Here is a 72,089-nt window from a genome sequence, read left to right on the forward strand (position 1 = left end):
TATAGGAAATCCTGTTTCACTTCATTAACACAGTTTCTAGAATTGCTGCTTCTGCATGTTATTGAGTTGTAGTGATATATTGGAAACCTTAGAAATGAAGGCAACATGCTCCCATAACTTCAGAGAGAAAATAGAACAAGGGAAAACAAGATTCTTGTCTTCTCATTGAGAAAAATAAACAGATAGTCTTTAGCCTTCACAGCTGGAACTTTTAAGCAACTATTCATTAGCTTATTGGGGTGGGGGGTGAAAACAAAGAAAGAAATAAATTAAAAACCAAGAAAAACCTTCCCACATATTACCTGATATGCATTCAAAATAGTTCCAATACATTCAACAGAGACCAAAGAGAACCCGTATTTATATGAGCCTTAATATTTGACATTATAGAGAGAAATCAGAAAAAGTGAGCATTAAAATGTCATAGAGAAAAAGCTGATACATTTACCTAATTTAATCATTATGATGAATAACAAGAGACTGCATCTTCTGTGTTCTTTTTTTTAAAAAAAAGAAAAACAATTCTTGCAGCAAGAAGCTTTTATTCTGGCTAATACATATTTATTTTTCATACCAAAGTATTGCGGAGGAAGACAAAGTTTTGATGAGACTTGTGACTACAGAATATTCCCTCTGACACCAGCAGTAGTACAGGCTGGTTCTTGAGATCACGTGTAGGAAATGGGTGACATGAAGAGACACAGCTTGTAACATCTTCAAGGTAGAGAATTATATCTAACTATGATAGTGAATGAAATTTCTGTAAATTAGCCATGTCCAAAGGGTGTATAATGTAAGAACCAAATTTGTACAGCTGATTCTGCAGATTTCATTAATATTTCAGAACGAAACAGGAGACATTAGAGGAAGATGGACATTCACTGGTCTCTGTACAGATTTTGCACAACTTTTTAAGAGAAAACACAGAAATGTGATCCAGAAAATTACTTGTATAGTTTGTGAATCCATTATATATTTTGGATGAACTTTCCCTTGTATAAGTATATTCATGTTCCACTTTGTGACCTAGACTAACTCCTCCTCTGTCTCTTGACATACATTTTTTAGTAATTTTCCCTTACAGTTAAAGTTTGACTTTTCTGGATAATGGGAAAGACAATTCTTAATGGGAAGGCACACTGGTTTTATGAGCACTATGAGAAAAAATCTTCCAGGTCATGAGGTGTTATTGCCATACCAAGGGTTTGCAGGAAGGAAAAGTGATGGGCTGTCGCCCTGTCTCTTTTCAAAGGTTTAAAGATGAAATTCAGCTCATTGTTCAGTCCTTTGTTCTCAACTTTCAAACTTTTTTCTTAAGGGCAAGATGTTTTTTACAGAAGAAAGAGACGTGGATGTCAGCTCAGATGATATGCTGTATGACAGTTGTTCTTTGGCAGCGGGTTAATGGTCTCATTTCATGCCTCTGGATTTCTCCTACAGTTGAAGTTACTATACACACAGCTCCAGGCTGGGGAAAATAAAAAGAAGAAATTATTAAGTGAATCTTTTTTCATTGAGAAATGCTATTTCTTTGCAACCAATATGTACTGCAGACTAATACAGAACAGATGAATACAGGAAGAGAGGCTACAGTTTACTAATTTGCTAATTGATCAAGAGGGGAGTAAGAGCTGAGCACTAGTCCTTGAGTTTAAAAAAGGAATTTCAACTTCTGGTTGTTTGGAGAAGGCCTGGGGAAGAAATCAAGGGCTCAGCAGGAGTGAAAGAATTGTTTGCTTTCTCTCAAAGAGTCCAAAAGATCTTGTTTTTATTCCAGCTGAGACAAAAGTAAAACAAACCATATATAAATTTTCAATGTATCTCATAAAGTTGGTATTACATCAAACAAACTTTTAACTCTGAGATGATTGAAAGTGAAAAAAAAAAAGGCAAAGCAAATGAGCATTGCAATACAAAACTCTTGGGTGGGTCATTAAGTAAATGAGCCTGAGACCTCTTCATGTCAAAAGCACTGTCTTTACTGTCCAATCTAAAAACTCTTTTCTTTGTAAGATTCTTCAGCTGATGAACCCTCTCCTCAATGTCAGTAAGAATATGTTTATGTTACTCATGGACACATATAAAACACATGGGCGGTCTGCTTTGAAGTGCCAGTGCCTTAGATTTAATATGCTAATAATATGCTAATAATTTATGCATAAAACAGGTTGCATTGAAGGAAAAATCCACTATTGTCAGTTTCCATGACAACCAGTGTGCTAGCAGATTACACTGTCTCACATCAGATGGTTGCCAAGGTTGTGACCTATTTCTCAGTTTTAATCATATCATTTGCAGAATTTGGAAATGCTACCTGGAAAAAAATTTATTAAGTATTGCTCATGGTTAAGGATAGTCCTTCAGTATAAAAGAACCTTGCATGCTAAATTAAGCACTAGGCTTAGACACTGAAAAGGAAGCATAAAGTAATAATTCCAGGAGTGAAGAAAGGCATGGACAGTTGTGTGAACAGGCAGTGGGCTGGTGTACAGTATTTCAGGGTACTGTCAGTGGTAATGCACAGCTTGTGTCAGTAGCGGTGACATCTTTCACGACACCAGGTTTCTCAGAGCCCACTCCAACCTAACCTTGAACAGCTGAAGGAATGGGGCACCCACCACTTCTCCAAGCAGCCTGTTTCATTGACTCACCTCCCTCATAGTAAGGAATCTTTTCCTAACATATACTCTAAACCCACTCTGTCAGTTTACCACTCCTGCTTGTCCTGTCACTCCATGCCCTTGCAAATAGTCTCTCTCCACTTCCCTTATAAGCTCACTTCAGGTTTTCTGGGCCTTCTAGGATGTGAGCACATTGCTGGCTCTTATCCACCACCATCCCTAAGTCCTTGGCAGGGCTGCTCCATCTGTTCATCCCCTAGCCTGTGCTGGTACCATGGGTTGCCATGACCCAGGTGCAGCACCTTGTACCTGGTCCTGTTAGGACATCATGAGATTCCCATGGGCCTATTTCTTGAGATTTTTCAGGTCCCTGTGGATGCCATCCTATCCTCCATATGTGTCAGCTGCACCATTCAGCTTGGTGTCATCTGTAAACTTGCTGAAGATGCACTCCAACCTTTCATCTGTGTTATTAATGAAGATATTAAATAACACTGGCCCCATAGAGACCCCCAAGGGACACCATATCTCACTGATGTCCATCCGGACTCTGGGCTGTGAGCCACTACCCTCTGGATGTGACTGTCCAATTAATTTCTTATCCATCTAACAGTCCAGCCATCAAAGTCTTCCCTCTCTAATTCTCAAAGAACGATGTTGTTGTGGAGGACCACATCAAAGGTTTTGCAGTAGTCCAGGTAAATTTTGCAGATAACCCTTCGATTCTCCACTGACATTGTTGTTCCATCACAGAAGGCCACTAGTTTGGTTAAATGATCAAAACTTCATAAGTTGTTTTTTTTAAAAAAACGAGTGCACCAGAAAGCAAGTATTTTATAGGTTGTGTGCCAGAGTACAAAACAGATTAATTCTACTGCAGTTACATGAAGTTATGTAAGGAGCACTTTCAAACACCACCATCTGCTAGTGGACTAGAGGATGCCATGTTTTCTGCAGTGAACAAAGTTCACTACAATTGGAGTAACTCATTCTGGTTAGTAGGTTTTTTTGCTTGGGTTTTTTTTTTTTTTTTTTTCATACTTAACAAAGGTATCAAGTTGCCATTCTTAAATAAATAAGTTGCAATAGTACCTTCAGGGCAAACAAATGGTCCTCCACTACTTGCTCATTTCACACCGTGTCAGTGTAAAACAATCCAGGAATGTAACAGTTTTGCCACCAGGATTCTTAGCTGACATTTTCTAGTTGACTGAAGAATTTGTCCTTTATTTTTCTCACCTATCAGGCTACAAGCTTAGAAGGCAATCACTGTCAATCCTGTTGGTGAGATCAATACCATAAGCCCCAGTTCCTGCTACTGAAGCCCTGCTTTCTATGGCCCATAAAACAAACAATCCTGCTGATTTAATCAGATGGGTCTAACCAAGTCAGTTAAGGTAAAATGGAAAACAGCTCAAGCCATTCTTTTTTTTTTTTTTTTTTGAGATTTGCTGAAACGTCTATCAAGTCATACAGTTATAATAACTGCAGCAGACCCGTATAACCTCAATAATCCACTGGAATTTGATTTTAGTTATCACAATATGATTAAAGGAATGCATTAGTCATAACTTGAATAAATTATCTCTTTTTACACCAGTAGTTTTGGATCTGCTGTGTCATTCTTTTTGTTTTTCCTTCCTCCACTCCTCTCTTAGAAGATGTCCTATTGTGGAAAAAGATTATCTTTGAATTTGAGGCTCTTTTCAGGTTTGTCATACTAATCTTTTTTTTTTTTTTTTGGTAAGAGATGCAAATAGTATGCAAGATGAAACACCTCAAAACCTGTTTCATGATGTTCTATTTTTTCTTCCATTTCTTATTCTTGAACCTATTTAGTTAATGACACACACATTTATAACTTGCCTTCTTTGGGAGGGGAATTAATTCTAATGAATAAATAGAATAATGAATGTTTCTGCTTCCTTCTGCCCCAGGCTGGTCAGCTAGTCCAAGCAAAAGGATTTACACAGAACGGTTGGCATAGATTTGAATTATTTTTTAGATGCCTGGTTTATGCCAGTATTCTGTGTAAATACTTAATGTTCAGCCTCTTCAGAAAACACTTATTACTGTAGAACACTCTTTTGTTCATACTAGAACATTCCTGTTCTTAGGAATTTTTGTAGAAAAGAAGTGAAGTCTTGTCTTTCTAAGGAATCAGGTAAAATCTCCTGTGGAGTACAGCCCTCTTTCCTTGATATTGTAACTACTTACTATTCATTGACCCACTTGAGAGAAGTTCAAGTATGGCATTAAGGGATGAGAGAGGAAATAACAAAATGGGAGGAGAGGAAAAGTATTTCTAGCAACATACAAGTATCATAGCTATTTTATTTCTACCTACCACTTACTATTTAGTAACATACTGGATAAAATAAGGTGTTCCTAGAGAGGCATAGCTTGTCCTAGGAACTAATACCTATGACTTTCTGTCACTGCATAGAATCATTTCAGCTGCTCACTGTGACTCAGCCCACATAACACTGAAAAAGGGGGCTCTCAGCAGGAGACAGAAGGGAGCAGACAAGCATAAAAAAGACAAATATAATACCCAGGTCTTTTAGCAGCTGAACTTGGGATAGTACTTTGGTGACACATGAACACTTGGTATGTGGATCAGAAAAGCTGGAATTTTTTTACCACTTCTCATGGGTAACTAGGAGCTGAAGGCAAGATACTGCTATTTTTCCTCCTGCTGTTACAAGTACTGACACCTACTTGGCTCTACAAAAGAGAGTCAAATTTCAGTGGCCTTTTGCTAAGAAGCAGTGCTTTGAAAGCCCCTTTCTCAAGTATCAAGCTGGCTATGGGATCTAGGAGCCAACTGGGGCTGGCAGGGTACCCTGGATGTAAAATCTACACATTAATTCTTCTCCTTTGATTAGAATTTCCTGAATGCTGGCAGGGAAACCCAAACTGAGCCCAGTCTTAATGGACCAAGTCATGAGGCTTCCAATTCATTAAAACTGTACTCTTCAACATGCTTTGGTTGATCATTGGTACCTTAATGATTCTTTTTCCCATCCATATATATTTAACATGATGAGCCTATTCTCAAAAATTTCTAGTGGTAAGCCTATATGTTACTTTTTAAAATCAGTTTAACAGCATTATAACAAAACCTTCACCCCACCCCCCCAAAAAAACACAAACAAAAAACCTCTTGAAATTTTACTTGCACCACCCATTCATATATTTCCTTTATCCCATGATCTTCTAGTAGTATCTGGGGTTAGCAGTGATACATTAACGTGATACATTAAACTCCTAGTGTTTATTCCTTGCTTCAGCAAACCGTGCCTCAAGTTACTAATTTGTGAAGAGGTGAAAAGCAAAGGCAGGCTGAGGAGGGAGAGACATATTGTGTGTACATGCTTCTTCTGCTCTATGATGTTTTATCCACACAGCTATGTCAGTGAAGAGTGTGAAAAAACTCACATATTCTTTGCCAAAATAGCTGTGCCAGCCAAAAAAACCCATGTGGACACAGCTATGCTGACAAAGAAGAGCTTTATGGGCTGACCTCTGGGTGTTTGGAGAAGTTGCACAACTATGCAGGCAGAAAAACTCCTTCTGTCAACATTCTCTGCCTCTAAAGAAAAGGATCCTGCTGCCACAGCTAAACCAGTATGGATAAATTTGCATAGTTATACCTGCAATATAAGTCCTGTGTCTTGGGCAGCGGCGAGGAAACTTAACCTTGATAAAAGAAACAATTATGACTATTTTAAACCTTTGTGGATACTTTAGCACTAGTCAAAATTTGCCTATCACAATCACAACATCTTTACATTCTAAAATGTAAAATTAATTCTATTTTATCATGTTGGCTTTTTTTTTCTCTGCTTTTTCTCTAGAGTATCTGTACTACGCCAACATCTATCATTAGGAGCTGGTTTTCTAGGTCAGTGGCTTAATTTCTTGATTATCATTTATAATATGTCACATTTGCTAATTGCATGCTAAAGTTCTAAATTTTCCTAACAGTTACTGGAATTAATGAAATATTTAGGACTATTTTCATCCATGCCATTTTAGCAACAGGCTATACTACGAAAATTTACATATGTTTATGCCCTTTTAAAACTGCAGAAGAAAGAAGGTGAGTACTGGGGAAACCGGTATTGTGCTGAATATAAGTAATTTACAAGATACCAACAAGAGTATCCTAATAATTTTTCTGTAGTTTTAAAGAGGCAGCTAAGTGAAAACCGATCAGCAGGTTTTGGAAGGAGTAAGCAAATGACTCTTTTCACATAATTGTATTGAGATCACTTCATGTTACTCAATCTCCTCCATACTTATTTTGCTATTTCATTTTATTCTTTTCTTCAAAATGATTTGTTAAATAGTCCTGCAAAACCTAGCAAATATAGATATTTTTCTAGCCAGAAAGAATTTCCAACACTTCTATCTTCATTTTCCTTTCTTAACAGGGGAGTAACAAAATTATTTACTGCACTTTAAACTCTCATAGCAACTGTTTTACTCCTACAAGTGATGGTGACACAGTAGGAAATCCATGTGCAACTCCCTTTCTCCCATGCTTGCACACAAAATGAAAATGCAAAAAAGATTCAGCGTCTCTCCTAAAAATACTCAGTTTGGGACTATGATTAGGACCAAGATTTTTCCACGTTCAAGATAGTGGTGGTTTATCTTCCCTGGATTTTGCATTACTTGTGTGCTTAATCAGCAAGAAACTGTTGGAGATCCCTGGGTTATATACACAAATATACAAATATACACACACACATATACACGTATGTTTATGCATGATAGTTGGGATTTAAGAAGAAAGGATAAACAATTGCCTCCATGCTAATGCCAAAAGACAGTATAAAAAAAACCTCTCTCCTGAATAATTTTCTGATCAGAACATCTAAACTGTGCAAGCTTTCAGTCAGAGCCAGGCAGATCACTGTTTCTGCATTATGGGCCTCATTTTATCAGTAAGTTTCTTATCAGGGAATGGGATAGCAGTGGCTAGCTGAAAACAGTCACTGAAGATTGTGAAGCACTATTGTCACCAGGGAAGAATAAGTTTGGAAGACACATGAGAGGACAATAAGAGCTTTATTTTCCTGATATTGGTCAAAGAGAAGCCAGAGGTCAAAGAAACAGGTAAGTTTTTTTTTCCAAAAATACACACACTCACGTTTTGTTTGTTAAATCTTTCCTCTCTCTTAATTTTTGAGGTCTAACAAAATCCTGTTCTCCTGTCTCTGCATGGAGGAATGTTCAAGGAGGTCTGGCTGTGGGAAGACTCTTAAAGGTGTAAGGCTCTTTCCTTTAACAAAGCAAACAAGGCAGTTGAGATCCTTTGATATATCCATAGTGCCAACATCCTGCAGATGTCTCACTTCAGTCAATTAATCAGCCATTTCCCAGAGCATGGCAATTGTTTATGCAATCCACTTTGATATGTTTTATAGCATTTCCTTTAATCCTCCCCAACTTTTCATCCCTGGCAAAAGCTTTATGGTAACATAAACCGTAATTGTGCAGTAAAGAAAATCGCCTTATGTTGCAGTCTACAACTGTTTTATCACCGTCATCCTAACATACATAACCTACACTCAAACAGCTAAATATAGGCTGGGAAGCATGCTGCTTTAATAGCACATAAACTCAATGACTTCTTGACAAAGAACTTAACCTCTGTCAGGGACAGAGTCAGAACTATCTAGGGGACCTTTATCCTTCTCAGTCAATGACAGTTATTGCCATTATAGCTGGCAGACATTTTTCTGAATAGAAAATTTTTCATAAAGGCAAAAAGGAAGACAAAAGCCCTTTATCCTCCCTGAGATTACTTTTTTTTTTTTTTTTGAAATCTAAAGCATTCTAAAAAAAAGTTTATATTATTTAAAACAGCAGTATTTGGTTTTTTTGTTGGCTTTCTATCTTTTTACTTAATGGAAACCAGAAATCAAAAAAGCTACAAGTGAAGACTTGTAAAAATATGAACAGTGTATAAGAAATAGATCTAAATATTTTTGCATTTAAAAGGTAAAGTAAAAAAAAAAAAGCTACTTTTAAAGTTTTAAAAGGAAGCTACTGACACTTCCTTTAATCTTTCTTGATATCAAAAATGCATTGAGATCTACCTTACCACAACTATTTTGTGATCTGTTTTCAGGTGTTGCCCCATGACATTCCAGAAGACTGTGGTAAAGAAGGGGTGTAGAGGGATGCTTGTTAGCATCCAGGCATCCTCTCTAGTGTCTGCAAGCCCCCTCTGCAGCCCACCTTATAGAATAAACCTGAAGCAGAATTTCATGTTTTAAGTGTTGAAAACCACTGTGCTGAACTACAGCTGCCAAGAAATAAACTTTGGTCATAAACCTCAGTCTCTTTCCTCACCCCTTTTTCTCCTTATACACTTGCTGGTACCACTAAAATCTAAGCCTGTGGAGTGATTCTCTAGGATTTATGAATAGTATCTTTATGCAAATTAATTTATCCAAATTAATTTGTGGGTTTGGTTTTGTTTATTTAGACTTCTTCCCCTCCCAAAAGACAAATGAGGTAATTCCTCCCCAGCACTTGGCCACAGAACTTGATGATATATACCATCAGTAATTCTATTCTTTAATGCTGCATAAATTTTTGCTATAGTTTTTTTTTCCCCTTTTTACTTTTGCCCTAGGTTAGAGAAGTGTTATGGATTAAATTTGGATCATTTCCAGTCTTACAGTTGTGTCCCACACTATACCACAATGATCCTTAATTGGCAGTAAATAGAGAAAAAGCAGCCATCCTTATAAAGCAGCTGTTCTATGGTTCTATGGTACAACACTAGTGCGGAGGCTGTGCTAGGAATGTTCCAGGTCACAGATAGCTTAAATGGATGACTTTGTCATACTGCATGGATAAAAACTCCACTCTAAATCTGAGGGAACAAGATGGGTAGGAGTATCAGACAGACAGTTTCTCCCTTGGACAGAAATGAGACAATTCTGATCCGTGAACTTAGTTCCCTTTCCAAGGGACTTGATTCCTTTATGTCCTTTGCTGTGTTATTTGGATAAACCTTGATGATTAGAATATAGACCTTTATGCTTGCTTTGTAGCATTTCATACTAGACACTTTTTGGTATTGTTTTAGACACCATCAAGAAGAGTGAAACAATGAGATTTGGACTTGCATACTTAAGTATATATTGTAGTGTTTAGTGCAGGAAGAGTTTGGCCTGTTTTTCCATTGGGGATGCTCTTACTTCTTGGTTAACGTGATCTGAGAGGTCTTTTGAGACCATTTCTCAAAGACAGGAAGTAAATTTAATTCACTTGATAATTCCTTTTTTTTATCACTAGGCAGAACCCAAGTTATCTCTGAATTCCATTTGAATAATACTGTTAAAAGACACAGAGAAAAAGGTATTCACCTCTTGTATATGTCTACAAATAGGCTGTGTGCTCCTTCAGTTCTCAAATATAGCAAACCTGGATAGCTTTTCAGAGTGACCAACTACAACCAGGTGGATGCAAATTCATTGCCCAACAACAAATAAATTTGCCTAGGTATGACGCATCTTCTTCCCCTTCCCATTATGCTAATTGAATATTCATCACATAACAAGTGCAGTTAATTAGCAGATTATTCATTTGCTGGACAAATAATGAACATCTTATTCTGAACAAAGAAGAGGGATAGGAAAGCCAGAGGGAGAGAAAAAAACCCCCATGCTTTTTTATAAGGCTGTTATTTAAATTAGTTTTCTTTTAAATAAGAGGAGAAAAGGAATCACTATTGTCCCACAGAAACCAGCAGTAAGCCTCCCAGAATATCAGTCGAGCTGGATTTCAATCCTCGTATTTGAAAAAGAGCAGAATTTTACCATCACTTTAAAACAAAAAATAAACTTTGTGACATGTCAAATTTTTTTTTGCATTTTCTTTAATTTATTATGCTGTCACTTCCTAAAGTTTATTCTCTGATTGCCTTTCATCATCATTCTTTAGTCTGTTTTCTAACGTTTAGACTGTAAAGATCTTTCACAAAGTAATTTTTTCCCCTTCTCTCTTTGTGCACAGTGCAGTCCTTGCCCATAATTCAGACTTTTTCATAGTACATTCTTGTCATCACCAGCAAGAATGAAACACTTTATTGGTATAAATTGACATGTCTCCTTTAAGGGGAATGGAGCCAACTGAATTATCTTGATAATAAATATGCCTTAATGTTCAAATTTGTTTACTTAGATGTCAATATTTTAATTTTTTTTTTACTGGTTACTGTAAAATAACTTGAGTTTCTTGCTGAGGTACCTGTTATCCAGAAATTTACCAGACTGTTCAATGCAGACGAGGCAGAAAGCATCTCTGATATAATTCTGCTAATGCCAGTGGTCTTGTGCCAGATTTAATTGCATCCAGCATCTTTAAGCTGTGCCAAGAATAAATTCTCATTGAAAGCTCAGTGGTGAGAGGAAAACACTTCAGTTCTAGAAGAAGCTAGACCTGTATTGTTTGTAGTTACATGGCAGGAACCCTTTGTGGAAGGTTTTCTTACGTTGTGATGGTTTATTATTAAACCACGGTCAGCATCTGTCAGAATGGCTCCAGCATTGGCTAACTTTCATGACTGTGCTAAGTGAAGGTATTGGACCAAAAAAATTTATATACTTGGAGGAAATCTTTGACAAATTGGGGGATTGAATCAGGAAGGATTGAAGAGGAGAGCAAGGAAGGAGGAGGGAGCATGGGGAAAAAGGACAGAATAAAAGGGAAAAATTAAAGTTTCCAGTTAGGTGGATCCAGAAGTCTAGGGCAGGAGAAGTTGGCAGGAAGTGTCTATTGCTTTGTCTTAACAAATGCTCCATTTTCAGTTACATTGACCTGAGAAGTTCCTGCTGTCCAACAAATGAGGTTGAATTATACTGAGAGTCTGGAAATAGTTGAATCAGCCTCTAAATTTATATTTTGCATCATTGACTACTTGAAGATTAGTACCTCAGTAAAAATTCATAGTGCTTTAGAGTTATACTAAACATTGTACTGAGTTTATAGAAAGAGAACGGACAGAAATGACATCTTTAAATGTGTGGAGGCTTTTAGTGGCAGTGCAAGATGACTGACAACTGCTCCAATATCACTGCTGCATTTGACTACAATAACTTCTAGATTAAGTTATAGCATATATCAGATGCTGTGTCTTTTATTGATTATTTTTATTTTGAACTTCCCCTGCCATAGACTGGGCAGATTAGCCCACTTCTCAGATTTCTTTCTGTCCTTGGCCTGAATTTATAGAAGTTCCTTGTTCTGGGCAATGTGCAGAACTGAAGCTGGAACTGAGAAATGGGACACATCACACCAAAACACCAAACACACAGCTCAGCCTCATGCTAACTCCTGGGTTTGAGAGTTATTTTCTCTTTCCTTCTGCTTCATTCCCCACTCTACCAACCTGTGTTAACTGGAGCAGCAGGAGTAGAAAATGAAATCACCTTTGTTATTTTGGTATATGAGATAAAGTAAAAAAAAAGTGGAAGATTGTGCCTATTTATAAGGATAAGGAAAAAAACCCCTCAAACCATTAATTCAACATGAGAGTGAGATTATTTTCTACACTTATTCTTCTACCATGTCTCTAATTATTGAGCTTTTTTTTTACCAATCATGGAGGAAGTCCAGATTAACGGGGTCAGATGGTTGCAGCCTTCTACATATGGACAGATAAATACCATTCCTGAAGGGAAGTCATAGTCAGGTGAGAATCTGTCCCTGAGGTTATCTCACACAGACAGTCTGTACTTCAAACTAAGTATAATTCTTTTATTGCCATCGAAATCCTAATACAGAAATAATTTTACAATTACAAAATTCACAATTAATGTTTGTGCCAGACACAAAATTAGATGAAAGACATAACCAGAAATGACTGTGAATTTAAAAACTAAAATATGTCTCAATGAGCTAATCGCTTCCCTTAAAATTAATATTTTTCAAAGGTAAATGTCAGTTTTGACATATAATCCCAAAGTTCTGTAAGAAAATCAGTCTGTATGGCACTGCTCTCTGGCTTATCAACCACAGAAACTTCCATAGTCTTGGCACAAAGTTCCAATTAAAAAAAAAAAAAAAAAAAAAAAAAAATCTAAGCAAAATGTTTCTCTATTTGTGACTTCTCTATTCTGTTCCATTCTTCAAAAATGTTTAATGAGATAACAGACAATTTTAATGAATGGGAAATATTGTTTGGGTGCTAATAATATGAAGTAATAGAAGAATGGATTTGTTCCCCTATAGACTTGAATATTTTTCTCCAGTTAAAAATAATGATTCCATAAATCAGAAAGTGTTCAGTTATTTATCTTTTCCATATTTAGTTCCTGCGGAAGGAAAGGAAAGTTACCCTGGCATGTCACAGCACACAAGATGGAAAATAAGCTTTGGAAAGTAATTATAGTGCTAGAATTTTGTGCTATTATAGGAAGAAGATAAGATTAGTCTTACAACTTTATTTAAAATGGTATTTTAACTCCATGGGCAGATGCTGGATATGGCATATCAGAATATGCTTAACCTAAGGGCGATAGCTGGAAAAAATAGGTTGAAAACTGTTTTCAGGATATTCTTTTTCACGATGCTAGTGGTGACCTTTGACATGCTCAGTTTACCCTCTGTCTCTAGCTCTGTTTTTGCCTAGATCAGGACATTACCAGCTAAATCCTGGCATGCCACATGCTGGAGCTGGAATAGGCAAATTACAGATGGCTCATAAAGGGAACAGGCAGTCATGGTGAACGGGTTCATTAGCCATGTAAACACGGTGTGTGTAGCTGACCTTCAGTGAAGAAGTCCCTGAACTGATGAGTGCTGCTTGCTGGCACAGTGCATCAGGGAATGAATTGTTCTGCACTGGCATTTTGTTTCCAAAAGCAGCTGCTCTGAGGTCCAGCCAGAGACAGGCTAGACAGGCCTGTTCCTGCCTAGATCAGCAGGAGTTCACCACTAATGCTGAAATATAATATAAATTGTGTGAATCACTCAATGGGGACTGATAACAACTTACTTCAAACTTGTAAATGCGTATCCACCAGGCCAAGTCTTCACTTATCATGCTGTTTCACCCCACCAAAATAAACTCCACTATATCAAAGATGCAAATGCAAGATGCAGATGCAAAGGAGCTTTTTGAGAAACATGAGGATGTTGCATGTTACAACCAGAAACAGAATGCCACTAATACCACAGAAACACTTCTTGGACAAACTGTTTACTTCAGTTATAATCCACCACTCAATCCTGAAAATTCCATGGGTTTCAGGATGTAGTTAAATTTCCTACATCAATCTGAATCCAGAAGATGTAGGAGGTTAAACTAGCAAAATGCAAGCCTTGCTGCACAATTTCATGTGCATTCCTGTTAAAGAGAATGAAGCTTAAATGTTTGGTTCTGTGTCAGAAAACAAAGCTTCATGGACTTCAGTTCATATTTGTGGAGAGTAAAGAAAACAAGGTAAGGGGACAGGTTACTGCATCTACCACACTAACAGTTTTGTATTCAACAGCCTCGGCAAAAAGGGAGTTTTCCAAAATAGAAAATGGTTTGAGTCCCAGCTGCAAACAGGAACTTGAGTCCATCTCACAGAGATTTTCTCTTCATGGGACTGTGGATATTTCTCAGGATCAGCCCAAAAATCCCACTCTGTAGTTAAGAAGCTTCTCCAACAGAAAGTATATTTTGGAACAGGAAATATTTTCAGGAAGTGGTATGTGCAATTAAAATATTCCTGATCACTCCTTTAATTAACTCTCACTTTTTTTAGTTAGTGATCGTGAGTTGATCATGATCACTGCATTACTTTTCTTCCTCATTTTCTATGTGGGTTTTGCAAGCATAAAAGGGATTCAGGACGCTTGGAGATGGGAAAGGTGGGGTCAATTCAGGTATAGAAAGATTAAAAATGTAGTGAATAGCTTTCCTGTAATAGTGGTAATAGCTTCTGTGAGCAGGTGAAAGGAAGTGCCTGTCTGAGGAGTAAAAAAACAGCAGAGGTGGAGCTTGAGGCAGACATTTAATGATAAGGGGCTACCATGAAAATATGTGACTCATATCTCATCTGTTGAAACTTGCACATGTGTTGGTTACAGTTCATATGAATCCCTGCTGCTTCCTCAAGCCTCAGTTATTGCAGAGTCATTTCAGATGCCATGGGTAATTGCTGTCAGATGTGCCATGTGAAACTCTTGCCAGTTCAGCTAGGTGAAAATCCGGGAATGTAGCACATCCTTTGGATGAAAAGAAAATTCTGGCACTCAGTGAAATATGTGAGTGATGCAGCAGCTTAAGTATTTAGAGCAGAGGGCAAGATGAGAAATCCAAACTAAAACGTTCAGTAACTGAAGATCCAGTATAAAGACTGAATGAGCAGCATGGAAGTCATAGCTCTTTCTCAGTGACATCACTCACCTATACCCAGGAAAAATAAAATGTTAGACTATGTCAGAACCCAGGAGAGAGCTGGTGGAAAAAGTATAATGCAGAGGAAAGAACAGTAGGTATCCTATGAAACCTAAAATATAAAGGGTCCTGGGTTCAAAGACAGCACCAAAACAATCCAATGAACTCCCTCTGGTCTTATATTTCAGTTATTTTACTAATTCATGTTACTATATGAAGTAGTAATAGTAGAATGTGAAAAGTGAAGAGGTATTTCCTCTACCAGGTTTTTAATTTCTAAAAAACAAAATAAATAAACAGAGATGATTTGCAAACACGAGATTGTTTCAAATGCATGCCATGTAGCACAGATGATCATCCTGAACTCTATTAATCTTGCTATACTTCATATATCTGTATCTATTATTTGCATAGCATTTATTGTCTAATAAGGTAAAATTAAAATCTGTATCCCCAAGAGCTCAGGGAGGTCACCAGTGTGAATTAATCACTAACCAAGTGAAAGAGCTGTATTCCAAGGAAATTGTGATCAATTCTGATCTGCATATTAATTGATGGCTCGTTCAGGAAGGTGTTGAAAAGCAATTTTCAGTCAGAGAAAATGAATTAATTCAGAGGAATAGTTCTTAAGATAGATAGATACATACCTATCCATGTTGGAAGGGAAAATATTAAAAGTCAAATCTACAAACATGGAAGGAAAAAAGGAAACCACATGTCTGCTCTGCAAAGGGAGACTGGTCTGGGCAATTGCACATGTGTTTCCATCATCACATCAAAGAAGGCTATTTCAAAGAAGACTTGGAATAGGGATAGATGTATCCTGCAGAACACTACCTAGAAGGAGTGAATATGCAGCAGAAACTCCACACAATTAAAAACTGCTAGGTAACACGAGCTGAAGTTTAACCAAGCTCTTATTTGCACAAGAGGACTACATTTTGAATTGAACAGTTTAATTCCTTAGAGAAGCACTATTTTCTATTAACTAAACAGATCCAGAAAACCCAAAGGTTTTGTTTCCTGAACTGTATCAAACTTATAATTCAGGATTAAATAATCAGTACTTTTCAGTCTACTCTAGTTTACATGTCAATGACTCAGCTGCTCCATCAGCCTTCCATCTTGAAACTAACACTTGCAGTGTGTCCAGGGACTGGCACAATCAGGTGGTTTCAGATCAAGAAAGGTGTGTGTGTGTGCACATGTGTGTGTGCACGTGTGTGTGTCTGCTAAGATCAAACCCCTCACAAATACACTCCTGGAAAAGTGATGTTTTCTCTCTACTTCAAACTCAGCTAGTTTCAACTAAAGACATTCAGGTGCAGCAGCTACAGAGCTTAAAGGATTCCACAACATCTTCAAGTATATTTGTGTCCACTTAAATCACCAGCAGGCAGAAATGCAGTGTGCACTTCAGAGCACCAAGTTCTCCCATTTCAACAGTCTGCTTGCACAGAGGGATGCTGGGTGCTGCAACAGCATTTGCCTTGTGGATCTATTTGAGGGATAGCTTCAGGGAAAATCTGTGGCCTTATATAAAAATTGGAATTAAAATGGCCACTTGGGGCTGTTTGCTGTATATCACTGTCAGTAGCCAGTAACAAATCTTGGACAGATGTAAGAGGTTTGCATAGTCTTTTTCCTTCCAGCAATGCACATTTTCAGGACTCGTTGAACTAAGAGGGATAAGGTATATCACTGTGTTTAATAGACTTTGATTGGTCTACTAATCATACTCTAAAAAATTATCTTGTAGTACTCCAAATAAATTTAGAGCTTTTACCTCTACAGTGCCATCTATCAATCAATTCCAGACTGAAAACTATGCTGTCAGTGAAAACTTGGGTTTTAAAACTTCTGCTGGATAATTTCAGTGAAGGAACATTATTTCCTCAATATTATTTTGCATTGGATTTTGGACCAGTTCTTATTAATTGTTAATGTTTTATCTGATTTTCCAATTACTTCTGACACTCTGATGTGACCCAGTGAAATAGAAAAAGACCCATGATGACATCACAGTTCTCTTCCTCAGGTGGCTTTAGCTTAGATGTAGAGAGCCACAGTGGAGAGTGTAAAGGAAAAAAAATTAAGACCTGAGTCTCATGTTTCATTTTATTACTGGGTCATTAATGATGTCTGCCTGAATTTTTCAATGTCTGCTTTAGCTTTAGCAATTGAAATTAACGATATATCAACTTTAAACATTGTCATTCCACTTATTCCTGTTTCTTGATGAGCTTGTTTAAAATATAATGGAATAGCTCATGTTCTCACATAGATATTTTACAGAACTCCCTTAACTGTGAAATTTAGTGTGATTTTTTAATTTCTATAGTCTGTATGTTTTTACCTCTAGTAAATTCAACAAATAATGTGGAAAAATTTCAAAATATATTGAAAGCTGTGCTTACTAAAGTAACAATAACCCACATTTTCATTGGTGCCTCTAAAGAAGTCTAATTTGTTGGGAGTTTTATGAGATTAAAAAATCCCATTTCTTGGAGGGATGACTTATGTTTACAGAAAATACTTTAACTCCTCACTGGTATATTATGCTCAGCTATGAATGATTTGCAATATCAGTTTTACCATTTTTGACCAAATTAAATAATAGGTCACATTTCCCAGGTAACTCTGGAATGAATCCCTTTGTAAACATCACCATCACATTTTCCCTCTTCCATTCCTATACTGCTCTGATCTTGAAGTAATGCTGCCACATATAATATGCTGAAAAGATCATGATTTAACAGTTCAAATCATGCAACCCACAACTCAGAGCCATAGGAACAGAGCAGAGTTTGAGACAGTAGGGTGACAGAAATACCTTTAAGAAGCAGGGCAGAAATAAGTACATACATATTTCTACTGCAAAGCTGAGTGGGATGGCAGCTTCTGAAAGAGACACCAGTGTGTGGTGCAAATGTCAAGGTGAAATATTTGCTGTGAAAAAATGGTTGCTGGTAGCTATGATTCTATTATTCTAGGATTCTGTATTGCCCTGTTGTATCAAGTACTTGCCCTGACCCAAAGAAAAGGTTGCAGCCACTTAACAATATTAAAATATTTTCTATGAGGGCATGAATAATACATCGCCAAAATATAGCAATGGCATAGGCATCTTTTTATGTCCATGAAATATGAATTGTGTAATTTAAACAGCTAGCTCATAGTCATTTCTCAGTTTCAGCCAAGAATTACCAAATGACCAGATATTTCGTGGTTATTCAAGGAGGAAATGTGGATAAGAAAGAAAAAAGTCAGACTACCAAAAAGCAATAGTAATCTCAGGGATTTAAACAGAGGGGGAGTTCACTGCTGCCACAAGGAACTCTTGGGGTAGCTAATAAAAGGATGCCAAACAGATAAACTTGCCTCACATTGATATTCTGCTCAACCTGAATGGAAAAGAGACATTCAAACTACTACTTTCAAACTTCCCCAGATTTGCAGGACTAGAAACATTCATTCTTTTTCCTTGGAAGAGGAAATGTCGTTTTTCAGGTTGAAATAAATGAGGCTATTTACATTTTTGAGCTGTCTGCTTCCCAACTGAAACTTTGTTTTAGGTTACACCCTAGTATTTTATTTTAATTTCTTTAATATACACTACGGTAGGGAATCATTAAAATTAATAGGTATTAATGATTCTAGTGCCAGGAGGAGTTTATCTATGAGTGCTGTAAAAGTGTCTATTACTGTGAAACTCTATCCTACACCAACAAAAACACAATTCAGATCAACACACTTTCATCTGCAAAGAAATCAGAACTAAATCCAGAATATAATAGGCTGCTCAGTCACTGAGACATGACAGGCTGGTTTTCACTCATAAAAAATCCACTGATCAAAACTTTGTAGAATCTTCAGACATAAAGACCCTGCTGTTAGCTTTCATTTTTGATATTTGTTACTTTTGCTTACACAGCTATAGCACAAAAATAACCTGTTATCATTAACAATGTGTTACTTCACTCCAAAATGGAGTGGAGTGAATGTACTGTAGCCCAGTGTACAGTACTGAGGCTGAGTAACTTCAAGCACATCTGCTCAGACAGCCCTAATTAGAAAGCAACAGATTTTGAATCTTTATTTAGGCTTAAGGAGACTAGTGGGCACAGAGCAGCAAATAAGGAGCGCTGGGTTAAAAAGTGTTTGAAGGGGTTAGGCATGTGACAATTGTGTGAGTCAGGTTTCCCAGCACTGGATTTTGTAAATGCGGTTTGGAAAAGAGAAGATATTTGAATGGTTGCCTTTCCCACAAGATCACCCCTTACACAAGGCCTCAGTTGTCTTGGGCTGCATTTCTTCCCTTCTCTTCTCCTGCAGTTTTTCTTCCCACTACTCTGTAGAAGAGTTGCATGAACAACTTGACAACTCAAGATTGAGGATGCTCCTGGAGTCATCTGTGATGCCTGCTGGATATCAGCTACTGCTGTTTGATACTCAACAAATAGAATATTAATCTTTATGCAGTATAGCTGCATAAAGGATCAATCAAGTAGGCTGCTGGGGATTAGAAGAGAGAAATTGCAGCCTCAGATCAGAGTTGTTATCCATTTATTCTGGAAAGCTGTCACTGACCAGATGTTTCAGAGGGAGAGAGACCTATGGTACATGGACATTCTAAAACGGTCAAAATCAGACCAAGGAAATTTCAAAGAATGTTTTTCTTTGAAGCTTCTAGAAAAGATCTCTATCCCCCCTCTTAAACCATGACCATAATTCAAGATTTCCCTTCCCTCTTGTTGCATAGGAAGAGAAACAGAGACTTATCTGCTGTAGCATAACTTGTCTTCCAATTATCATCACTTTCTGACAAATAAGAGTCATTATTTAAAACTGCTTATTTCATTATGCTTTAAAGTGTTCTGTTTCCCTTAAGCAATTATAGATACTTGAAAAATATTGAGTCTCATTGTAATGGTTTAGATCAAATGAGAAAATGGTACTGATAACACCATATGATTTAGAGATAGGTAGTTCAAACCCAGTGGGAGGTGTCTTTTAATTCAAAATGCTGTTTCTCTCAACAGCAAAAGAATGAATAAATGCTCAAGGGATAATTATATTTATCAACCTAAAAATATTGAAATATTATTTTGTTCAAGAAGCAAACAAAATATTCTATGAAAACAAATTTCTATGAAACTGCCTCTGCTGTGAAACTTAAATGCTAATAGAGAAGTATTTTGTTTCCATTTTTTATTCTCATGTTCAAATTTATAAGTAATGTCTTGAGATTTATTAATTGTCTCACCAATAAAAACATAATTATTAAATTTAATGTGTAGAGGTAGTTTGATTCCTATTTGTATTTAAATTTTGTTATTAAGTGTGAATAAATGGATTATAATGAATTTAAAGTATTCTTTGAATATGTAATATGTTTTAGAAATGCATTTAGCTAAAAAATACTGTACACATTAATTAATATACTTTATTAAAGATGGAAAGAGAGCAATGCTGTGACTTCCTTATTGTATGTCACTTGTAATTTTGTTTCTTTCCATGTAACAAAAGTCATAGCCAAACCCTGTCATGGTCAGGAAAAGAATATGCCTGAGATCTGAAGTCATTCAGTCTCCACAGACTCAGACCCAGTCTGTAAAAATGATGGCATTCTCTCTGGAAAATTTTGTCATTATATCAAATCTTTATTTCTTAAAGCTGTGTCTCCCATACCACCTAAGCACCTAATGTTGAAAGTGAAAGAAAGACACCTCTAAATGTTCATGAAAGTAGGATAGGGTCAAGGAAATGTGAGACCAAAAGAATTAATCAGTAAAGATCAATATTGAAAACTCATGATAAACAATCCCCACCCTGTTCCTGCTGGCCACCCTATCACTGATCCAGGCCAGGATGCCATTGGCCTTGCTCAGCTGCTGTTGACCAGCACCCCCAGGTCCTTTTCTGCCAGGCCACTTCCCAGCTGCTCTTCCCCAAGCCTGAAGCGCTGCCTGGGGTTGTTGTGACCCAAGGGCAGGACCCGGCACTTGGCCTTATTGAACCCCAAACCACTGGCCTTGGCCCACTGATCCAGCCAGTCCAGATCCCTCTGCAGAGCCCTCCTGCTCTCCAGCAGATCAACAGTCCTGCCCAAAGAAGTGTCATCCATGAACATACTGAGGATGTAGTCATTCCCCTTGTCCAGAACATCAACAAAGATGATCTGGACCGGTCCCAGTACTTGGAGAAGTCTTGGAGAACCCTACTAATTGCCAGCTGTCAACCAGCACCAGCCACTCCCACTCTTTGGGCCAGGTCATCCAGTCAGTTTTCACCTCAGAGAAGACTACACCTGTTCAAGCCATGGGCTGCCAGCTTTTCCAGGAGAATACAATGGCAATTAGTATCAAAGGCTTAACTGAAGTAAAATTTCATCTCAATTTTCCTAAGAAGTCTTACAAGAATGTTACTTGGCCCCACGGTGTTCATTTTTAAAGTAGTTTCAGACATTGCTACTTCACTGCAAAAGGCTTTTTCTGCCTCATCTACATTATCTCTCAGGAAAAAAAAAAAAAAAAGCAAAACAGTTCTCAAAGGGGTGAACACAAAACCAATATATTTCAAGTTTTCCACTGCAGCTCTGTGCTTTCTAAGTGCCTCTGTACTTTGACACTGTTAACTCTCTCTCAGACTTCCTGCTCCTGAGGTGTTTCAATGATATTGGAATCAGCTTTCTTGTTCTGCTATCACTGGATCTTATTTTTCTTTTTCCTACATGGCCACACCTTCAGTTTTCTGAAGAATACATTTTCAACTGAATAGATTCCATTTCACCCTTCTTCTAAAGCTGAATTTTTTTAGCTTTCCTTCTCTTTTTGTTAAGACTTCATATATTTTATCTGAGACACCAATACTTATATACTTTAACCCTCTAAATGATGCCTGTATAGATTTCACTCATTTGACTGTATCTTTTAATTTCTTCTTAATAAGTTTTTTCACTTTTTCATTGTTCTCTCTTTGTAGGAAAAACTATTGCAGAGCATATTTTGTCTTTTTTGCTTTATTAAGAATGTTAGATGTAAATACATTATAATCACATATAAAATGATAATAAAATTTTGAACTGAGCTCTGTGCTTTACTCATTCCTTTGTTACCTTGTAAATTTACCTGTGAGAATATAATATTGTTCCATTTCAGGTATCTTAAAATGTACTTTTCCTATTCTGTCTTAATGACTCCATGCTAATTTAACTAAGTCTTTCTCCATGGAGCTGAATGCTGCTTTTATTACTTTTTTTTCAACCTTGATGTGATTTCCCTTAATATGTTTTTTGCTACTTTCATTCTCCTGGCTGGCTGATTTATTGTAGTGATCTTGTGCTGGTTTTATTTATTCTGTTTGGGATTCAAACCCATAGGGATTTTTTGTTTTCCAGTTAGGCAAAAGACATATTGGTCTGCTTGACTCTAGAATCCCACCTCTACCAAGAAAGCCTTGGTCTGAGACCTTCTTCTCCTTATTCCATATCTGTAAAAATATCCAACTTCCTGGGAATAGATATCTTCTCATCTCATTGGCAAATGACAGTCAAAATGATGGAATATCAAGGGAAAGACTGTAGGTGGGTTTTCTCCCCAGACTCTCCACACTTTTTGTAAGGGAAAGATTTGAAAATAAATTAAATCCTGATATACTATTAATATGAAGACCAGGCTTAAGACAGACTGCTTTTTATTTTTTTCTTCAGTCTAGATAAACAAGAGAGTGTTTCTTTCAAAACAGAAAGCATTCATAAATAATGATTGTATTTTGTTTCTTTTGTAATAAAACATTTTGATACAAGAAAAGGTAATGTCTGAAACAGTACTAAAATATAAATATAGAACATAATAAAAAATTGTACTCAAGCCCTCATAATTTTCCAGTATTGTAATGCTATGACACAAAAATAAGCAATAAATTTTTAACATAGTATATTTTCCTGAAACAGACTTCTGTGATAGCAAATCATTTCTAATAATGTCTCTTGAGTGAGTTTATCGATGATTCATTCAATAAAATTTATCCCAACCAAGGGGTCTTAATCTTGTTTTTGCTGTCCTCTCAGGCTGCTACAAGATTATGGCAACAGAACAGTTGGAAGACTGTTCTCAGTAGAAATTATTTGATCACTCCACCAAATTGAGAAAGCTGCCCTTCATGAGGATGAACATGACTTGGAATAATTTAGACCAAGGTGAATTACAATGCAATTTTTTTTTCAGTTTGCAGAATAACAAAATGTTTGTTGTATGGGGACACAATAAAATTGTTCCAGTCTTATTACTGGAATAAGTACTCACAGGAAAGCTGGAAAGGTTAACTAAGTGTGTCATGCTTGGACAAGGAGTGCTTCAGAGAACCCACTACCCCTGGTGTATGACATGGGTCAATATAGCACCAACTCAGAAATTACACACTTACAAGGATATTTCAGGAACCTCAGACACACTGGAACAGAAATATCAGAATGAATTAAGGTAATCCCACTGAAGCACTGGAAACAAGTACACATCATTTCAGTTGTTCATGGTAGGCTCAGCAATTTTTTTTTATGCTGTGAATAAACCTTTCAAAATAGGAAGTGTGTGAGAAGCATTAGAATAGGTCTGTAGTGAAGATCTTTTTATATTTTTCATCCTACATCTACAAAAAAAAAAAAAAAAGAAAAAAAAAGGAAAAAAGAAAAAAGAAAAAAGAAGCACATATTTATAAAGTGTAATTGTGGTGCAATTAGAATGCCAGAAAGCTAATACCTAAGTGAGATATTTGTTTCAGTTGTCCCAGCTGTATGTTGCCAATGTAGACTTTAGTTTAATTGCAGGCATTCTTTAAAATAAATCATCTGTCATTATCATTCAAAAATTATAAAACATTAAAATAGATGCAACATTCAACACTATTTAGACAGATCTGAAAACATTTTAAAAGTATGTATTCTGTAGTATTAGTATTCTAAAGACTTTTAGATCACAGAATTTTATGCATTTTCTAGAAGACCTTTCAGATCAAAATATAAGCCAAATTACCCATAAAAACATTGTAAGCTGGTAGAGGAAAAGAGAAGAAGCATTCCCATTTCCACATTTTCCTGAAAGTGGAAACATTACAAAGATGTTTAATTGTCATTGTATCAGGCTGTGTCTTCAGTCAATGAATTGCACAGAGATGGTGAGATATCAGATAACATCTTTCCAAAAAGGGGCAAATCCTGAAGTCCCCAACTGGGTATGTTGAAAGAAAAGGGGATGTGGCATGTTACTTGGTTCTTTGGAAGAGTCATATATATAACAAAATAATTTCTAATGCTCAAGAATGACCAAACACAAAATTAATGGAAATATATTTTGGCACACTATGAAAAATTTAAAGTTCCTTTGTGTAGCAAATAATACAACTATAACATACCACAGAATTGTTTGAATTTGATTGTCTGTCAGCCAAATTTAAAATTATCAGATACCTCCCCAACTTCTCTCTTTTTCTTCTCTTTTTCTTCTTCTCTCTTTTTCTTCTGAGTCAATAGCATAGTTTGTGTAACAGAAATTACATGCTGTCTAAATATTCTTTTCCACAGATTCTTCCCACATATACACTTGCTACCAATTGCAGGAGCAGCTAAAGGACACAGCGTGTGGAGGGACCAACTGAAGGCAGTAGAGTCACTCTGTAAGTGAGAAAGGTGAAGAGCAGCAAGTCACAGATGCTGTGAGCCATAAGTGGATTCATTTAGTGATCATGGGATTTACACAAAATCTGTGTGTCACTCTGGCTTAGTGGTTCTGACATATTGCTCTGTATAGTACCTTATTGTTGATTTAAGCAAGCTTCTTCTGCTGCGAGGACTTTACCTCAAATGATTTTCCTTCTCATAGATCAAAAGAAAGAAATATGTTTCCCTGGGTCATTCTTTATCTAACCCACCTGTACATTAAAATATAATGAAACTTTGCATAATATTTTAGAGCCAAGATATACTAAAGCAAATTTTGCAACAAAGCACTGGCACATCTACCATCAACCCCTTTTTTAAGACTGCAGCAGAGAAGGTGTGAGAAAGGTGTTCTCTTTTTCCATATAAACACAAGCACTGTCTTATTGCCACAAGAAATCTAATATTCATTATCACTTGGCAACACAATTCATAGCAACTAGGCTCAGGTGGAAATGCTTATGCTTTGCTCCAGAAATACATTGAATAGCTTCATTATACATCATAGTTTTCAAATCATGTTATTTAGAAGAAGTTTGTGTGGTAGGGTTCTAAGGATGACGTAATGAAGAGCTTCTAACTGTATCTAGGGACGCTTTTCATTGGGGTTGCTTTTCCTGTAGCTATCTGATATATGTGCCCTCTGTTCCATCACAAATAGTGATTGGCCCGTTTGTACAGTGCCAGTCGTGTTAGACCTGATCCAGTTGGAGACAAGGGGTGCTCTCATCACATGAATAATAATTTACTTCATGAGTTTCAGGAAGAAGTGGTTATAAAGCTAGGAATGATTTCTCACAACTAGGATAGCCATCAGATCTGCCAATTAAAGCAGGGAAATCTGGTCTACCTAACTGCTTCTGGTGTTGGGACAACTTCCCAAGAGGTTTCTGCAGAGCAGTCTGCAGGAAGAAACGCAACCCAGACAGTTACCCCATGGAGCATTGTCCCAGAGTGCTCCTCCTGGACTCAACCCAGCCTTGCTGTTTACACTGATATGCCAAGCCCATCTGGTTTCACTAAGTTCCTCTAGGTTTTACAAGGCTCCAGCCAAATTCTTTGGCTCCAGCTTGCAGAATGTGATTCCAGGGCAGAGGATCTTTGTATGCTATCACTTTTTGGAAATGGATCTCTAGCTATAAAAACAGCTCTGAGTCCCCTAGAGGTCCCTCTGCATCCTTAAAAGGCTTAGCTTGGTTCTTTCTTGGATCCTAACACTGGTATTGAGGTCAGAGTAGATAGTTTTAGTGCTCTAGTATAACTTAAAACTCTATGAAAAGGACAACGTGCTTTTTATTCTCTGGTAGTTTGGGACTCCAAACTGTGTGAGCGCATGTCAGCTGATGAAAGGCAACGCAAACTTTTCAAGACACTTCTAAACTAATTTATAAGCACTGATGTCTTTTATTGATTATATCTATGCCACTTTTGAGATGAAGAAAACTGCTCTTCCCAAATAACTGATATAAATATATATACATGTATGTGTGGATATATATATGTGTGTGTATATGTACACATACAGATGTATATATAGACATACATTTAGAATATATATCTAGAATATATATCTAGAATATAAATATAAATATAAATATACATATACATATACATATATACACATATAAATCTACATATAAATATATATATATACATATAAATATAAATATACATATAAATAGTGTGTGTGTATATATATGTGTGTGTGTGTGTGTTGTGTGTGTGTGTGTGTGTTTATACTTAATACATATTTTGTACAAAGTGCTGATCCCAACAGAACTCAGAAAATTTTAGGTAATATGGGAAGGAATCAGGCATTAATATTTGAATCTTTGAGGCTCAAATTCCAGTTAAATTTGAATTTCTGTGACAGAGAGGTTTTAATTTCCCTCTCAAATATTTGCTTTATCCCATGATTTAAAAACTAATTTCATTTTGTTCCCTCCTTTTTTTTAAAGTTGAATATCAAATTGGGTTTGAAGCCTTTCCTGATATTCTAAAAACATTCCTATGTATTTGGAAAGTTATACATATTTTTTCCACTAAAGTGATAATATCAAAACCAATAAGAATTGTGTGGATGTGTAATTGGTAGCTGTCTAAAATAGCAAGTTGGGTAAAATAATTTGTGCTGAGAATGTAATTTCCAACCTAGATCCATTTCAGGATTTGCACTGAGCAGTCATGTAAATGAAACCAAGAATGAACCCTTCCCAGGAACAGACCAAGAGCCATGGATGATTCTCAAATAATTTTGGAGTAACCTTCTCTTTGGCTGCCCTCATAACACAATAGAAAATATCACCCCTTTCAACTTTCACCGTGCTACCTTTGCTTAATACAGGACACTCAAAACACAACAAGTGGAAACACTGTTGATCTAACTTCTATGGGTGAGAGGAGATGTTTTATTAATTTTCTGATATATCTATAAAATGTCTGGCATCATAGACAGATCAGATGGTTCCTAACCCTGTCATACCATATAACCCAAATCAGATATCACAAATATACTCTGAAAAGAACTAAGATTCCAGGGAAATAAACAGAATCAAAATTATGCCTGTCAAGGCACTAAAAAAATGTGTCAAAGGAAGATTTCTAGTTTGCATTATCAAATAATCTCTATCTAATTTCTACAGAAAGAGCAAGAAGATTCTGATTCAACTAGACCTGCAAGATCACAACAGTGGTTATGATATGACAAGCAACATAGGAGACAACCAGAAACATGCTTAAAGTCCTAGAATGTTAGTAAGATCTGTAACTATGTGGGACAGAAGTGAAATAATTTCTTCAGTTTTAATATTTTTAGGTAGGTTTCCTATGGTATGAATATAATATAGTGTATAATAGATTATAAAGATATACATGTGTATATATTGTATATATAAATATATAAATGTATATAAATTACATACTTTATATATTTCTATAGTATTCCTGTGCCAGTCAAAGTACAGAATGCATAATGCTCGCTTAGCCAACACTTTTCAACATCTTTCCGTTCCTGTTCAGTGCATACTCCTGCAAGTTTATCTACTGCACACAATTTTGACCTGTTCCTCGTGTTATTTTTTCTACAATGCTTGCCACTGATATATATGAGTGCTTCATAAACAATTCCTTTATCATCACAACACCTCTGTTGAGAGCATTGCCTCTTTTTTATGCACAGAGAACTGAGGAACAGAGAGGTAAATGTGAAAAGTGTACTTGAATGTGGAGTGGCTAATCTGAGTTGTTTAAAATGTGATTATTTGCATCTTAAGGTGTGACAGAGGAATCTAAACGTGAAGCACGGCTTTAGCTACAAACAGGAGTGCTCAGAATTTCTGCAGAGCAGATACCAAGGTGGAGATGGTTGCAGAGAGGACAGGCAAAAAGTGTGTCTGTACCTGTGGGGACACGAGCCCTTTGGTTGTAGTTTGGCTCTGTGGCAAGAGCCGTCTTTCCCTCCTTGCCTCAGCATCCTGGTCCCTCTGGGGAAGGCAGCAGGGGAATATGGTCTGGAAGAAGACCACGTCACATTCAAACCAGGCACATTTCTGGATGACCTGAGCATTCATGAGAGCAGAGTGAATGTTATTAATCCCGTTTAACATCAGCGGATCACTAGGAAACCTTCATGAGAGAGTGATAATATTCCTTACAATAAAAAGGCATATTTGTAGAATACATTTCAAATTTTTTAAAAGACCCCCTGGACATACTGTCTTGAGTGTCCAAATACATGACTGGAAATGGCTGGAAATTGTGGAGGCAGTTATCAGAGTATTTTTTTATTGTTTAATGCTGCCTCCTGAAACTTTAATTTTCATTCATTAGAATTTACATGAAAATAAAAGTGTAAAAATTGGTTGTGTTGAAGCCCTTCACTAGAAGAACTGAAAAAAGGATAAAAGTTTTTATATAAACAGTTTGAAATAATAGCTGACATTTCCCTTGATCTGCACATGCTGGGTAAAAATATTCAAATTTTCTTACAGAAGTCCTTAAGAGCTCACCTACTCTCACTTATGCATAGCAAGTAGTGTCAATAGCCTACATTTAATTTAACACCAACATCCCAATTAAGAAAAATGACCTTCAGAGCAGTTCTGAACAAAAATATTGACATGCTTTGAAAGAAAATACTAGAAAATAATAGAAAAAATACCTTAATTTTCCAACAGTCAAATTTGGTTCTGCTCTGTAATATATTTGTCTTCAGCAATAGGAAAATATTTATGTTTTCCATTTTCAGTCCAAGATAGTCATGCTGAAAATGTTATCATAAATGAATAGGCTAATTGGTGCACGATCACCTGTCATTTCACAGGATTAAGATTACCAAAAATATAATTTCGGCAGAGGGAGAAGCAAAATCTTGTATAAGTGCTTAAGACCCAAATCATTTGTGCATCCAATTTGTGACAGCCACAGTGGCACCCAGCCCTCTGTGCTCTATTTGAAAACCCCAGCCTACGTCTGACCGTGCATACAAAATATTTTCTCTTTTCAGACATGTATTAGCACTGTTTGAACATTCTGGTTTTGTTTTTTTTTTTGCTGTACTTTACATCATTCCAAGCGATTTTTTTAACCCCCCACCTGCCTTACGGAGTGTTGCCAGCTGCAGTTCAGAATTCACCCATGAAAGCTGGTTTGGAGCAGAAAAAGAGGAGAAGAGAGCAGTATGCAGATAAAGCCGGCATCCAGGCAGGCAGCCTGGGGAAGGTCATTTGCTGTCGAGTGTTGGGGACAGGAAAATGCCAATCCCACAAAGGGATTCTGCGGGGGACTGCGGGAGGAAGGGAATCACTAGGTGGCAGAAGAGCTCCTTCTGCTGCTCCTCCTCCAACGCGTGGTGTGGGCTGTAATTAGGTCAGTGTATGGTGAAGTAGGGCTGGGTGATAAATAAAGTAGGTTTTCTCTCCTAGTACACACTGCAGCTTAATTTCGCTTCTTTTTGGGTGGTGTTACAAGGTGGATTAAAACTTTTAAAGGAAAAAAAAAAAAGCCCTCTTGCCAAAGTAAATGAAATTTAAACTCAGTGAGGAGTAACGGCAGAAAAGGAGAAATAAAAAAAAAAGGGAAAGATGACTCCTCTCTGGTGACATTGATATTCTGTTCAGAAGAACACTGAGAAGGGGGAGGGCTGTGCAGAGATGTGTGTTAAATCTCAAATCCAAAGAGGCAAATTGTGCAGTTTTGCCAACTCTGGTGCAAAGCAATAACGTACACTTTTTCCTTGAGGTATTTTTGTAATTTTGCTAAGAAAAAGGCAGTTTTAGTCAGCAAAACATGACTGATTTCCCCTTCCAGAGATCAGAGTAATGTATCTCACTCTGGAGGTGGTACTGAAGGTCAAAGATGGTATAACATCTCCTGCATCACTTAATTTCCATCTAACTGGGAGCCACATTACCCCAGAGCTCAGTGCCAGCTCATGGAAAGGAAGGTACAAGTTGTCAGAACAATTATTACAGAATGTGCTTAATCAGATTCAGAAAGCTGTTCTTTGTGGGTTAAATCATGTTAAGGACTCGATACTATTTCCAGAGAAGTCAATGCAAACCTCCCTTTGATTTGACTAAGATCAGATTTTGCCCTCAGTGCAACATCTGACTTCCCAAAAGACATAACAGAGAAGGAGTTTCCAAGAAGAGGAAGACAGAGGACAGAAATTATTCTCTTCCTCTCTTGGCTTTCCACCCCTAAATGTTCAGGGAGAATAACAAACTTACTTAAAACAGAAGATGACCTGTCTGAAAGGAACAGCATAAAAATATCAAGAAAACAAACAACATTATATGTGCTAAAACATGATTTAGGCTGAATCTGAAATTCTGCCTAGACCTAAAATGGTGATGCTGCAAATGTATCTTAAGAACAGGAGCCCTGAAATCTCAGATCACTCCTCTATTTCATTCTCCAAGTGCTACTTCCACTGTTTTGGCTTGGGGGCTTAGGTAAACAACTCTTGCTTAAAACCCAGTGGGAATTTAAGATAGGTGGAATGCTGCAGAAAGTCACAATTTGTTCAATTTATTTAAGTGTGGACAACTTTGACAGGATCTCGTTTTAACAATGCACTTTTATTTACTTCAGGTTTTAAACACTGTAAGGGATTGTGCCTGTGGCCAGTTAATATAATATCCTAATGATCCAAAGTGACAAGACAATTTTAGTGGCATCAGATTAAGTGTGGAGGAGGATATTTGGTACATCTCAGATCTGGCCAGTGGGAACTGCTAGAACCAGGTCTGATCTGCAGTGGGACAGTGTCTCCCCTAAAGAGAACTTGTCAGCTTCTGTTCATAGCCACTCCTGGAGCAGCTTCCTTGGCTCTCTAAGAGATCACATGGCTTTTGACCAAATGAAGATTTTATTTGATTTTTTTTATGTACAGCTAAGTAGGCTGGACATTCCTGGCTTAACTGAAGATTCACCTAGAAAAGAGGAGCTCTAAATCCCACCTTTAAGTGGGTGAGATACCCACTTTTATACAGAGTTTTGCCTTTAATCCCCTTTCTACATGGAACTAGTAGGGATCAGCCTAGGGAACTTTAGTGAGGAAAACCTCATCCCCCTTTCCACCTTTTGTTACCCAAGCCTGAGCAGGTCCCTGAGTTTCCAGGTGAATTTTCTGATGCTCTCTAAATGGTGGGCACAAGTCTTATAAATCATCTGGCTTCTAGAAGCAATGCAGTGAACTCTGGTTTTCCAAGGTACATGAAAGCAAACATTTTGTGGACTTGGGTTTCATTTGTTCAAATGAAGAACAAGGGATGAGATTTCCCTTGCTCAGTGTTTTTCAGTGATACCTGTCAATTTTGGGAGAGATCACACTGTACTGAATACTGCATAAATCCTTGTGGATACCAAATTGGATAGCAGTGCCTGAAAGACATTGCTGTAATTCTCTCTAGAGATGCTGAAGTCCTCTATTGGACCTAGGGCTATAACTTTGTTGTTTATTACAGTTAATGAATTTAAGTAGGACACCAACTACATTAGCATATAGATGCTGCTAAACTTTCAGAGTTTTGAATAAGTTTCAAACAAGAGGGAAAGGTACAACATAGTCCTGGTATCTAAAACACCATTCTCTCTGAGATGTGGGTGGATATTCTGTGGTGGGAATCTTAGTTATCACAGCACGAAAATACTGTGGGCCTGAAAGGATATGTTAATATTAGACACATAATTCAGACCCTCAGGTGGAGGCAGCTTTGAAAGAGTTAAAAGTGCTTTAAAATAGTAATGTCCCTCAGCTCCACCCTCTTTGTATCTCATGTACTTTTTACTACAAAGATATGAACTGCAAATGCCTATCTCAGAGAAAATCAAACTAAAGACCAGTGCAGACCTACAGGCTTTCTCTAAGAGGTTACCAAATTGATTTCATTTTTGTGTTTCACCATCAAACAACTAGTAGCATCTCAGAAAAAAAAAAAATTATTGCCTAAAGATTTGGTCAGGTATGGGAAAGATAATTTTTACCAGTGTCATTACAGTCTTCAATCTCCAGCAACAGCTGGAGACTTCATCTAAAAATTGTTGTCCTTGTGTTTTATCTGGAAATCATAAAAAGGTAGTTGACTGCTTGGTTAGGGTTTAGTCAACCTCTACACTTGCTTGAAAATTAACTATGTTGAGGACTAAATTCCTTCCAACAAATCTGGTTTTATCACCAGATCAAGATGCATAGAAAGGAGAAAGATGGTGGTAGAAATAGATGTGGATAGTGGACTCCTGTCCCATGTGCTCCCTCCCAAATGACAATACCAGGACAGGAGAGCCATCAGAATTTCTTTCTTAGAAATTGTCAGTGTAAACAAGAGCTGACTGTGGATTTAGAATCCTAAACTTATTATTTGACAACTTAGATCCCAAAAGGATTATTTTTGTTACTACTAAGCTTGAATCTGATGCAGAATGAGGGCTGGATATTTTTTTCCTTGGTATTTTTAACTGCTCTTGAAAACATTTTGTTGAATAGTAGGAGTGGTTGGTACATTTCCAATTTGGAACTGCTTAGCTCATGAGTTCATAAAATAGCTGCTACAACTGAAAAGTACTGCAGCAGCACAGAAAAAAAACCCCAAACCCAAACCATAAAGAAAACTCTGCAGACTTTTAAACACATTATTTTTTCTCCTTAATTGAGGTCCAAATGTTGAAAAGAAAACACATGGACATAAAATAAATTTGGTTACTTTTAAACAAAGCTAATATGTTTTAGTTATTTTACTTGAAGGGTGTTACAGAATTTATAATTTCTATTTTACAGTTGTGTTATGTGGTGCACAATAAGTGCTCTGTTGAAAAATTGCTAGTGCAAAATAAGATGCATTTAGCTTCATCATCTCCACTATTTTCTCATAAGAATAAAATCATTGTGGTAAGGGAAGAATTTATGTATTGTGTACTCAGTGCTCTGCTTTCTTATGAGGATCAACTCAAAACAGAGATGCCTAATCTCTCAGGCAATGCTAGACACAGTCTGTGATGGGACCATGTCAGTGTCTCCTGCTGCAACTTCTCCCCAGCAATTTGTCATACCCTTGCCTCGTGATCTGGTGTACACATGTGCATTGCAGAAATACCATGAGCAGATATACAACACCTTCCCTCTCATGATATTTTCCAAATCCATAAATGTGTGGATTATTGCATGACCAGCTGTGTGTATACTCCCCACTCCCAGTGTCATTGCCAGATGTGTAGGCTTATTGCAGAGGAGAACTCTGAACACCACATACAACAGCAACAAGCACCAGCTTACACACCAAAGCTGGGCTCCTCCTGCCTCAAGATGTCTATTTCTATCCTAGAAAACCAGTTCAGTGCACAAATATTTTGGGATGGCATTATGTTCTGACCATCACATCAGTTTAAGCAAATGTATTATTTTCCATTTATAGAACAAATGGACTTTGCTGATAAAAGATACAGCTGCTTGATTTCAAAATCAATTTTATTGTGTGCTGAACAGGTGAATATTGGTCCAGTCATTCATGAACTACTGCATGGGAATGAGATGGTTTGTTCAGCAGAGATATCAAACTGGGGTGAACAGGTTGCTGCAGTTTTAGCTATGAACTTAATTGGCATCCAGTGACAATAAAGTAACAGAGGGCACTGCAGGTCAAATTTCAACTCTATCAGCAGAGCCCAGTGGGGAATCTTCCAGATTACCTGCTGCACTATTGTTCTCTCTATTCAGTACTATCAGCACCTCCATTTCTGATGAACACTAGGCAATTTCTTTTAAACCAAAAGACCTCACAAGCAGTTCTATGTGCCAGGATGGTGTAATAAATGATTTGCATAAGAAAGAGTGATTAGTCCCAAAATACTTCCTTGAAAAGAGAGGAGTTGAATTTTCGTCTTTAATGATAAAGTCTCATGCCACACTCTGTATCTCATTGGAGTCTCCTATAAAATCATTTGATTAGAAAAGCAGAGGATAATTGGCATGACAAAAACAAGGACACAAGAAGTGAGGCATTATGTGTTGTTTCCACAAATATTGCTGCTAATTGTGTCAATTAAATTATCTAATTAGTCTACAGTAAATCACTTGAACACACACTAGCACAAATTCAAAGCATATGTTTCTACAGAGAAACTAATAGTTCCTAAAGGGTCCGAATTTAGGAAAAGCCATCAGACATGGCACAAGAAAAACATATCTCTGATTTTAATTTTGATAATTATCCAAATATATATATATTGATAATTACTGAACATACCTAAGTATTTTACAGGTGATCCTGCTGTCTGGGAAATGATCTGATAATAAGCTTTACACATGGCATGACAAAACCAGTCCTGGACATATCCTGAACATTCTAGGAAACAGCCCAAAGCCATGGCTGTGTCGTGGCAGGGCTGAGCTCACATTACAAAGCTTTTGTGAAAGGCAGGCCACATGTGCTGGCCTGTGCTCCCCAGGTTTGGAGCAGGGCATGCTGACCTGCAACTACTGCATAGGCAGAGCAGTAGAAGTGAAACCTGTGCTAGCCTATCACATGTTCCCAGGAGCACCATCTCATCCACAGGGACCAGCTGTCAGGGAACAGCCCATGCCCAAACCCTTGAAACCACTTCCAATCCCCAAGTCAGATGCCTGCTGGGCACGGTTGCTGGCCCCTGCTCACTCCCAAATGTGCCCTGGAGTAATTTAGGTGAGTGGTAATTCACACAGGCCAAAACTAGCTTGGGCTGTTTTGCTGCTTGGACTGGTCAGGCAGTCCTGGGATTCTTCAGCACTTTGATTTTGCTTGTGCTCAGGCAGTCAGTTTTACTCTCTGCATGATGCACTCTTAGAGGGTCCCCACCATTTTATAGAGAGACTATAAGTAGATTGCAGACACTGGAATCATAAGTTTGACTAAGAGACCAGTCCTTCTGCAATCTGAATCCTTTATATATAGGATCTTTATCTGCAGCTATAAAAAGAAGCCTTTAGCTGTGGCTCTGCTCCTGCTGCTCTACACACATGCGTTACCCAAACTGGTAGGCCAATAATTACATCATGATCAAGATGTCACCTTAATCTTTGGCAACATCCCAAGTTAAGATGTGATGCCATGTGTGGAAAATAAGAATGGCCTTAGAAGACTAAGGACAATGAAAAATTTGCATTCTGTTATTTAAGACCTTCTGGAAGCAGTTGCTTCCAATCATAAGTACAATATATCATAAGTACTCCATAAACAAGGAGTGTCCAAAGAGTAGTTAGATACAGAATTTCTTAGGGAAATCAGTTTGAAGGAAGCTTCTGGAGGTGGCTGTCATTTTTCATTTGTCACCATTTGTTGTTATTGCTCATTCATGTTTTGTTTGTCACATTTCATATGTTTAATAAGAAATTAAATTCTTATTTAGTTGTGGTGTGACAAAACTGCCTGAAAAACACAAGTATGCACATATATTTTAAAGCTACCCAAATTAACCTTTTTGTCTGTCAAGGTGTCTGAGTATGATATGCTTTGCTGTTTTTTAAATATAGCTAATTTTTAATTTAAGCGTGTCTTAATACAAACTCAGAAGCTGAATCTATATAGAATATTATTTAGGTTGTATCAAATTATAATTGAGACAAATTCATAAGTGAAAAAGTGGAATATGAGCATCAAAATAATTTAGCTTCCTTAATAATAAATTAAATTTATAATCAAATTTTGAAGCTGCAGAAGTGTCCTCAGTACTTTTAAGACCAAATGTGAAATAAAATCGTTAAAACATGTGAATTGTTAGAACCTTTTTCAGCACTGAAAAGAATTTTTTATTAGAACTTTTGTCTTCCATTCAATAACTAGACACTCCCCACCAAAAATGGTTACACATCTACAAGTCATAGAGTTTCGTACTCTCTTCATAATTAAAATTATTTCCTCATTTATTGTCTGCAGTGGAGGTACTAAAATTTTGGAATAAATTTAATCACTAGATAGGGATATTTACAGTACTTAGAGATCCGCAGCAATTTTGTGAATTGTATTTTTTCCAGAAAGCAATAATATCTGTGTGTGCCTCTGCCTCTGCAGGAGGCTACTTCACAAAAATATCAGGGTCTAAACTAGGTGCTAATCTAACTTCTTGTTATATAAATACCATACATTTATATAAAGTTGAGAGTGTTCATGTTTTAGGTCACATTACTTTTTCTTTTTAACTGAAGATGTTATATAATGACACAGTTGTTCAGGAACAATGGTATATTAAAACAGTATTTGTAGATGTGCTTCCAAGGATTGGGTGGGTCTTGTAGAAAGAAAGAATGAATCTTGAGTATCTGTATTACCAGGGAAACACCTTCAGCATGGTCAGTTCTCTCTGAACAGTAACAGTGATGCTTTGTTTCCCTCTCAGTTATGTCATTACTGCAAAGCTAAATTTTTCATTTGTTATTTTTTACATAATTATTTTCAGAATCTGTACTTGTAGGAAAGCAAAAGTGAAGTGCTTGATTGTCCAGAAAAATTATGGAAGTAAATGTTTTAAGAGTGGAAGTATCAGTTTCAGAAAGTGAGCCAAAATTTTATTAACTTAATAATCTTATCTGCATGCTGACCAGTCAGAAATAGGGATAGCCTTGGCACAGTGCTTGTAACCACAGCCTGGCAGTATTTCTTCTTTTCTGCTACATCCTCCTCTCCTTAGCATGTGTTAAACTGCTTCTGGAAGACTGGTCCAGTTTTAGGTACCCTGGTAACATTGGTACATTGGTAAACTAAAGTAAGGTTTACCAAGACAGTCAGGGATGGAGCACGCAGCTGTCGAGGAGGGGCTGAGGGACCAGAGGTGGTTCAGCTTGGGGCAGAGACAGGTTCAGAAGGACCTTACAGCAACCCTCAGCATCTGGGACAGGACTGGGAGGGAGATTCAGCAAGAAGACAGCATTGAGCCCTGTACACTGGGGCTTGGTTGGAGCGTAGGAGACAACAGACTGGGGTTGAAAAAACAGGTTTGTCTGGACGTCATAAAACCCTTTTTTGACTATGACAGCAGTCAAGCAGTGGAAGAGATTTTGCATTCCCCACCCTTAGGGGTGTTCAAAATCTAACTGGATGAAATCCTGAGCAACCTGAGCAGATGACCCTGTTTTGAGTGGAAGATTGGAATAGAGATTGCTCAAGGTCACTTCTAGATTCTGTGATTCCATAACTTAAAATAAAAGTGATTTACATGTATTTATCTGAAAAAAAATAAAAAAAAATAATAAAAAAAAATTGGCCTGGAGAGCACTTTAATAACTACCAGTTGGCTCTTCATTCCTAACAGCTTAGAAGTTTTGTGCAATATTGGATCATAGAATCATTTAGATTAGGAAAGATCATGGAGTTCAACTCTTAGCACTGCCAAGTCCACCACTAAACCATGTCCCTTATATATTCCAGTATGGACCACTGTTCATAAGAAATAACTACCTCTTGAAAAAAGCCCCAAAAGACAACATTGTACATTATTGAGGCAATGTAATCACAAACAAAAGTCCATGCATTTTATACTGTGATATCTTGGCAGAACATATGTTACAAGTGAAACTAAGACACTTTATGCCTTGATGTAGTTGACTAAATTTGATGCTACAATTAATTTGGGCAGGGACAGCTGCCTTGTAACTAAAAATAAGTCTTTGCTTTGCCAGACCTCAGATTTTACATTATTGGAAACATTCCTCTTGTGCCAATATAGATAGCTAGTGTTTTAGGTTAACTTTCTACTGAGTTTCCACTGAGACATTTCCTTCTTTACTAGTTTCCCAAATGCATAGATTAATTTGCTTTCACTGTGAATTGAGCTATTTCAATAATGATTGTATTTGTCTTGCACAGTGAGAGATTGGTGTCATGCCTCCAAAGCATGGGTGATCCAAGCAAAACAGGAAATGAGGTTACACCTGGGGTTTGGGAGTGCTCTACCTGTCTCCAGCAGTGCTCCCTCCCTTCTCACAAGCAGCAGCTGCTAATCACACTGGTTTCTGCAGCTCCCACAGTAAGCTCTGTGGGTAGAAGGTGATATTTTGTTGTTCCAGCAGTATCTGCTGATCCAAAGGTTGCACTCTTTTGCCTCTTAAAGAAAAAGCAATGTGCTGTATTCATCTTGCAGATGATTGGATCACACTGCTTTCTACTTATGAAAAAATCCTCTTGTACAGAAGAAGAAGGATTCAGACAAAAAATATACAGGTTCTATTGCCTTCTGCTTTTCTTCTCAATCCTTCTTCCTTATACTAGTTTGGTTTATAGATTCCAACTCTGGTTTTGAGTGCAAAGCAGAGTTATTGAAAACAAATAAGCCTCAGTATCACAAGCAAGTGCATGTTTGTCTTTTAGAGACAGAAAAATGGCATCTGCAAATCTTGCATACCTGTGATGCTGTGCAGAAACCTCCTCGAACACAGCAAACTACATGTAACATAATGAAAAATAACATCAAGGTCAGTAAAAGCAGAGAAGCCGTGATATAGAAGAAGAAACAGGTCCTGGTTTTCTTTTGGGACTGACTTTCTCCTCTTATTCTATGGTTTAAAAATATTGAACGTCCCTAGCACACGACCTTTACCTGGAACATCACAAATTCATTTTGCCTTTCTATTTTATTTAAAGATAGATGTCATTGATTTTATTGACTACTCTTCTTCACAGACAGTGCAGGTGTTCTAATGAAACATAGCACAAGCGCTACAGTCTCTTAAAATCTGATTCATTTTCTAACTACCGGCCTGCATAATCCAGAAATAATTAGGCATTCATGTAAAGAAATTTCACAAAGCAAGTTCACATATAGTCATAAATATGATGGATAAGACTTTTTTCATGTTTGGAGGGAAAAAAATAGTCTTACTGTGATGGATTTTATTTATTCATATCAATTATTAGAAATTGGAATATGATGACAAAATTTTCCAAATGCAACTTATTGCAAGAATTGTCCTATTCTTAAAATGAAATTGAAATATTTTTAAACAAAATAATGTTATTAATAACAACTAAGAAGTGCTTACTTAAAAAAATATTGCTTTTAATGAAGACCAGGAAAGGACATTTTTACACTTTAAGCCTCAGAAATGTGTCCATTTTCTGAGACAAGAAGGCTTTGTTTGCTGAGAACACTTGTTTAATAAGGATCAAGGGATTATGTTGTCTTTACTTGCTGATTAGCATTACGGTTGCAAATTCGTAAGAATGGCCAAAGTTTCACCCTTTCACATGCTGAAATCTCTCCTTTATAGGTAGAAGATACCCTGATGATGAAGGAAATAAATATTTCATAAATTGACTGAAAATATTCTGGAAAAGTTTGGAACTCTACACCACACAAAATCATTCTGGACAAAAGCTGTCCTCCTAAATGGCACTTATTACTGGATTTCCCTAGGGAAGAGTCATTCAAAGGGCTGCTTTCTAAAGCAATGATAAATATCTATTGATCACAAGAGGTGTAAAAGCAGCTGATTGCATCTATGTGTGTTTTCTTATGGGGGTATGTGTGCTGCTTTTCATAGTTTGCCAACATTCAGGGCTATCCCTGTCTTTCACCAGATTCTGCAAAGTGTTGGAAGGTCCTGGCAGCTTCTTCCTAGACGCATGCTCTAATTAAGCTATGCCTATATCTGAGTGTCTTTTAGTGCTTCTGACCTCAGAAACCTGTGTGTGAGACCTATGGCTTGGAAGATGACTGGAATGGTAGTAGTAAGACAAGAACTACTTGACCTTAGTTATTAGATGGAGCATACATGTGCTAGATGTAAGTGAAAGGAACAAAAATACAGTTCCTTCCCCAAAGAGTTTGCAGTCAAAATACAAGAGAGAAATAAGAAAGGGGGTAAGAAAGAAATAAAAAGTAGGAAATAAAAAAATGATTACTTTTGGATGGAAGTCGTATTGTGGGCCTTTAAGTTCACTTTCTTCCATAGATAAACGAGAATTATAGTATCAATGTTGCCTACTCAACCCTAGGAAAAAAAGGAGTCGTTAAGATCTTTTCAATTCTGTATTCCATCAAGTTTTCTTTGTATAGATGGATTATTATGAGTTACACATGAAGTAAGATTAAGAAGTGAAAGGGAAAACATTTAAGAAACAAATACAGAGAATATTGAAATTACTAAGAGGGGAAGGAGACCACATGTATAAATGGGTGGGAATAAACCACTTTTTGTGCCTGGAGTTCCCTGAACTATTTCCCTCTTCAAGCCTACTAACAAAGAATTATTTCTGGAGCAGGATTTACAATATTATCCAGTATGTGAGAATTCAAATTCTTAAAGCTTGTATCTTCCTGTATCAGAGAGCTTGCAGTAATGTAATGGCTACATCAGGATCACTGTGACAAAATAGGATATTGAACATCTATACTAATGATACCAATTATAATTATTATAGGTGTTTATATTATTGGTATTACATACCAATTATTAATTATACCAATACTGAATACAATGAGGATATATCATTTCTCCTGGCCATATCACAGGTTTGTGTTTTCAAGGCCTATTGCATTCTGCTCAGGTAACTTCTGCCTAGAGCACATTTAGCCCACAGTGAAAAGCAGCATGTTGGAAAGCAAATACAATGCGTGTCATTGTTGGTAGAAGACACAGCTGTAGCTTCCCACTTATTAGGCTGAAAATGTATCCTGTACTGTATTGCTTTGGGCTTTGTCAGCACACAGTGTGCATTTTTGATACAACACAGGCTGATCTAACCAGACACAATGTGACTCATGTAACAAACGGCACAGGAAAGAGATTTGCTTCTTTAATGGATAAAAACAGGCAACTCCTTAACAACAACATTTGCAGCTGCCCTTTCATATTTGAGATAAATATGGTTATTAATAAGTACTTGACTCTACATCCATATTGAATTTATGCTTGTTTGTTCATTTAGAAACCAGACACATCACCAATATGATGTTTCAAAGACATTTGCAAGCTTCATAGAACACCACATTTAGATCATACTCTGCCTACTGGGACCCACTGAAACATCACAGCATCTTTCAGACATGCAGTTCTACCTTGTCCATTTTGTTCTCGGTAGCAGCAGCATATTGTAGACATGCACAGCCATTAAATCAGGAATTGGTTTCTGCATACTGGAAATAATATTTATGTAGTTATTTTTGTACAAAGGAAAAGAATGTCTTGACCCAGTCAATACATTTCTCTGGCAGCAACTGTTCTAGTTGCAGATCTGGCATTACAAAATGCAGCGCTGAACTGTGCTTATTGGACAACTGTTGCCAATCCAACCACTCACAGAGTCAGCGTTTCTCTTTTCTGCAAAGTATGATCATGCTACTGGAAATGAGAAAGAATTGTTCTCCTAGATGTTCCAAATTGATCTAGTTAGGAAAGCATTATGCAGTGGCTCAGAAATGGATGAATATCTTTGACAACACCTCATATAAAGAAAGTTACTTTTAGATTTGCTCAATCACAGACAAAGCTCTCAGTGCCTGCAAGAGTCAACAGAAACAGGGAGCTAAAGTCTCCATGAGCCATCTGTGAGCCATGCAGCCAATGCTGACAGGCAGAGCCAAGAGCTTAAGGAATGCTTATTATGCATAGAAGCACAATAGGAGACAGCAAGATTTAAAAAGGAGAAAAAACTTACGGCAGTTAATGCATGCACTATTCCAGGTCCCAGGAGTTTGCTGCTGGCACAACTCACCCAGCTGAAGGTACACTGAGGACAACTTGCACTTTGCATCCTGCCCAGCTCTCCCAAGAGACAGATGTTCTCCTGCTTAGCCTACAGGCTGCACTTCACATGGTCCAGGGCTTTAAATCAAGGACAATTTTTTAATTCGGAAAATTACAGTGGACACAGAAGATGGAAACAATTAACTTTTGTTCATTTCCAGGAGAAAACATTGTCCGTTTGATTTTGACCTGTCTTGCAAATAAGGGAAACTTCTGAATATTATCAGGGTCTTTGATGTTGGATTCTGAAAAGAAAAATTGCCCTACTATGTGGTAAGTTTCAAAAGATTGCCCTACCATGTGAACAATTAAAAAAAATTAGAGTCAGATACAGTCATAGGTGACTTCTGTTTTCATTTTGTGAAAAATTATTGTCCATATAAGTGGGCTCAATAAGTCAACACAAACCTTACACAAAGGGTTTGTAGACATCTTTTTCTTAAACATGCATTTCCAAAAACCACACCAGCTGAGCAGTGAGGTATAAACAACATTTCCCTGTGGGCTTCAGTGCATCTTTTTGCATCTCTTGCTATTAGCCAAGCCACAAACATTCTTCCAGTTACTCAGATACTACAGATATAACCTGGTATTTAATGTACTTTGATTGATATATTCACTGTTATAATTAGTCTTATTATTTTTAAATTTCTTTTTACTGATATTAGCTCAAGAAACGTTATCCATGGTAGTGGAAGTACAAAGTGATGGTGTATCTATAAACAACTATTAAGAGGAAAATGCTGTGCTTGAGGAGAATAAAGCCTCAGGTTTGGGTATTGAGTCCTGTGTGGCTGTAAAGCTTCTTGAAACAGTCATAGTACCTTAAGTTACTGAGCCACAGTTTAAAATCTTTCCAGTTAAAGGAGGGAAAAAAACATTGCTCTGGGTAGCACATGGGCTACTTCCATGCACTTTGTCCCTGAGGACAAAGTCATGCATTAACTGTATTATAAAACTCCAACAGAACATTGAAAGGTCATATTTAATGGAATGAAAAATCCTCAAGGAATGTAAATGACCAGGACTACAGAAAAAGGATTAAAATTGCAGATCTCTGTAAATAGCCTTGTAGAGCTGTGCAGGCATGAGGAAGAGACATGTTGAGACTTGGGTAATGTTTAGTCCTTCTGAACTTGGCCAGCACTACAGGAATTGAGTAAGTGATGGAGAACATATAAGCAAAGGAAACATTCATGCAGAGAAAATAGCTCTGTTCCCAAATGTTTTGTATAGTTTATGTTTTTCAGCCCTCAACATTTCCTATGAACCAGAACATTTCTTATCATACAACATCTAGTTGAAAAACACTCCAAGGCAGTAACATTTTGTTGCCCAGTTGCAAAACACACTACTGTGTCCACAAAGTTCAGAGTTGGGAAGTCACTTAGTTATCACAATTTATCTGGTTTCTACTATCTTGTAACAGAGCTTTTGAGGCCTTTAAAATGTTTTTGTTGTGTTTCCAGTTTAAAAGCTTCCTCTGTAGTTTATGCTTCCCAGTTTTATATGTTTCTTCACTAAGATCATGGGTTTGGTTGCATTCTCACCAAAAAGAATGTATATAAGCCTGCATTTGGAACAAAGTTAATGTCAAAAAGAGTATCTCTTTGGTAGTTCCTATTTGCTTAAAATACTCTGTCTGAACCCATGTTTTGTAACAGATCCATCTATTCAAAATCTGGAGCCACAGGTTATGGTTCTGGTTCCAAGAAGCATGAGCATAAAGCGTACAGCTATTTCAGACATGACAAAATCACTGAGCACAATGAACTGCAGAAGAGTTACAATAACAGGAGAACTTCACTGAAGTTTAGCATATGCTTTCAGCCAACATTTGTGTTTACATTACGCTTTCTTGATGAGGTTAAAGCATATAGCTGTATTCTACCCTGCTTTTTAGAGAAAAGTAATTTGGTATTAGACCAGAAAAGACTGAACTGTGAAATGATGTGAATGTAACACTGATCAGGATTTAAAGAGAAAAAATTGAAGTATGTGAGAAACCACCATGACTTTAGACATTCATGCTTTTGCACACACACTTCTACAGAAGAATGGGTGTAGTGCTCAGGCTAGTTTTCCCTCTCTCAGATGTTTGTATCACAGCAATCACTGTATCTAGGTGCCAGTTTTGACAAAATTTCACTTGGAAGGAAACAGTTATTATAGGTTTCATTGTGAAATAACTGGTTATGTGTCAGCAGCTGCTGTACAGAGCTGCAAATACATCAGTGACTGTGCAGAAAGTGTTAGAGAGATTTAGATACACATCACTGAGTCCTGGAGAGACTGCAGGCACTGTAGAAGACTATTACATTCCTATTCTCCACAAGGCTTTCCCAAGGAAACACCTTTAGAGATGTCCCAAAAGGGCAAAGTTCAATCCAAAGAAAACAGATTCCTAAAAACTAGAATCCCAGTATACATTTATGTTCTTCAGAATACATGTCAATTAAATATACCTCATTCAATTACCTTTGACAGATCTTAAGGGTATTATAATTGACTCCCTAATTCTAAGAAAGACTCAAATAGAGATGCTAATATTGTATTGGCAGAGGCAACTAGTGCTAGCAATAGCTTGATGAAGCAATTAGCATTTAAATAGATTTATATACAACACTAGTTGCATTATACTGCAGCTACCATTAGTGAAATCTTGGATACTTGTAGTCATTTGCTAAAGTAGGTAGTTATCTGATACTTGTTTTGGGTCTTATGAAAATGGATGATTAAATCAATTTCCAGGAAATACGTATCACAATACTTCCAAGTACAATCTATATGAGTGGGTTTATTTTCAGTAAGACCTTTGTACTTTAATTCCTCCCTGATAATTCAGACTTCTACAATTTCACTACTTATAAATATATTAGGAAATTAAGATCTATGTTTCTCCTCCTTGTAATATGCAGAGAATATTATCCACTGTTATTCCAAATTATGCATCTATATGTGTCTTTCACATCCAGATCTCTTCCTAGTGATTGACTCATTTCATTTAAAAAAGAGTTTGTTTTTCCATATATTTCTTTAAAATCTAGGATTTAATTTTTCTAAGAAAAAATATACATGTGCTGACATGAAGTGTACAAAGGAATGGAAGAAGTTTGTATGCTTATTTGAGTCATCACCCGCATAGGTAGAATGCCATTGTCTCTGTGACCATTATCCTCAAAGGTATTTTAAGTCACTAATTTTTGTTATGGGCTGGTTTTCTGAGTGAAAAAAAAAAAAAAAAAGTAAATCACAACACAATAAAGTTTAAAGCAAAACTTTATCAGAAAATTTGAAAAATCTGAGAAACAACAGCAAAGATGCCCATGGTCTAGACTGCTCTGGTATTCAGGGCATGTATCAATATCTTGGTAATCAAGACCTCTGACTGTGAAAGCCCTGGCTGTATTCAACTATTCCTGGGAAAACTACGTTGACACAACCTTGACTATATTCTGAGCACTTTGGGGTTGCTTATCAACTACCATGTGTAGCTCTTTGCCTTCTTGATTATTTAGAGCTTTTAAACCTAAATGGCTGGATTACAATAAGGAGTGTCTTTGGGTTGGTTTTGGTTTTTTTGTATGGGCTGAGTGAGATTTTGAATTAAATGTTTATTCAAAAGAGTCAGAAAACCCTCTTTATCTACAATTAGTCTTTCTGTGGTTTTGTATACTCATTATATTTTCTATATTCATACTCAAGGAGATTTAGAGAAGTTTGGGCTTTCCCAAATACCAGTAAGTACTGAAAAAAAAAAAAAAAAAAAAGGAGCGAAGAAAGGAACGAAAGAGAAAAAAGTATAAAAACAGCATTGAGGAAAAGTTAACTTTAGCTATAATTTTTCTCTTCTATTCACTTCATATGTAGTTTCATTTGAAGTTTTGGGCACATGTTGGGGTCATTTCTTCTTTTATCAAAACCGTTTTCCCATCTTAATTAAAATCAGTGGACTATGCAATTCTGCTAGATTGGAGGAAAAAAGAGTTTTTTAATTTACATTTAAATAAAACTGATTTTCTGAACTTCAGATATAGTTGCATTTTTAATATCTTGTTCTTATTATTATAAATGGTACCACTGGAATTATAGGGAGTCTTGGCTCACATTTCTGACTGCTGTACTTCAGTAGTAGCAGTGTGTTTGTAGCTGTGGTAGTCAAAGAACAGAGACAAAGCAAACCATATAGTTGGAGGCAATTTTTTTATTATTTATTAAATCTATTGGTATAACTGGAAGAAGAGGCGATTCGAAGTTTTCTCAAAACATTTTGCATTTTTTCCATCTATTCCTTTTAGTCTAATTAAATCATTCATTACAGATGAGAATACAGTAATTTTATTATGGTATCTTGAGTGGCAACTTTCCTGCTTTGATATTTCATAATCAGAGTTTGAAGTTTAACTTTCTAGTGACTGATGGATTCTAAAGTTTTCAAAAACTAAAGAGACTGGGTGCTTTTTTTGCCAATTTTTTTTTTTTCTCAAGTCTTTCATTTGCCTTTCCTCCCTCTTTTTCTTTTCTTTTTCTTTACTACTTGTTTCTAGTCTTACCTCTAGATTGCTAGTTTTCATTGAAGGCTTCAATGCTTTCTCTTGAATAGACAGGGTATTCAAATGGATGTAGTTAGAGACTCTAGAGTACAAATGAGGCACTGAAGTACTTCAATTAACACTTGAACTGTGTGTAATTAACAGGAATTCTCTGCAGTACAAGAAGATGTAAGACTTACTTCCCACACTGGCACACTATGCATGAAGTATGTAGAGAAATACAAGAAAATGTTCTTATTTTAGTATTCAAGTAGGAATGGCTGGGAGAAGAAACTTCCTTAATGATTTTTTTATTTAATGATTCTTTTTACATGGAAACCTGAAGTGGCTTTCTCAGCTTCATTTTATGCTGTGATACGTCAAAAAAACTTCATCCTTATTGTCCTCTTGGACTTAGCACGGTTTCATATTGAATAATGCTTAAGTTAGATTGCAGCTGATAATGTATATTTATGGTTTTGCCATTAACAGGGACTGGAAATGCTGATCTGAAGGTAATGTAACATTTTTTGAGAATGCTTCTAGTTTATATTTGGTTGCTGTCACTGAATATAGAACTACAAGGACATAATTTTTCACCCAGCAAAAAGAGAAGAGTATTGAAACATTTTCTAACTGAGGTGTAACCACAAGTAAAAAAAGATTTTTGTTTTGTCAGAATCTAAATAATTCTGTAACATTTTGCTCCCCACCACTTACTATAAATGGTTATACCACAGTTTTTAAGCTAAAATTGTTTCCAAAAAAATGAAAAATCAGAATTCCTTTTTAAAACTGTCAAATGAAACTTTTTGACAATTCAAAAAAAAATGTGAATAAAATAAATTAATGCTAAATGACTTTTCTTTAGGGCTATCAGCTACTTTACTTTATGTCCTGGGATATATCCAACAAAAAAAGAACGTAAATTTGATTTTCACAGAAATCCAAGTCAACTGCAAATTTCAGTAATTTTGTTATGGAAAGAGCCGATCAAACTTGCTGTCGAAATTCTCGGGACTAATTCTCTGGATGAACACATGGGGATTTTTACTTTTACAGTGGAAAAGTCTTCATTTTGTCAAATTACTATTTCCAGTTGGTGCCAACCTATATCAGATTTGTTGATGTGACTGGAAGTGCCTTTACTTTTCCATTCACATCCTCCTTTGAAGCAATTAACCAGTCTAGGGGAGTCGTTTGCTCGATTTTCTCATTGTTTGCAGTCAGTGTGATTCTGAAGTCAGGTAGTAAAAAAAAGAGACAATGAGTGCCTCATTTAACGCTATCAACATCAATTATACATGAGCTCCGTTTACCTAGGAAAGCTGAATGCTCAGACTTGATCTTAAACTCTGGTCCCAAGAGAACACGCAGTCTTCCTGCTGGGGATAATGATGCTCTATATAAAGCAACAAAGTTTTATCTGTATTTTCCTAGTGCTATATTGTACAAATTTAAATATCACTCGGGTTCAGGGAGGTTTTTCCACCATATGGAAACACTTGAAGCTGTGCTTAGATACATAGACTCTCAATATTATGCTTTAGATTTAATTGGCAATTCCCACTAGCTTAGTGGCAGTTCTGCATCTAAATCTTCTTGTATCATGCCCAAGAAATGTCTCATGAAAGATTCTATGCATTAAAAAAGACAAGAAAAACAAGGACAAACCATAAGAAAAAAAAAAGTAAAGGGAAAAAAGGCCTTACAATTCAACTCTCTCTATGATTAAAAAAAAAAAAAAATAGAAAAAAAAAAAATTGTGTCCTTAAGAAAAGTTTTCCCCTTTTCTGCAAATTGGTTGTAGTCAATTTACATTTCCTCAGCTTGAAACTTACCAGAACATTGTGTCATGCCCATATACTAATTGATTTAATTATGCTCTGCAACAGAACTTGCCAATAAAACAAGGTGTGAGGTACTGTTACTGCAATAAACTTGGGAAATTGAGAGATAAATACAATGTACTTTAAGTTCCTAGTGCCCACACACTCATTGCCTGTTAATATTGGATGTAATTCTAAACAAATGCATTGTCTTGAGAAGTTTGTTTCCATAGGAGTAATATTGGGCAGTGTCTGATACAAAGTTAATATTCATCTATCCATGTGTATAATACAAATATTTTTTTTCTCATTTAAGTAGGATACTTACAAATATTTTAATTTTTTTTCAGCTAGAATTTTCCCTTTATTCATGAAATGGTGAGTATTTTGGATCTTAACTAAATGTTTTCCATTTCTTAGTGTGTAAGGCAATAAATTTTGGGCAGGGTTATTAAATTCTGAGTGTTCCTGAACATATATTTCAAAAACTGCAGTGTAAGGTGGCAATGGTAGGAGCAGAGCAAGGTGAAGCAAAACAAAGAGCAACATTTGAAGTTTATTTATAATTGTAAATGGGAAATAAATGAAGAAGTATGAAGAGATAAATTATCTTCCCAGCTGCACAGCAATGTATTGACAGTGCAGTATAGATGCTTTATGTCAAGTGCACTTCATTTTCCTCTGTCAAATATAATCAATCATTTGTCAGAATCTGTGATGCTGCACATCAGAAATTCACGCTGAATATAGATAAATTTACTATACACAAGAATACCACATATCAAGAATGAACCTACCTAACCAGTGTAGCAACATCATTGGAGAAGTGTCCTTCAACTGGAATGAAAGTGACAAACATTAAAAATGCTCCAAGACAGAAATAAAAATACTTGAACTTGCAACTAACAAAATATTATCAAAAAAATGCCCTGTGTCATCAGAAGAAGAATTTCACTCATTTCCTGAAGGTGTGAGCCCTGATCTTTCAGAGCCCTAAGTACACCCTTAGAGAAGTCCCACTGGATAGTCAGGAAGGACAGACTGTAGTTGAATGAATACTATTATTAAGTAAATAAACATAGCTGTCATAAGAACACTTTATCCATCACTGTTTTTTGGTATGGCTAGTCCGTTCAACTGAGGTCTACTCAAGGATAAAGGTATCCACCTTAAGATAGGACCCAAGACCTTTGTGAAGACTTATATACCTCCTTTAGAAAAGTACAAGAGAAACTATACACCTAAAATCAGGAGTGGAAAAATCAAGTTGCTGAGCAGGAGAAAAGCTTGAGCTTTCCCAGGTGAAACAGCTCTGAGATATGTCTGAAACTTTCATCCTTCAGTTACTGGACCAACAGTTCCTTTCTGAGTTTAACCCAGTTCTTTGAGTTAAAACTTATCAGAAACATAGGGGAAAGTGGAATTTTTCCACTTCAGAATGAAAAAATCAAGTCAATGTTGTTTCTGTTACATAAATAAAGAGAAAATTGATAGATGTGCTGCATAGGGCAGGTTTCCCCTCCCATTGGTGCTGGCAATTGGCAGATTAAAGCAATCAGGGATAATTCCCAGGCCAGAGACCAGAGACTGACCCTTCTTAGGGAGATGTCCTTCTCTTCCACAGGACAGTCACTTTCCCAACACCCCAGCCCATCTGAGAGGCAGAAGCATGACTTCTAGAGTTTGGTGAAGGGCAAAGCACAAAGAGGAGCTGTGATCATTTTGGTGTTGTAAAATCTGGTAATTAATTAGCCAATGGCTTTTTACTGTATCTCTGGGACCTATGCAACCAGGATCCTCCACGCATCCCCTGAACACAGGGCCCCTTATGTATATAACATAAGAATACCTACCTTTAATTGAAACAGAAGATATATATCAGACCAGGTATTTTTGTCTGTGATGGAAAAGAAAATTTTTAACAATGCTTCAAGTGTTCTACTATTGGGTTACAAAAAGGTTATTTGATGGCAAAAAACCCACTACCTTTTGCTACAAACTTGACAAACAGTCAAAAAATGAAGGAATTTTTGGGCTTTCATGTTCTCACCAAAGAACCAGTTTCTGGACACCTGTAGATATTTTGGTTACTTCTTGTTAGTAAATTTAGCAATGAAAATAATTAAGTAGATATGATGTGTTTTCTCTCTCTTTTCTATTTTTTTTTTTCCCAAGCTTAGATGATTATTAAATTTAATTTCAATTACTGTTAGTGTTGACTACTACAACTATCATCACTATGGCTTACTTTATTTTTAAGATGTTCTCCTTTTATAAAGATGAGACAACACAACAGATTTTTAAATGGTAATGCTAAAATCCACACACTTTCTTTTATACATGTGGGCCTTTGCCCCTGAATGGAAAAAGGGCACTGAGTTTTCTGAATTATTTTATTTTTTTAATTCCTTGTAGTAGGAAATACTCAGAAAAATAGTTTAAAATACATACTAATTGAAATTTAAAGCATGTAAAATTTGGTTTTAAAATTCTGCCAAAAATGGGCAAAACAAATAATTGGGAAACATTTATTTTTTTCTCCAAAGCAAAGAAGTGACATTGTAAGAAAAATACCTGTATTAAAATGTATTGTTTTTTGTTAAAAGAAACAGAAAATACCAAGTATTCATGGTTACCTGTTGGAAGCAAAGTTGTTTTCCTTAACTATTTGTTATTATTTTTCAAATGAATGTTTTTATTTATTTATTCTTTTTAGGTCGCAAACAGAAAAATGCTTAAGAAAACTCTTCCACACCAGAAAATATTTAATTCCATTTTTTAATGTCATTCTAATGTAAGAGTTATACCATAATTCAAAATCAATCATAAATGTTTTTCTTGTATCTTTCAGGTTTTCTTCTTGAAATTGAATTTGTAGCACTTTATCACAAGTACTGCAATAATGTGGCATTCTTTTTGTTGCAAGTTTAATTCATTCTTACAGGAAAAAATAGTAACTGAAAGTCTGGAATAGAAGCGGTAGGTTGTTTTGTTGTTTTATTTGGTATTTGTTTCGTCTTTTTTTTTTTTTTTTTACAAAAGCATATTTTAAGCTGAATTACATAAATTCAGTCAAGATGCACTGCTCTATATATTGCTCTGCAGTTCAATATTGTAACACATGATGCTTTGGATTTTGTGAGGATTGTTATAATGTTCATCAGCTCTGTTTCAGCTGAAGAATGATTTTTATTCCCAGTAAAGAAAACAAGAAGGTTAAAATAGGCAAATAGATCAAGATGAATAGATTGTATAGCAAAGTGCCAAGAGAAAGGAAGGGATTACAGTTTTTTGTGCTTCTGAATGTTACTAGATTATAGGGACTGGCAAACAGAATGATCATTTGCATAGGTATCTGACATATGATTATGCCTCAGATGATTTATGTAAGGCCTTGACAGGCTACAGTGATGAGCATGCTAGAAATACGATAGATGGATGAATGGAAGGTACTCAGTGAAGGGAATGTGAATTGGAAAGTCAATATCAATTTGAAAATCAATCAGCAAGAATAAGACTGCTCAGTTTGTGTGCACAAAATATTTGGCTAAGGGCTGTCTGTAAAGGCTAGGTGGAATTCCTGAATCCTACAGAAAATATTTCTCCAGCAGCATTCAAAGGTCTGCAGTAAAACATGTGTGATCCAATTGTTTATAGCTCAGAAAATCACAATATTTTTTTATACTAGAACCTTCCCTTCCACTGCCAGGACCCTGCCCTGTCTATCTAGGATTTAGAGGAGACCCATTTCCCTTTCAGCAACATGATCAGGGCAGGGTGACTGTAACACCCTGACCTCTGGCTGAGAACCCCACTGTAAGCCAATCCTTTAGAAAGCTGTTTTGGTGGAGACACTTGGCTGCCCTCATCTCTATGCCACTTTGAAAGCCTCAGCAAGAGAAAAAAAACAAAACAAACACTGTTCTTATTAAAAAAAAAATCTTAAATATGTAAAGCTCTCAAAAAACTGCACCTATTTTTACAGAAAACATCTTAAGGGCAGTCATTGTCTCCGTGTTTTTGTGCAGCCTGGTACAATAGGACTACACTGACTAAAGCATTCAAGATTACTTTTGCTAGAATGCATCCAAAAATAAGTTAGAGAAGACTGGGGTTAAAAGCCAAGAAGTCTAAACTTAGGAAATGTCAGAATTAATGCTGATAATACTTTATGCAGGGTATACATCATTTGTTCATTAAACACCGCACTATTTCTGACCATCTCCCAGATTTTTTATTACTTGGGAAAGCTCATGCTCAGCATATGAGAAACAGCTTGGCTCTCATTCCACTCCCTTTGTTCAGGGTTCAGCACCATGCTTTGTTTACTGCATATGATTTAATTGAGTCTCTGAATACAGAATTATTAATATTCTCATGAGTTTTTCCATGACACTGCTATAGTGTTTCACTGTATCAAAGGAATAATTTATTAATCTTCTTGGTGTTTTTGTGACATGAAATACAATTATTCATTTTTAATAGACAAGGAGGTAAGACCCATGTATTTTTTTTAAAAAGATTTTTGTCATTTTGAATGCCCAATTGAAGATGGCCTGGTTTGTTTCACAATGTTTTGAATCCCAGCATTATTTACCCAAAGCACAAATTGTGTGCAATTGAATAACAAATATAGGGGCATGGTGTTTCCTGAAGAATAGATATGATTTTTTTGTGGAGACTGAAAATAATACAATCATTTGGAATCTCTAGGTGACTTATCTAACACTATGTTAGGACATTCTCAGGTAGATGGGGGTAAATTAATTTCTTGTAGGAAGTTCAAGCTGTCAAAACCATAAACCATACTTTCTTTTCCTAGAATTCTTGCTTTCTGTTTACACAATAAGTACTGTAAAGGGAAGAATTCCTATGACAAAATCCTACTCATAGCAATCTAGAATATCACAGGGAACAGAGGTAGAACTATTAGGCTGAGGAGAAGAAGAGGAGAAAATTAAAAACCACAAATACTATATTTCCAAGAGAAGCTTTGTGAATTTCAGGATGCAGAAAACATAATTGTAAAAAGGGAAATGATAAGCTTACAAGGTCCATTATGTTTGTTGTCATAAGTGATAAGTAGACAGAACTGGAATGAGAAGCATGCAGAAAGAAGCTGCTTTCACAGACACTCATAAATGCAGAATCTTCTTTCTCTTACTGCAAAACATAAGGAATACATTCTTTGCATTTTTGGTATGGAAAACCTGCCTCTTACCACTCTGTATCTCCTGAACATCCATCTAGCAGTGTTTTTATATGAAAATGGAATCCCCATCCCGGGAACATTTTAATATTAAACACCTTTACTGCTACAATTATCAGTAACTTACTGTCTACACTATGTTGCTGACATTCTTTGCTTGTTAAAGAGCAGGAACACAGTTCTGTAGCAACTATTGCAGTGTTGAAAATGTACAAAAAGTAACCAGGTGCTCTGTGGATCACACCCTTATTTTACCACCTGTTCAGAAAGTCAGGTACAGCCCCAATCTCAGCAAGGAAAAGTAAGCAGTTGACCACAATTTGACCACAGCAGTTGACAGCTCAATTTATAACATGGACTATGAAGCTAACATGGAATCAACAGTGATGGACTGTTCAGGGTTCCTTACCTCCTTGGTAGGGAGAAAGCCTCAGCTGGTGTCCCAATTTTAAGATACATTTGCCATCTTTAATTCATCTTCTGTTTGTATTTCAGATTTTTTTTTTCTTAAATCAAAATATTCCCAAAACATAAATGTTTCCAAATGGAAATACCGTAAGTCTCCAAATGTCAACTTATTTTCATCTATCCTCCCAGACTCCAAGTTTTGGAGTATGATTTGACTTATACCAGTATTATAAAATTTGGAATGCATACATGGAACTGTTTCACCAAAGACAGTGAAATTTCTCCTGAGGCATTACATTGAATGAGGTCACCAGTCACCTATATCTTATATAATTTTAGATCAAGTTGCCAACATTTAGTTTCCCAAGCTTCAGTTTTTTACTGTAAGTGCTAAAACTACAAAAGTGACCTCTCAAAGACTGCAAAGAATCTTGATGTAGTTGAGCTCTGCTAAGCCTGTAAACACAGGTAACCAATCCATATGCCATAAGAGGATCTTGCCTGTTTTAGTGCATCTCACTTTCTCTTAAAAGTTCTAAAAGACATAATACTACTATTACTATGCTGGATATCCTTCAAAGCTGCCAAGGGGCACCAACCTTTATGGAAGTTGGTTAACAAAATCCTTAGACATTTTTGGAAAATCTAAACCTTTTTTTTAACCTCTATATTGTTCAAATATTTATTTTTGCAGTAAGGCATTAAGGTTCTGCTCTCCCAAATTTGTAAAGCACCTAACTCGAGCAATCATGCTCACTAGCTGATGGTACTAAAATTCCCATGTCAAATTATAGATACAGCCCAGAATGTGGGCCAAACATTAGCAGTCTTTATAATGCAGCCTCTGAAAGACATTTTAACAGCTATAATGAAAAAGATGTTTTCTTTAATTAATAGATTTGCATAATCTCAAAAATGGCTTAGTTGTTGCTTTCATTAGTCTAATTTTTTCTGGTCATAGTGAACACTGCCTATGTAATTTTCCAATTAAAATTACAATTCTGTGACTGTAATTGAAGCTTTATCTACTGATCCATCAGTTCAGTACAGAAAATTATCTGAATGTAACAACTTGATTACATTTTCCTAAATAGCCATCAAGGTTATACATTCTATTCTAAATATATTTGCACAAACTTACGTAAAATGGATTTCTTTATTACTTAAAGAAAATGTAAACCAATTACTCAACAGCACAATATTTCTCAAAAACTAAACTAATTTCCATCATTAGAATCAGCCCCTCAAAGAAAGGACAGTCCATGTAAATTTTTTTTATCAGTTGGCAATACACTGACAAAAAGAGTAAAACTGCTTAGTTTTCCAAACCCATAAATTTTATTAGTAAATGCAGCTACTATTTTATTATTTTACTATTTTCCATATTATTTTCTTCCTCCAATTTGCTAAAACTTGTAAAAATTCAGATTAAAATTTAGATATTTTTGCACAACTGAGTGTTGTTGAGCCCTTGCACCTATGCCTTTATCGTTTGATGCACTATTTAACAGAGAATCCAGGGTGCAAATTGCTCATCAGGGCCTGTCTCGTGTCATAAAGCTGAAATAAAGTCTTGGTTGCTTGGAGTTCCCAGTACAAAATAATTGTCTATTTATTCATTTATTATTTTACACATAAAGTAACAAAAGCAGGAAAACATCTTCCCCTCAAATTGTGTTTTGGGGGTTTTCATCAGAAATAACACCTTAAGTGATCTTGGGAACTGTACTCCAGAGGAAAGAAGATAATAGTTTACACTGTTAGTAGTACTAATGTTTTGATACGATCACCTTTCAGCATTCAAGATCTTCTGTCAGACACTAAATTATTTTATAAAGACTATGAGAAATATGGTAGGAGTTGTCTGTAAGGAAGTAAAAGATGATAGACTGAGAGAAATAGAAATGATTATAGGGAGTTTTTGAAAAGGATGAGTTGGCACACAAAAAATATGGTTCCATAATCATGAAGAACAATGTTTTATAAAAGTTCACTAGCAAAACAAAGCAAGACAGGAGATAGAAATAGAAACTATCTGTATCTGTATCTACCTGTACCTGTATCCCTATCCCTATCCCTATCCATCATCTATCTAGCTATCTACCTATCTATCTATCTATCTATCTATCTATCTATCTATCTATCTATCTATCTATCTATCTATCTATCTATCTATCTTATCTATCTATCTATATTTCATAGACCTAAATGTGATTTTATTTATACATGTATTTACGATATAGGTGAGAAACACAGATGAGAACAGAAAATAGCCAGCAAAATAATAATTAGAAAGGATGAAATTTTGAAAACTGATAAGGAAATGTAAGGATACTAGAATAATTCTTTGACCGAGATAACCATCTTAAAGCAATATTCATTGCAAGCTAGGTATGACAAAATCATTATTAGGAGTGAAATGAAAAGGGAATATATTAATTATAAGTATTCCTGTTTAGTATACCAATCAAGAAAATGAAACATGAAAAACAAAGGATAAACTAACTCTGTAGTGATAGCAAAATGTCAGGGACTGTCTGTAATCAATTCACAAAGAGCCAAGTGAGGAAAGGGGGTGAGGTAATGTTTCCAAACTCAGAAAAATGGTAATACTGAACAAGATAATGCTGAAAAACTGAGACTTCTTGTTGTTTCCAGAGATCCTTTCAGAGTAACTTAAAACTGCTGTCCTACTCCAGTCAAGTTAAATTCTCATCTTTGTGGCAGCAACAGAGCCTGGTTCCTGCTGAGAGGACCTGCTGCCTTTATCTCGTCTCCCTGTGAGGTAGTGACTTCATTTCTCAGGAAAAAAAATGAGAGTATATTTTACATTTTAGGATATAAAAGTGATGGAAAATCACAGCACTTCATGCTGCTAAACTTCAAGCATCATCTACCATGAATAAATATATTCAATTAAGATAATATTCAAGAGTCCTTAAAAATTGTCTGAGGAAATGTCTGCTTCTCTGATGTTCATTTTAATAAATCTCCAAACACGAAAATTCCAGCAGCTTGAAGAATTGTTAATCTGCCATAGTCAGTAGCTGGTGAGCCTTATATCAGTCCTAAGCAATAGCGGAAATGCTGGTATAAAATTCACCAATAAGAAAGTCAGTGATAGGAATACAATTAATGCTAGCCAAAATAATTTTACATAACTTAGATCTAGTCAAATAAACCTGATTCTAGTGTTTGATGACTAAAAAATTTGTCTAGAAAAAAAAAAGCACAGATATTTTATGCTCTGACCATGATAGGCATAGGACATGGTGTGACCCAGAGCTCTGATTAACACTACACAATCAACAGATCCCACCAGAAAATCCAGCAGATGGATCTCAATACAGTATGTCTCGATGGGGAACAAACACTGTGTTTTCCAGTGGATTTCCACAAATATTAGTTTATTTGACACCCAACCCTTGTGCAGCATACCTAGAAATGGTTCAGAAAAAAACAGAAATCATGGATACAGATGACGGATGTGGAACAGATTGGAGCAATTAGTAGTAAAGATGAAGATGAAGAAGTAGGGTTGATGCATGACTTCTGATAAAAATGGGACCATTTATACATAGCCAGATTATACAGAATCAAGTAAGAAGTCAAATGTCTCATAGCAAGTGGTGCAGGAAATTTATACAGAAGATAGATCTGTCTAGTAAAAATCAAGATTCCAAAGAGGAAATAAGAACCATAGTGGACAACGACTTAATGTCTCCTGTCAGTGAGATGCTGTGGCAAAAAGACTAATAGCAAGAGCAGAAGCAAGACACTGAAATTTTTCTTGTAAGATTTAGAGAGGTTTTAATATTGGAATGCCATTCACAATTCCCGTGTTCCCACTTCTTGAAATAATGCTGCAAAACTGAACCATTTGCACAGAATTCAGCAAAGTGCCACAAAAAAAACCCCACTGTGAATGGTGAAATTCTTCAAGCTTTTGCAAAGCAGGCTTCAGGGCTTGTAAGAAGAAGATGGAGATGTCATCTGATTACAGTGTAGCTATATTTCTGTGGAAAAAAATAACAGGGATTATCAGGTTCCTTAACAGGTGAAGGCCTTTGCTTTTCTTATATCCAGAGTTAGTACCTAGAAGCTGAAACTAGCCATTCAAGTAAGAAACAGGGCAAAATATTTAATAGCTGTTGTTGGAATCATAGTTATTCTAAGAAGGAATTGTCTTAGTGTAGATAACTTCCATCTTGGTTCAGTTCCATCCATTTTCTTTCCTATTCTTCCTCACAGTTTGCTTGAAATATTCTGTCTGGGAAGCTAGTAATGTTGTTCCTTATTGAAGTAATAGAAATCAAAGTTACCTAAAAAGCCAAACACAAATAATCTTTAAGGTAAACTTCTGTAACTCACGTAAATGCTGGAGTTGACGGTGACAAACTTAAAATCAAGGAGCAGTTTTATACCTATTGAAGGGCATCAATATGTGAATTCTCAACAGAATTAATCAAGCAGATGAATACTTGCTAAATGTTTAGGTATAGTAAGTAAGTGAAAATATCAGGTTTTTAATCATTTCTGTTGAAAAGGTAAGAAAAAACTGCATTTCTATACTACTATGAATTACTTTAAAACTCCTTGAGGAAATTCTCAAAATTTCCTTTCTAAGAAGTAGCAATTACACAGATGGATCATCCTCATATCCTGTGAATATTTAATTTCAGGTTACAAATCTGTGCTGAAATATTGACTGTTACTTCATACATATCAATAGTTCACTAGAAACGACTCCTCATAAAAAACATCATCATATGATGTTAGCATACCAAGTTTTTGTCAATCAGACAGCTAGTCCTTATTCACTTGTTTGCTAGTAAAAATACAGAAATCTGTCCTAGTTTTGGAGACATTATCATTGAGTTACAGAGTATGCTGAGTTGGAAGAGACTCATCAGGATCGTTGAGCCAACTCCTGCCCCTACACAGGACATCCAACAGTCACACCATGTGCCCACGACCATTGTCCAAATGCTCCTCGAACTCTTGCAGGCTTGGGGCCATGACCACTTCCCTGGGGAGTCTGTTCCAATGCCCAACCACACTCTCAATGAAAAACCTTTCCCTGATACTCAGCCTAAACCTCCCCTAACTCAGCTTCATGCTGTTGCCTCACTGGTCACAAGAGTGAAGAGATCAGTGTATGCACCTCCTTTTTCCCTCATAAGGAAGCTGTAGACTGTGATGAGGTTTCCCCTGAGTGTACTCTTTTACAAGATGGACAAATCAAGTGACCCCAGCTACTCCTCATATGGCTTCCTCTCAAGGCCCTTTGCCATCCTCTTGGCCTTCCTTTGGACACTGTTTAATATATTTTTATAATGTTTCACCAAAAAACTGCCCCCAGCGCTCAAGGTGAGGCTGCCCCAGTGCAGAGCAGAGCAGGACAATCCCCTCCCTTGCCCAGCTGGCCATGCTGTGCCTGATATACCCCAGGACAGGGTTGACCCTCCTGGCTGCCAGTGCAGAGCTGACTCATATTCAACTTGCCATAGCCATGACCCATAGGTCCCTTTCCATGGCACTGCTCTCCAGCATCCCATTCCCCAGCCTGTCTGTACATCCAGGGTCACCCTGTCCCAGGTTCAGAATCCAACACTTGCCCTTGTTAAAACTGACACAGTTGGTGACTGCCCATGTCTCTAATTTGTCAAGACCTCTCTGCCCTTGAGGGAGTTTACAGCTACTCTGAATTTAGTGTTGTTGGCAAACGTGCTTAGTATTCCTTTGAATCCTGCATCCCAGCCATTAATGAAGATGTTGAAGAACACAAGGATGGAGCTGTGCAGAACCCCAGTAGTGACAGGTCACCAGTCTGATGTCACCCCATTCCCTATAACCCTTTGTGCCCCACCCATGAGCTGGTTGCTCACCCATCACATAACACAGTTATTCAACTGAGTGCTGGACACTTTTCCCGGAAGGATTCTTTGACAGGCAGTATTGAAAGCTTCACTGAAGTCAAAAGAGATGACATCTATTGGCTTTCCTAGATCAACCAGGTGGCCTACCCCATTGTAGAAAAAAATCAGGTTTAAAAAGCAGGACTTTTCCCCTCACAAAGATGTGATGGCTTTGACTGGTGACTGTATTGCTCTACAGGTGTTTTTCAATACCCCCATAATAACCTTTTCCATGAGTTTACCAGGCACTGAAGTGAGACTGACAGACCTGTAGTTTCTGGCATCTTCCTTCTTGCCCTTCTTGAAAACTGGGACAATGTTTCCAGCTCCCAGTCAGCTGGGACCTCTCTTCTTCCGGTACCTTGTCTTCTGAAAAACTTATATTGTCTTATATTATTTGGTCTTACCTTTAAACATTGACTCCTCAGATATTTCTAACAACAATGAAGATACCAATGCTTTTTATGAGAGCAAAGTCACACCAGAGTAGGATAAAGGTGGTTGGAGCATTTTCCAACAAAATATGTCCACACTGAATCTTTGTATCAGTCTTCTAGTTTCAGTTTTTAGTTGGGGATATTATCTTGAATTCCATATATTCTTTCTACTCATATTGAGTCTCTCATCTCAAAGATTTTGTCATGAGGGAAATTAGACTTATGGGAAACTGAAGCTGTAGAACTCAGATTCTCATTTATTTTATGAATAGAAGCCACTTGTGTTTCTTTCCTATGTATTATGAAATATTAGAAACTGTGTTTCAATAGGCCTTATCTTTGTGGATTTGGTTTGGGCTTTTTTGAAGACTGTATGATTTCTGAGAACTTCAGAAAAGGATGCACCTTGAAACCAGCAGAATTAACACATCTTCCTGTGTTATTTTCATTACAAATTACATTTGAAAGCCATTCTCAAAAAGCTGCAGAACAAAAATAAGCACTGTAAGCCTATAACAAATTATTTGTCTGCAAGGATGATGTTCTATGCCTTTTTTTTGTTGGTTTTTTTTTTTTTTTTTTTAAGTGTGCATGCTGCTGAATTCATTCTTCCTAGAAAATATATGCTGGCTCTTTCCCATTTAGTGCCTGTTATCCTACATTTTTTGGCCTGTGTTTGACATGACAAGCAGCAGTTGAAAGAGGCATAATTATAAAGGATTCTATGCCTGTTGTTTAAAATAGAATTATTTGCATGACAACATATCCTGAAGAAGTAGAAACCAAGAACTAGGGCAAGCCTGAGCTTAAACAAGCTGCTGCTTGGTGTCTGCTTTAGGACGACCTGAATCACTCCACATGTTCTGACACACATAAAGATCAGAGGCACAATTCAATTGACAACAACATTTGATACGGGGATGAGAATGATAACACAGGTTTTAAGAAAGTTTCATAGTTCTGTGGCTGTGGGATTTGGATGCTTTTTGGGATAATGGGGACTGCTTCTACTGGCACTAGATGACAATGCCTAAGCAACTGGGCTGAACCCTAGATTGCTGCTAATTCTATTTACTGAAGGTCAACCACTTGCTGCACCCGTGTATCCTTACCAAAAGATGCCCATGTTTAGGATTCTTCATCTGGAAATTAAAACCAATTCAAATCACTATTGCCCTGGACTACCAGTCTGTTTAGATTAAATGTGTAAAGGTGAAATGTTTTTGATACATACTAATTTCTTCATTGAGTCCCAAACTCTTCTCTGTAAGTAGTCAGGGATAGGGAAGTAGACAGAAGATTGACTGTCAGAGCTTTACCTGTAAGTAAAGCCTTATCCAGGTCTTGCAGCCCTGAGACAGAGCTCCTGATGAAAAAAGAAACCTCCTGGATTTAGGCTGTCTATTTGTGTAAAGGCTGTAGTGCTCATCCACATGTGAATATTTTGGAAAGAAAATCCCCTTCTGTTTGGAGAGAGTCAGGCCTGATGCAGAAGGTTCACCTTGGTTTTAGTATTCTCCCCAACCAAATAGTAAGTCTTTGCTGTATATCTATACTAGAATGTTTTGGTGAAATTCTTGCACAAAAGAAACCAAAACGAAACCAAAACAAAACCAAAAATCCAGAAGTCCCCAACCCGCCCCAAAAAACTCCAAAAAATCATTCATTCCATTTTGTTCTGAGAAATAACATTACTTTTTTTAATATATATCTGGAAGAAATCAATGTAGGCCATGTTTAAGGGAAAACTTCTCCTGGTCCAAAATTAATACTTTTAGTTTGGCAAAACACCAAGTGAAAACAGTTTTGCAGTGACAGGCTTTACAGAAAAATGACTATGTATTCCTCAATACATATATGTACTTCACAAAAAAAGTGAATCAAAAGCTATTGGGAAACTGAGCGGAAAAGAGAATCTTATTTATATAAATCTGTTTCAGTCAAAAGGTACTATGGAAAGAGAAACAGGAGCAGTTGTGTCACACAATTCTTTATTTCATGTTTCTCCTTGAAATATCAACTCCTGGAGTTGTGAATTTGTGAAAATGGCTGCTACCTTTAACTCAGCATCACACCCATTACAAAAATAGAAGAGTGGTCAGAACTGCCCCCTAACTAAGCTGTTATTACTGAAGAGAATGGTTTGGAAAGCCTTCTAGCAGTAGTGACACTGCAATTGCTAAAAAATAAGACTATAAAACATGCTGTGATCACTCAAAACTCAGAGCTAAAATGGGAGACACATGAGACACCCAGATATTGCAGAAATTGTGCTTGGGACTTGCAATATTGTGCTTTTAATAGCGTCTTCTGCAGACTTAATAATTCTAAATGAATTAATTAGGTGTATAACAGAGCAATTAGCAGAAATCTAGTTGAAAATCATGGATATTCTTTATAGTGCTACACTGGGAAAATGTACACACATATTTAAAAGCAATTTTTAAATATGTTCCAGTTACTTTTGTTAATGCAAATTTCAGAATAATTAGACATTGTTAATAGACACTTTTGTGAATACTTTATGTATTAAACACTTTAGAGTGTTTAAAGCCTCCTTTTTTAAAATTTTGTCCTTCTAGAAGAGAACTAAGTCTCACAGTATGAAACAGATTTTAAGGTGAGATATAAGAATGTGACACAGTAAGTTTAAAAAGTAGTGAAGACAGCAGGACAATTTTAGATAACTGCTCTGCTCAATATTCATTAGAAATAAATGTAAACTTTGCATTAGTTGTCTCTTTTTTTAGCAAGGTCATAATGAACAGAATCAAACATGTTTTACAGCATTAAAAATAGAAAAGGCAGAAGAAACTTTGAGCTTTTTGTTCAGAGTAAAGAGAAGAAAAGGATGCAATGTATTAATTTTTCAAAAAACATATTTCTGCTGTAACTACCTCACACAATATGCACACAAAATGACTTGGGATGTGAGATCTGTGGCAATAGCACTTCTGAGGAATCATTAGTCAGGACAGCTGTATTTTTATTAAAATATTAGCTTGAATGCATCTGTGAAAACTATAAAATAAAGTTAGTATTCTGGAAGCTTCAAACCCCCCCTAGACCTCATGTCTAGTTTCTAGTAATTTAAGAATACCAGCATAAGAAACAGATGGCAAAATAGCTCAATATCCTTCGGAAAATCTTCTGTTACCATTAAAAGCTACACCTGCTGAAATGTATGGTCTTACTTTAAATGTAGAAAAGCATTAATAGGAATGTACAGCAGTGTGGTTATATCTCTTAATTGGTATACCCAGTGGAAACAAACATGCTAATTAAGCGATCATCCTGATTATAAGAGCCTGGAAGGAATACACTGTGCTGGGAGATACTCATTTTTATTTCAGCAATGGCTTTAAAAATAATCATAGTTAGATGATTGAAATATTTATATTGTATAAGTGTGACTCAGTATAGGACTCAGAATGATCATGAAGGGAAAAGGATTGAAGTAGAGATAATTGTGACACAGAACAAAGTTACAACTTCAATCTCCCCTATAGAGTATTGTCGACAATAGCAAATAGTCACTTTGAATCAACCAGGTTTGTCATTTTTCTGCTCATTAGAAATTGAAATTCATTGAATTCAATAATTGCATTCTGAACTCATTTCATTTAAGGCTTTACTTTAATCCATGTGCCAATCTAGAAACTGATTTTAAAGGTCTTGTTGAAAGCTCCTACTGCAACATTAATCTGGAATGCTTGATTCAAATTCTTCTAGTTCTCCTTTAGAGGTTTGCAATAGCATTCAATTTGATTTGCCTCCATATTCAAGTGGACTCCAGTTCCACCTTCACTTTTAGCTGGCTGATCCCATCAGACTCAAAGTAGCTGCTGGGTACAGCCAAATGAGACAGGCACCAGAGCTTCCAGACACCTCGTCATTAAACACAGCAGATTCAGGTAACAAAATAGATGTTTGGATCCTTGGGACTTTCTGGTCTATTTTTGACTCTAAAGAAAGTGAGGAAAAAAGAAATAAAATTCAATTGGAAGTAGGCAATAGGGATAGAAACGAAAATGCTCTGTTGTCTCCTGAAATAAAGCATTTTTGTGGAAACATAGACTATTTCCTCAAATCCAACAAGGACTAAAAAGCAAAAAATGTTTCCCTTGACTGAAATGCATGCTTTTATTTTAACCATATGGTTGAGGAGAAACAAGTTCAGCATTTATTTGATCCTTACAATGGCAGTGTCGTGGTTTTAAAGCAGTAACTAAAAAATTACTTATTTCTTGCTGTGAGATATGGATTAGAACAAGAGCAAAACAGGCTTAAAACTTAAAAGGAATAAAGAAAGTTTATTAACAAAACTGCAAGAATAAAAACACCAGAATAAACTTCCAGAATACTCTTTTATCTCCTACTACCTGACCATTCCTTTGTACACGTGACAACATAGAGACAGAAAAACTTTAGAACTTTGGTGGTTAAACAGTCCCAATTCCTGCTACAGTCTTTTCATCAGCCTTTGTAGAGAAACAGAACTCTTCTTCTGCTAATCTATAGAGTTTTTCACGAGAAAACTATTTCTGTTATAGTTTTCTATTTTTCTGATGCCAGCTGCCCGGAAATCTGTCATCAGAGTTCACTCCTCCCATTCCACATCACTCTGAGGTGTGTACGGGCCATGAGTCTAGGGATGTCATTTTTAAGGATGAGTTATTCAAAGGCAAAAGTTCTCTTCATCTGTCTCTGTGAGCTCCTCTGGAAACAGTCTTCTCATTGCCCTCAAGGCCTCAAATCTTCGCTTCACTGCACCTCAGCAGTGCTTCGTTCCAGCACCTCACTGTATCATAATTACTCTCTCTTTTGCTCAAAATCCACACTTTGAACACTCCATTCCTCCCAATATACTCTGTCATGAAATAAAGGAGTCTTTTAAAACTACTATTGTCCATCTCCATAGCTTTTACAGAAAGATATTTCAGCTTATAAAGCATCTCCTTATTCTCTCCCCATCTAAAATGTAACTCTTTTCCTCACTGTTGTTGTTGGTTTTATGATGTCTTCTTCATGTTGATTGTCTCTCTGTCTCTCTTGGAAAAAGGAGTACTCTGTACGTTTTATCCAGGTAGTAGAAGAATTAAAGTCTTAGAAAAGCTGCAGGTGTTTATGGTGTCAGGTTTCAGTCCAGCACCAGAAGCTACAAACCAAGCCAGGCTGGCCGGCTCTGCTTCTCCCCCCCCACCTCCTTCTGAGGCCTTGTCTGGCCTGGAGGGGGGGGGAGGCCCAGACAGAGCATTCTTACCTTGTCAGAAGCCGGAAACACAAAGAGGACAAAAGAGCTTTGACTGTACATCTTAAGGGGGTGTTCACAAGTTGACTTCACTTTTTAATGGTCAAAACTACTGTCAATTCTTAGAAATGACTGATAATTGGTCAGGAGAAAAGACTCCCATCAGCCACCAGCAGCTTCAACTTCCACAGCTCCCAAAACCACTTTAAAGGTAAAGTCACCCCATGACAGGCAGGTATTGAATAGATGACAGAGACTACAAGAAATTACAAATACTTTCAAAGTACCATATAACATATGGAATAAGGACTGGAATAGAGCCTTACTTCACATGGTGGGTTAAGATCTGCATTTGCAAGTATTCTTGTTCCTAGAATAAAAAGGAAAAAGAGTCAAACAAAGCAAAAAGTTACTGCTAAATTCTAAACTGAATGTATTAAATCCTGCATTTTGTAGGAAGTTGAGCATACTACCACAAATTCACTCATAAATTTACACAGAACCTAGAGAAGGAGGGAGTTTCTGCAGTATTGTTAAAAACTGTAATCACCTGGTATTAAAAAAATCCCAGCATTTAGCACAACACAGGATTTCTGATAAGTTTTATTCCTTACTGTTTGTAGAAGAAAATAAGAACATGGTTGCTTAAGCCTTTCCTCTGTTATTGGTCAACAAATAATACAGTAATTGTATTTATATCCAAAATTTCACAAAACACTTAGCACTTAGAGTTGTGGTCATGAGCAATAGAATTGCTCATTAGCTGGCAAAAAACACACTCGTTCCTTTTTTCAAGTAGAATTCATAGAATAAAGCTCTAAGAATCCTACCACTTTTCTTTGGTAGGTTCTTTCTCGTCTCACTTCAGCTGATCCCTGGGCTTCAGAACTATGTGCCTCAACCTTCCCCCCAACTCAGCATTCCTGAACTGTAGGAAATCTGCTCAGTGCAGCCCAAGCTTTTGTGGATCTGCTGGAAGCTGCTTCTTCAAGATTTCAGGAATAGTTTGCAATAAAATGAGATTGGAATCTTTATATTTCTAGCTAATTCATCAAGTATTTCTGTCTAAGTTAAGAGTTGTGGAAGTAGGTCAAAATAAAAATAGAATTTTACTGTTTGTATATCAGGATTGGCATATAGAAAATAAGATACAGTATGTATGAAACTGCAGAGATATGGCATTACTCTCTACTTGAGTAAAAGGATAAAAGATCTCTAAGCACAAAGGAGTTGTTGAATTGCCAGAATTAGAGACACAAGTAAGAAAAATTCAGAACTAAACAACTCTCCTTGCTACTCTCATTTTGTAATTGCTTATAATACCTTAAGAAGTCCATAGTAGCTCTAAGGCTCCTTTTCCTAAGGTGTGGCTCTCCCTGTCAACATTTTTGCATGTTTTACTTAAAAGGTATTTGGAACGCCAAGTGATCAGATTCCCTCAGACCTTAATGTGATTTGTGAATCCTTGACCTTACAGCATATATAGGTATTAATGCACATGTGCATTTGTCTCTCTCTAAAATATACATATGTATGGATGTATGTATGAGTGTGTGTGTTCATATGAATACATAGTAAGTTGAAGCTCTCAGAGGCTAAAGAATGACACCTGCAGTTTAGGAATACTGAACCAGATGGTGCAGGAAAGAAGAAGTCCTGCAAGTGCATCTGTGCTAATGACTTGTGCACTTCATTGCAGTCTGTGTCTGACTCATTCAGCATACCTAAAAGGCAGCACCACAATGAGAGCACCCCAGACCTTGGATACACGTGTGGGTAGCAGGACAACAGGACACTTGCTGTAATAAGAAAACCAATTGAAGGGACCCCTTGTACAACTGGGTGACGGCACTGGAATTTTCAGCACTCAGAAGTAATTAGAAAACAGCTGTGAAGGAAAATCAATTGTTCCTGGTCATCAGTGGCGTGTTTTCCAGAACTAGAATAAGGAATGCAATATGATATCTTTGAAAAGAGCAAGTTATTGTTTCTTCTTTGTTTGCTGTTCTAACATTTCTCCAATTATTTGTGCTAGCTATCTTTTAGTTGCTTCAGAACCGCTTTAAAAATACTTTGATTCTCCTAATTATATTGCACTACTGTCTAGTCATAAAAATATCTTTTACAGAGTTCTTTAAGGTGATGACTTTTGATTTATGAAGAGTTGAACAAATGCTTATAAATTATTCTTTGATGGTTGCATAACAGAAATCTTGCTAAATGAAAAAAGCTGAAGCTCATCAATGAAATTGCAGATTTATCAATAATAACAAGTATTTGACCCATGAGAGGCCTGCAGTATTCAGATTCTTTGTCTCGATCTCTGAAGTGCTTTTGAGATAAACCTGTATTCTGATACAATAATTTTATTTTTGTTGACATTACCATGAAAAGAGGAGGAGTTGAAGAGTATTGTCTGTCACAGAGTGGAACTAGCAGACTCTAGGAAGAGCCTTTGCAATCCAATTCATTAGATCAAATTTTAATTCTGGCAGGAAAATATGAGTTTTAAGCTATTATCATGTGTATTATGCCAGCATTGTTAATATTGATTTAGTCTTACACAGTGACAGAAATTGAAATGCCAGGAGTGATAGCTGTGCTGAACTGTTTTGAGCATGTAAAATGGTGCAGTATTCGATTAAATCACCCCTGATTCATTTGTTTATCTTGTGCTGCACTGTAAATTTAATCTCTCATTACATGATTTGGGTCCTAATTTAAGCAGGATTCAAAGCAGGAGAGCAGAGCACACGTATTTGCAGCAATATTCCCCGTGACCTCTTGTTGGTGTGAGGGAATGTTCCCTCAGAGTGTGAAATGTGAGTGTGTGTTGCAGGAACCTACACAGCTATTCAGGGAAAAAACCAGCCCTGCTCTCATTGTGTGCTTGCACAACGCTTAGCCCAGAGAGGCCCTGATCAATAATTTGAATCCTGAAGAATTACTGCCATGCAGCTGACTATTGAGACAAGCGTGCTAACAGCTCTTGGGAGCTGTTCAGCAGCAATTCTGTTCCTGCTGCGCTGTGCTGCTGCCGGAGAGGCTCCTGCCCTGGCAGGGCTGGCAGCTGCTGGTGCCCGAGCACCGCTTTCCGTGCCGACATCCAGCTGCACGCTGTAAAATTGGGCTTGCCTCTGGAGGGTAAGCTGAGGCACAGACACTTGCAGCAAGTGTGGATCAATAACACTCCTAACCTTCCTTCCTCAGCCCTCAGGGCTGGCGTGCCTTCAGCCCCTAAGTTGGATGCCTGGGGTGCAGACCTGGGCCTACGTTCTTTTACCATACTTGACTTAGCTTCTTCATCAAATGGTTGTAAAGAAAATTCTTCTAAACCCGGAAACACTGAAGAAGATATTTAACTGCAAAGGTATTAAAAACACCTTGCAGAATAATAATAAGGAGCTTTGGCTCCTATACTTCAAAAAGGCAGACTTCACAACTTCCAAATGAGTCTGCCAGAAAATTTCCTATTCACAGCTTTGGGCTTCATATAAGAAATAATATTGCAACAGTGTTCATTTAAATGGAGCATATTCTTCAGAATTTGGGGATAGCAAAATCCAGAGTTTAGGATCCAGACAAAACCATAAAATGTTTTCAGCATATTAGTGAGGACAGATATACTGCCATCTCTGTTTCTAGCTAGGAGTTTTAAGAGAATATCTTTCCTTGTCAGGATTCACAGAAAGCAATGAAATAAATCTGGAGCACAATCTAGTAATTTACTCAGAATAGTGGTACCAACTTTAGAGAGAACATTAAACTCTGGCAGTACAGTTACTTTTAGGATAAAACTATAAATGTCAACTCTTCTACTTACAGCAATTTTACATTGCTGGCCATTCTGTAACTGTGATGAAGTTCCTCCTAATTTACACCAACACAGATGAAATGAAAGTAAAGGTCAAATGCTTTCACAGATTGAGTAACTTATTTCTCTGTGGCAGCTTCTTTGTCTGGCCAAAAAGAGAGAGACCAAAGTTTGCATCATCTGGCAGATCAGCAACATCTCTTTAAGGTGTTCTCCCCCAGTTCTTGTTTCCTGAAAGTAAGCAAGCAAATATACAAAAATAAATAAAGTAGTGCCATCACAACTGGCAGTCTTGATGAGGAAGTCTATATAAGGGGGTCAAATAGTAAGGCTGATGGCTGAAGAAGCACATAGAAAAAGCTGTTTTACCTTTAGGCAGCTTCTGAAATTGAGTGTAGGTTTTGAGGCAGCAGTGTAGCAGGGAAGGTGATGGAGCTGCCCACAGTTCTGCCTCTGTGACCAAAAAACTTTTATAAATATTGAATTTGCAAGTTTGTATTTTTTTTCAAACTGGAAACTGAGCAGAAAAAAACCATAAATTATTAAAAGGAGCTATTTGAAATTTTTATATGGCATTAATGGATTGTTTACCTGATTGGAAAACTACAGGCTCATATGAAGTTTAAAAACCCAGAAACAGCATAATTTGTGAGAATGGTGGCTTTGGAAGTGTGAAGAGGTAATGAGCAGTTAAAGAAAATGTATCTCACCTGCAGAATTTGAAAGAGAATTTATTAAGACAGTGTTTTGCAAAGAAAAGAAATCCTGCAGAATAAATTTGCAAGAGAAGAAGATATGAAAGAATAAACACTGCCCCAGTGGCTTGTAGTGAGAGGTGCAGAGAAGGGAAAGAGATCAAGCAGGTATGATGAGATGAAGCATTTAGAATTGCAAGACCAGAAAGGGGAGGATCTAAGAAACAATAGAAAAAAATTACCTGGACACATGAAAGTTTGGGTGGGTTAAATAAGAGGAAGGCTATGGAGCCAGACAAAGATTTTAAATGAAATACAAGATTTTCCTTGTTCCATACATTCCACAGTACTGTTTTACTTCTGACATTAGCACAGCACATGTATTTAACTAAAAAGATGTGCTGCTGTTTGTCGTACAATTAGTAGCGCAGGGGGAGGGATGCTAACGGCTGAACAACAAAGTTTGAAAAATAATGACATTCTAGGACAGAGATCCAGCCCCAGACATCTTCAGATTCACCCATGCTAACTTTTCCTCCTTGCTGAGTGTTTTTGACCTCTGAGGCTTTTGCAGGTGTCAGCATTAAGATTCCAGAAAGCACGGAGGGGGGGCATTGAAATTCCCTGAAAGTTTGAATCTCTCCCCATTGATCAGTGTGTCAGTCCATGATGCAGGCATGCACAGATGTCACACAACAGCAGCAGCAGGTTGCAGAGCTTTAAAAATATTTGGATTTAATTGAAAAAAAAATATTAAGCCCTTTGTTTAATGCCCCAGCTTCCTCTCTGGCATAAAACAGTGGCTGTTGTAGCTAGAAGGTGGATTATTCTTTTTGGAGACTACAATTGATTCACACAGGATTTGAAAGGGGAAAAAAAAAAAAGAAACAGAAAACATGGCATCTGAAAAATAGTGTAGACAGAAGAAGAAAGGGGAAAGCAGACACTTGAAAAATTTTTCAAGCATGATTCTTTGTCTTCTTGAACTCTGATTTAAAGGTTGCTTAGCAACAGTGGCAGTAACAGCTGGGACACCCTTGATCTTGTTGTGTAAACTATTAAAAATAGGTGATGGAAAGTAGCACCATGGAAACAATGACAATTCTGAAGCAGGTGTCTGCAGTGCTGCATTTCAGTTTAATGTCAGAAGTGTAAATTACAAAATTTATTTCTCCCTTTAATCTGAAATTTAGAAAGAAAGAAATCTTTATATTCCCAAAATTAAGTAAGACTGAAGATAACATTATCCCATTCTGTGGAACTGACTCCTGATTATAGCTTTATATGCTTTCTTGCCAGAACCTTTAGAGGATCTTCATTTCCAGAGACTGAGGTAATTTCACTCCAGTGAATTACTGAAGCAGTCCTTCAGCAAGGGTTATAACTGGTATTTACAGTATTAACCTCAGCTATGAAAAGATCATAACCCTGATTTCAGCTGGACAATTTAGCTGAAGCCTCACCCAGAATTACTATTATTAAAATCATAATCTGAAAATGCTTACCTTATATGGGGCTAATAATCATAGCTAGGAATAATAAACATAGACATTGGAATCAGCAGCCCTCGTTCCGAAAACATTTAGAGACCCAGGGTCAAGTTTTACTTAATATGACTAGTAAATCTGTGGCATGCAAAAGAGGACCAGTTCTCAGAAAGAGTAATTGTCTGCCCTTTGAAACAGCCTCCTTTTAGGACTCTTTAATTCAATATCCATGTTGAAGCAGACAAACTTTCTTTAAAAACATGGGACAGTATCTTTTATTAGGCTAAGGATATTGAGTATGAATAAAACACTCAGCATTATTAGTGAGATTTTTATGCACTGTTAAGCTAAAATATTACAAAAGAGAAAAAATATTCCTAACCCATGGGATAATTGTATTTTACATTTTCTTTATTTTTTTGCATTTGGAATGGAGCTAAACAGAGCTGAGTACTCAAAAAGGTTTAGAGGTCCATGTCATTTTGACATCTTTTTACATATTCCATCATGGGTGTTCTTGCACTCTGATTTACTAATAGTCAC

The sequence above is a fragment of the Poecile atricapillus genome, chromosome 3, assembly GCF_030490865.1.
Source record: "Poecile atricapillus isolate bPoeAtr1 chromosome 3, bPoeAtr1.hap1, whole genome shotgun sequence".
In the NCBI taxonomy this organism is placed as follows: Eukaryota; Metazoa; Chordata; class Aves; order Passeriformes; family Paridae; genus Poecile; species Poecile atricapillus.